The sequence below is a fragment of the Eleutherodactylus coqui genome, chromosome 1 (assembly GCF_035609145.1).
Source record: "Eleutherodactylus coqui strain aEleCoq1 chromosome 1, aEleCoq1.hap1, whole genome shotgun sequence".
Lineage (NCBI taxonomy): Eukaryota > Metazoa > Chordata > Amphibia > Anura > Eleutherodactylidae > Eleutherodactylus > Eleutherodactylus coqui.
The window spans coordinates 429,313,847-429,385,935 of record NC_089837.1 but is presented as its reverse complement, the minus strand read 5'-3'; the positions used below and the strand labels follow the sequence as shown (position 1 = coordinate 429,385,935).

At 42.5% G+C, this 72,089-nt stretch overlaps 1 protein-coding gene across 1 annotated transcript; it reads right to left on the bottom strand.

Annotated features, from left to right (window-relative positions):
• Positions 1-23,248: 23,248 nt before the first annotated feature.
• Positions 23,249-70,523, bottom strand: AKAP11 (A-kinase anchoring protein 11). Its single transcript, XM_066581681.1, has 12 exons — positions 70,311-70,523; positions 54,488-54,586; positions 48,963-49,073; positions 45,229-45,276; positions 44,908-45,033; positions 43,522-43,786; positions 36,632-40,949; positions 35,835-35,990; positions 32,393-32,476; positions 29,739-29,785; positions 27,796-27,956; positions 23,249-26,170 (listed from the first exon to the last, which is right to left on the bottom strand). The coding sequence occupies exons 2-12, from the start codon at positions 54,548-54,550 to the stop codon at positions 26,036-26,038; spliced, it is 5,514 nt and encodes a 1,837-aa protein (XP_066437778.1). The 5' UTR covers positions 54,551-54,586; positions 70,311-70,523; the 3' UTR covers positions 23,249-26,035.
• Positions 70,524-72,089: the final 1,566 nt, after the last annotated feature.

The following is a 72,089-nucleotide window of genomic DNA, read 5'->3' as shown; positions in this document are numbered from 1 at the left end:
ACTTGTTGCATTTTGTGCTGGCGTAAGGAAAAAGTGCCTCTCATGAGAAATCAGGACCTGTGTATTGTTAGTTTAATTAGATTGCGTTTGTTCTTAATTGTGCTTTAGATGGGGACATCATTACAAGAGTGTCAGCAGGAGCCACTAGCGGTTGTGATTAACTGCTAATTGCTGGGCTGAAGTTGCAAGTGCAATGGCTGCTAACAATCTTCATTTAGCATCCTAACAATCACACTACATTTTATTAGCAATTCATTCAGAAATCAAGTAAGTTTCAAAGGACTCACTTTTTCTTGCATCTCTCTATATACAAACTGTATAGTTGGCAACATGATAAATAACACAGCTTTGGTGCAACTGTAACACAATCAGTGAGTTTGTACTAAAACTGAAAGTGCCAGCTCAACCACAAATACTAACCGAACATGGACTAGCTGGAATCTGGCACAATCACTGCTACAAACAGAAAACCACACAATGACGGCAGAAGCTCGGCAAATGTGGCAGAAAGTTCATTCTTGTGAAAAACTGGAAAGGTAATTCCTGATGTTATAAAATCATAATTGCCAACATGCTTTATATGACGATATATTAATATTACAAGAGGCCACAATAACATATGGCATCCTTAGTTTAATACTCAGCAAACCAAGTTATGGCAAGTCTCTTGCAGCTGGCACTCCCATGCTGTGAAATTGATTCAGTCTTCCCCATGTAACATTACAATAAATAGCATTGAGTTGTGTCCTGTGAAAAACAATATTCTGTGCTGACTGGTGTCCAAATGAATGTGTTTGTGTAGGCCCTCGGGCAGTAACCTGCTGATGTAATAATTGTACTTAATGTGGTGACTTCACACACCACAATTCTCAGACTTGCCATGATTCACGTTACAATTACCCCATCAAGCTGACCAATGCAACAGACGTTTCCTGTATTTTCAGATGTTTTCTCCTGTTATACAACAGAGAATATTACATTATCTTCAAATAAAATGATACAAAGAAAAACTTATTAGTACATTTTATGGTTACATGAAGGCTAAACCACACATAATTTTGCCTTATAATGTACAAATCTCTCGTAAATAAACTACAGTGATCCCTCAAGAGGCTTCAGGATACAATATTTTCCGCATACATGCAATAGACTTTCCGGTGTCATAGTAACTCAAAACAAGACTCAACACACAATGTCACAGACAGTTTGAATCTGTGGCACTTGTCTATTGCTGAAAAATCCAGCCAGTCAGTATCGGCAATTCACTGGTAAATCCCCGGTACTGCTGCATAGCATGTACCGATTGGCTGTCTAATAGCGCCTCTCTACAGTACAGTGTCGTATTACATGCTTTGTACTGCTCACCTGTGCCAGGATGAGCTGAAACGTAAAAAAGGGGGCTTGGTACCGTGTTAGCCAGTAGAGTAAAGTGCGATTGTTCTCAGTAAGAGAAACCAAGTTATCTTGTAGATATGATACCTTTTAATGGCTAACAAAAATACATGCTGTTACAGCAAGCTTTCGGGTATTCTATCGATCCTTCATCAGGCTAAAATTAAACTGGTTTGGATAGGGCACATATATAATTAACAAATGTAGAGAGGACACCCCCTTGATTGGAATACAAATGTTCACACACAGAAATTTGAGACTGTTTTGCACTCAAAACTTAAAACAGACAGACTGAGCTGAGGCATAAATACTTAATCAGTCCACTGAGCTCAGGAATTTGACAGTTTTATGCTAAGTCTTATTTCTTCAACTTGCACATGAAAGGAAATACAGCACCATCTATTGGATGACAACATTCTTACAAGTCAAGTTCTAAATTTTTATGAAGTTTTAAAAAACAAAAAAAATGATTGGGAAGATATCATTTATTTTTGTTAGCCATTGAAAGGTATCAAAACTACAAGATTACTTTTTTTACTCTCACTGAGAACAATCACAGGATGAGCTGATGCATTGGACACCGGGTGAAGACAGCTCCAGTTATTTTTCCGGTACACTGTGTGCATTGTACAGGACCATGGAGAAGCTCCTGTATTTGCTAAATTTTTCAAAATTGTTTTGTTGACATTTTTTGGGGATTTCAACATACAATATCTTCAACATACAGTAGTTGTTTCGGAAGCAATTAATACTCTATGTTGAAGGACCTACCTAATTTGATGTGTCAAAGAACTTGTTGACTTCTTTGCATTTGGCTAGATGTGGTACTGGTTTCAGACACTTTTCTAAGTAGAAAAGCAGAAAACTGTCTTACCTCCTGTGCACCACATTTATCATGTGTTTTAGACACTTTAGAACACTTGTTTTATTCAACAAAAATGTGAGGCTTTGTGGCATAGGGGGAGTGGTCTAAATGGGACATCATGGACCAAATTTTGGCATAAAGCAAGCTAACTAAGAGGTGGTATGAAGTTAGACTGTCTAGTCTTTAGATATATCAGATCTATTATCCAGCATAAGCTACTGTGATAAATCTGGTGCATTTTAAGACTGTCTAGTTTAAGTCTACACTGTCTAATTATTAAACAGTATTAGTAAATCTGTCCTATAGTCTTTTGCAAAAGTGCTATGTTTTTGGCATTTTGGATGCATTGGCATTTTTTTTCTGGCTGCATCCATATGTTTGCTGCAGTTCAATAGGAAACATAGGGCATGTTAAGACTATCTGGTCTAGCATTATAGCACCTATTAGTGGGTTTAGTTTGCAGCAGATTTTATGACAATTTTTGTTATGTTGCATTTAGGCGACTCCTGCTTTTCATGAAGCCACAGCCCTTTTTTGGATACGGTGAAGAAAAATGTCTAAAAGTTTCGAAAATATATCTTTATTTTGGTGCAAAAAATGTAAGATAATACCTCATAGTGGCAGAGAGAACTGCTATTCTGGAAAACAATTTTCACTGGTGAATTCCCTTAAAGCAGAACTTTTATCTTACTACACTCAGCCTGGTTAGACAGCTGAGAGCGAATGTGGGTTAATCCCGACATCGTTCTGGGGCTACCATATTGTGAACTACCAAAGCGCATATATGCTGGAAGGCTACGGACCTATTTAATACTGAGCATACTGAGATATCAGTATTTCACTTAATTTGAGATAATCTTTTGGGTTCTTTTAAATGGTCGTTGGTCTTTCATCTGAAGGACATTTTTTTTGTGTGATCTATTTAGGGTCCCATTAATTGTAATTTAATCACTGAAGGATAGCCGCCATCCATGTCTAGTGCTCTCTGTATGTAGGGGAGGAGAAGGAAAAAACGCCTAATCTCAGTTTGGAAAAAATCAACTAGAGTTCATTTATTAACTAGATCAAAAAATCTATTGACCATTTTCTCAACTTGAGCTTCTATGTTGATTCTCCTGATGAGGTATGTGTGTTATTTATGGGTCTGTGGCCCTAAAGATACCAAACTATACATGGTCAAGGCCCACCTGCTATTTGCTGATAAACAGCTTTTTCAGTACTTTTAACTTGGCAATACTAGCCAATCATTTTAAATGTTTGTGAAATAAAAGTTATATTTTAACCCCTTAAGGACCAGGCTGTTTTGTACCTTAAGGACGAGACCCTGTTTTAGGGATTTTACCCATGTGGGGGTTTTACTGCCTTTTTCTTTTTCCTTTAGCTACCAAAATTATTTTTGCTGGGGTTTTTTTCGTGACATACATGGTCAAGGCCCACCTGCTATTTGCTGATAAACAGCTTTTTCAGTACTTTTAACTTGGCAATACTAGCCAATCATTTTAAATGTTTGTGAAATAAAAGTTATATTTTAACCCCTTAAGGACCAGGCTGTTTTGTACCTTAAGGACGAGACTCTGTTTTAGGGATTTTACCCATGTGGGGGTTTTACTGCCTTTTTCTTTTTCCTTTAGCTACCAAAATTATTTTTGCTGGGGGTTTTTTTTCGTGACATATAGGGCTATTTTTTTTAAGATCTTTTTTACTGACTTTTTTCTCCGTTTTTTTGGGGGGGGATTATTGGGGGTAAAAGCTAAAAAAAAGTTGTTGTTTTTTTACATTTCTAGTTATTTTTTATTAATCAATATATTTACACTAAAATAAAGTACGGGAACTGATTCCTCATTTTGTTTTGGACATTTTGATATATAGTATGTATAGTTTTGGATTACAGGGCGCATATAGCAATGTTTTTGGTTGGCGTCGGTTTTGGGTTATTTTCTTTCTTATGTATATATTGTTGTTTTACTCTTGTTTTGTCTTACTGATATATGTAATATATCATATATATATATATATATATATATATATATATATATATATATATATATATATATATATGTTTTTTACTATCTATGCCCCCCCCCATGACATTATGTAACACCTCTGGGGGGCATTCACATGGTGTTTTTTGTTTTTTTTTATTTGACACTCTCCCACTGTAGCTGAGGCATCCATAGGAGCCCCAATTACAGGGGAAAACAATCCGTACAGTGACATTAGTCACTGGCAGAGCTGGCCAGGGTCTACTATGACCCTCCAGCTCTGCTGCAGCAGGGAAACCTGGGGGTCACGTCACCCCCTGGCTCCCGAAGTAAAAGTTACACTTTACTTTCACTTTCCCCACACAGTGCTCATTGAGCACTGTGTATCGGGGAAGGAGAAGGCAGAAAGGGTTAAAAACCCCTCCTGCCTTCTCCTCCAGGTTATCAGCGGTTACTAACCGCTGATAACCCGTTCCTGTCTCTGATTAATTATAGAGGCAGCTGGCTTAAAGCGCCGCTGTAATTTAACATACGGCTAAGCTTTAAGCCCAGGACCATGCGCCACAAAATTTACAGTGCCTGGTCCTAAACAGTTTAAAGGAACTTCCCAGTAAAAAAGCATGTAAGTTAATTTATTGGAATACTTTGCACAGGAAAACATGTTTATTTTCAATAGGACATCTGCGCCATTGTGTTTTTTGGGTCCATTGTAATTGTTGCTATTCACAGCATAAGCATACAGTATTTTATGGCATTTTTCAATAGTCTTTATAGGAGAAAAACACCCAAGAAAACCTATATTTGCGAATCATAGACCTCCAAAAAGTGCAGACATCTGTCAAAAAACGCATGTGATTCTTCTACCTCTCCTCCCATATGAGATTACTAGAGCTCAGGACTCAAAGACCGCGTTCTTTGATTGCATGCGGACCTTGTAGCCCTAGCTTAAGGCCAGATTCACACAGCAGCGATGCTATCCTGAGGATAGGTCATCAATAGTTAAGTCTGGAAAACCTCTTTAATAAACAATCTGATTGCAATAGTGATACAGCGAGAACCTTGACTCAGCCAAGATCTACAGTATATCATTATTTGTCATCCTATGTTTTTGACTGTAGGATAGTTCATAAGCATTATGTGGGTTTCACTATAAACCACATTGCAGCTCCTTCAGTCAGTGTCTCACCCACTGTCTTTTAGAGTATGACACAGAATATCCACTTACCTACAGATTATTTCCATGTTATTTGATTTTTACATGACCTAAAATGTCAATTACAGGAAACTGGGGCTACACAGCAATTTTGAAGTTTGCAAATATAAGCATTAAAAGGTTTACAATTTCTAAACTATTTTACTTCACTGTAAGATATCACAGAAAGGCCGTTGTAAGCTGAGAGCATGAACAAAAACATGGTGGATTGATTTTAATGGTGACAAATGTAGAGTAATGTACCTATAGTAGGTTACAGCAATGGCAGTACTACATTTACTGTGTTTTTGGCATTTTTCACTGCATTTTTAGGAGATATTTTTATGCAGCCAGACGTTACTTTAAAAAGTCTATAATGAAAACAAAGGTATGTATTACCCATTAAAAGGTATCATATCTACATGACCACGTGGTTTCTCTTGCTAAGAACAATCACACTTAAAGTCCATAGTACATTATGAAATGGACTACAAACAGTGCATGTTTTACTTGGGTGTTTTTGCATCGCGTTTCTATGTTTTTAGCATTTTGGTTGTTTTTTTATATTTTTCTTTACACGCAGCAGACTCTATAGGTATGGCATGTTTGTTCAGTCTATTCCCATAGACATCTTTAGAGAACTTCATTAGGTAATATGAAAAAAAGGTTTGGTCCGGTGTTAGCCAGTAGAGTAAAGTGTGATTGTTCTCAGTAAAAGATACTAAGTAATCTTGTAGCTATGATAACAAAAATACATGATGTTACAGCAAGCTTTTAGGACATCGCCCCGTTCGTCAGGCTTATGAATGAAACTAGTTTGGATGGCACGTAATTATAACATACAGAAGCAGAGTGGAGGGGGACACATTTCTGTTGATCTAAATAAATATTCAGACAGAAATTTAAGACTTAAAAAGACACAAGACAGTCTGAGCAGAGAGATAAACACTAAATCAGTCCACTGAGCTGAGGAATGTGACAGTTTTATGATGTCTCTTATCACTAATGCACACATAAGAAGATAGAAGAAGGAAATACTACCTCAGCAGCACCACCTATTGAATGAAAACATTCTTACAATTTCTGAATTTTCCTGAGAAAAACAAAAAACAAAAAATGATTGGGAAGAGGACACCCGTCTTGACCTCCTTCAGATCTTTCATATTCCCTATTCCACACCTCTACTGTTTTCTTAATGAATTTAACCATGGGACAAACTGGGTTTTTGCAAGTAAACCAGCTCCTCATGTATAAAAACAACAAATAAGCTGATACTTACCTCTCCCAACTCTCCACTGTGTCTAGCACTGGTGCTCTGGGTCTCCTGTCTGACATAATATTCACATTTTGCCGAAGCCTGTTTACAAAATGTCACAGGCTGCTGCAGCCATTGACAAAGCTCAGCAATCGAATTCAGACAACCCTTTTTAAGGATCAACCTCTGTAAATATACGGCAATTAATATATGGAGCAGACATGGAAGGCCAGCCCACTCCATAACGGTCTGTTTCAGCAGAATTGCGGAGTGCCAATGGGTTCACCTGGCATCCTGGTGATTAGTGAGGGCTCCCAGGGCTGCCTTGCATTGCAGTCTGTAAAACTCTGCCTGTGGTAGGGTATGATAAGACTATTGTAAAAAAATATAATATACTGCAATACAGGAGTATTGCATAATATTGTAGAAGTGATTGAATAGTTGCAAGTTCAACTGCTCTATGGTGACTAAAAAAAATGAAGAGTAAGTTAAATAAGTTTTTTATAATATTAAAAATAAAAAAAATCCTTTTCCCATTCTGTATGTGAAAAAAATTAAACAAATAAATGAAATAAACTTAATTGGTATACTACACCCCAATAGAGCTAGAGACCTACCTAGCCAGTATAACATTCCCAGTAATTCAAGACACGCATAAATCCCTGTTAGATGACCCTATTGCAGTGGAAGAGATAGAGAAAGCAATGGAGGACATGGCAAAAAACAAGACCCCGGGTACAGATGGCATACCAATAGAAGTCTACCTACAATACAGGGAGGAAATAACACCACAACTACTTACGCTATATGAAGACATATTGGGAAAAGAACATCTCCCAGAATCGATGCTTGAGGCCAACATAGTCCTTATATTAAAACCTGATAAAAACCCAGAGGAGTGTGGGTCATATAGGCCCATCTCCCTCTTAAATACGGACTATAAAATCCTTACCAAGGTATTGGCCTCCAGGCTGAGCCAAGTGATCAAAGACATCATACACCCAGACCAATGCGGGTTCATCCCGGGAATGTCCACGTCAGACAATATCAGAAGGACGCAGGTGATTACGCAGGTTGGGGGGAGGTGGAGGGCAAACTGGGCCCTGGCCTCATTGGACGCAGCCAAGGCATTCGATTCAGTAGAATGGCCATACCTGATAGAGGTTTTGCGGAAATTTGGATTCGGAGAGCCGTTTATTAAATGGGTCTCTATTTTATATAGCGCCCCGATGGCAAAGATATTGGCGAATGGCCTGGTCTCCACCTCCTTCCCACTCCACAGGGGGACCCGACAGGGCTGCCCGCTTTCCCCTCTTTTATTTGCAATTGCCATAGAACCCCTGGCTCTTAAGATCCGACAGCACGCATTATACAAGGGAATCCAGATTGGACCTAGAGAGGATAAGATAGGATTATATGCGGATGATATAATACTCTATATGTCAGAACCCAAACACACCCTACCGCTGGCCATATCTCAAATAGATGAATTCGGGAACTACTCAGGCCTACGTATTAACTGGCAGAAATCTACCCTTATGCCGCTGAGGGGAGAGGAGTGGAGGACGGGGGAAGTATATCATAATCTGCAAATTGTTCCTAAATTTAAATATCTAGGGATTTATCTCACCAGAGACCACACCCAAAGCTTTGATCTAAACATTGCACCCCTAATGACAACCCTGCAACTAAAACTAAAAGCTTGGAGCCCTCTACCACTATCTGTAGCAGGTAGAATAAACCTTATCAAAATGATAATACTCCCCAAGTACCTATACCGGTTAGAACACGCAGAAACGACTATAACACAAAAATTCTTCAAAAAACCGAACTCATTAATAACCTCATTTATTTGGGGAAAATCCAGAGCCAAACTCCGTATGGAAACCCTACAAAAACCTAAAGAACTAGCAGGAATGGCACTACCGGACTTTAAAATGTATTACCTAGCGGGGCAAGTTAGATATATACGCCACTGGTTGTCGGGCTCTCCTCTCCCGAACTCCGAGCACCACCTGATGTATTTCCTCGCGGAGGCATCACTTTGGATCCTCCTGGAGGCACCAGGACTGTTGACAAAACAAATGCTGCCCATTCACAGACTCGCAACAAATGTCTGGAAGGCATGTAGGCAACTAACTGGGCAGGAAGACACCCCCCTGGAGACCCCTTTATGGAATAACAGAGCGCTGCCGCATTTACTGAACCTACCAGGCAGACAATTTTGGTCAAATTTAGGAATCACCACACTGAAACACTTATACATCAACGGAATACTAGCCTCCTTTGAGCAACTGCAACAATTATACCAGGTACCTAGAACGGGATTCTTTAGATACCTACAACTCAGACACGCATTGACAGCTCAATTCCCGGAGCCCAGGAGACCCTTTTCAGCATACCCATTAATAGGTATACTGCGCACACAAGGCCCTAGGGGCCTAATCTCGGCACTATACACTCACCTGCTGCACTCCAGGACCCCCGGCACACAGATGACGGTGATGGAAAGATGGAAAGAACTTATCCCAACACTGACTAATGAAGACTGGGAGACCGCGATGGCTATATACACCGGGGTCTCACCAGCTGCGAATAACAAACTAACCCAACTATATATCCTACACCAATGCTACTTAACACCGAGTAGACTCCATAAAATGAATAGATCAATTACCAGTCAGTGCCATCGCTGTCACGCACCAAATGCAAATTTTAACCATCTAATATGGAACTGCCCAATGGTGCACACGTACTGGGAAGAGGTCACGGAGTTTCTAACCCAACTGATGGGAATACCAGTACCATTGGATCCAGCTATGTGCCTGCTGGTGGTCATGGACGAGGAGCAGTGGCAGCACTATAATAAGATCTTTCTTACTAAAGTACTATTCTATGCCCGTAAAGTTATAGCGCTACGATGGATGGACAGACGCCCCCCGACAATTACAAAATGGCAGAGCATTATTAATACTATCCTACCATACGAAAAAATAGTCTACAAAAACAGAAAATATCCTGAAAAATTTGACAAAGTTTGGGGGATCTGGTGTGGGTCAACAAATACAAACTTCACACAGGAAATGTTTCAAAATTTATTAAGACGAACTGCACCCAGGCTCGACATGTAAAACAAGCAATATTATCGTTAATTCTATAAATGCATGTGTTAATATACATCTAATGAGCACAGAAGAAATGTAACGTATTTGAGTACTGAATACCAATGCCAAAGAGCTTTCTGATGTATACACAGTTAACGTAAATGTTATTGTATGTGATGCATACTGTTTAATAAAACGAGTTTAAAAAAAAAAAACTTAATTGGTATAGCCGCGTCAATAAAAATCCAAAGTACTAAAATACATAATTATTTATTCTACATGGTGAACATTGTGAAAAAAACCCATAATACCAGACTTGCTTTTTTGGGGGCACCCCTGCTTCTAACAAAATTACATAGCAAACGATCAAAGAGTTATATGCATAGTCGCCCCACAAAAAACAAGCCCTCACACAGTCCCATCAGTGAAAAAATAAAAAGTTATCAGGGTCAGAAGAAGACAACAGATGCAATTCTTTTATTTTTTAGAAGTAATACTATATATTAAAAAACTTGTATAAATTTGGTACTGTCACATTTGTACGGACCTACAACATAAAATTAGTATGTCATTTTTGCTTTACTATGCAAACTGTAAAACAAAATCCAAAAAACAGGGGCGTAGTTGTGCATTTTTTTCTATTTCACGCCACTTAAACATTTCAAAAGGTTTTTCAATACATTACATGGTACATTAAATAGTACTACGGTATTAAAAAATGCACCTTGTTACGCAAAAAAATAAGCTCTCAGATGGCCATGTTAACAAAAAAAAGTTATAGTCAAAATACTAACGATCACCAGTCTGTGAGTGATGAGTGACTCTGTGAGTTACTTGTGATGATGCCATCATTACGTGATCAGCTCCACCCCTCATCACAGGACAGTGATGTCATCACAGGTCCTTCATCCCTGTGCACTGAATGAGGGATTACGGGTGGACTACATCCCCTACAAACCCCGTGGCCTCAGTTGCTATGGATACACCAGTACTCAGTCTGGCAGTTTGTAGCTGGTTGTGAGACAACTGGACACTTGTGTGGAGACTCCAATAAATGACAAACACATACATAGCTCGCGGAGCATGTTGACCAACAACATTGAAGCATAGTCCTTCACCACAATCTTCACATCTCCTGAATGTGATCTCAGGTGCTAATGCCGCCAACACCAGTCCAGCCTTCATCTAATCATCAACCGTTGTCTGGTGTTGAAACAAACCATCACTGTAGTGCAAACATGTCACCAGAGAGGGTTCAACGCCGCCGTGAATATAATGCAGTTTACATGATACAGCGACAAGCCACGATATCACCTCAGCCACCAGCTGAAGTTTGTAAATCTTGCACAGAAATATTTTGACCAACTCTAATCCCTTCCACTATATTATATTAGTAAGTGGCGCGTTGCGCCACCAGAAATACTGGTACTAGTTCTTTAAAAATGGGGATGAAAAAAAACGAAAAGGAAATGTCTGGTCTTTAATAGGTTAAATACTTCTGACATGAAATATTTAGCAATAAGGTGGTTTGCCTAATGCTGATTAGCTAATCCAGTGGAGTATTTGATTGTGTTTCTCCAAAAGAGAACTACAGAGTACTTTGTGATCACTGTTTGACTAGAGGGATGTGGTAAATGTTCATCTGAAGTTTTTAAATGACCATTAATATTTCCAAATACTAAAACGCAAAACAAAACCTCAGGTTTTACTGTACCTGTGATGAAATCAGTCAGAGAATTTTACTATGGTACCATTCACCGGACATGAGTAACCATAATAACAGTTTAAGAGCCAGAATGAATTGATGCCAATCTCTTACATGTGAGGTCCTGTTAAAAAAGCAATACTTTGTAAATTCCAAAGAGTTCACCTCATTCTCCATGGCTGTGCTTTTCTGATTAACCCTTTTTAGTGTGCTTTAATGGGGTTTTCCAGCGCAAAATGATTGATGACCTATCCTCAGGATAGGCCATTAATAGCTTGATCAGAAAGGGTCTGTTGCTTGGGATCCCCTCCAATCAGTTTTTTGCCGCTGTGTCAGTAATGGAGCCAGAAGCACACAGCTCCATAACTCTATAGTCTATTTCCATTTTTGCTTCTGGATTTGTATTTCCCGCTTCATCTCCTAGTTTTGACCCATCTGCCAATATAGGGTCCAGCAGAACTCACTCCTTTATTTCAACCCAGCCAAGGTGGGGAGAAAAAGCAATGTAGAGACGTAAATGGGGATAATGGGCTTGACAAAGACCATATTGGTCGAAACGTTGCCAGTCCACTTTTTAAATATGGAACAATAAAGACTTGGATTTTACTCATCTACCATCTATACTGCCAAACGATTACTAGTTTTGACCCATGTCTTTCTAACTGCTCTCCCAAGTCACTATCAGTGCTACGTCTGTTGCCAATCTGAGGATCATGACCTGGGAATCCTTAGTGAAGAACATAAGATCCCTTAAACTTTGCACCTTGGTTTATTCATTGCCAAACCGTTTTAGTCTCAGAATTCCACTTTCCAAGAAATTGGCCTTATTTCGCATACGAGCCAATCTTGCTGCAGCTTTAATTTTTCAGAATAGTTTAAGCTGAGCTCTGATTGTTTACTATGGACTCAAAAAGGCTAGATTTTGTCAATTTTGATAAAGGAGGCTGGAAAAATAGCGTTATCCATCAGTTGTATACTAATACACCCAATACATAAGTTTAAGTTTGCAATGCAGCGGGAAAATGTTCTGTAGATGGAGAACTTGTCCTGTAGTTGACAGATTTTGAAATAGACTGGCATGGTCACTGACCTTAATACCAGGGCAACAGTTTTACAAAAAAACTGTGCTATCTGCTAGGAGAATAATCTACAACTGACATTCTTGGCTAATTCTTTAATGTGAACCTGTCATCCACTATAAGCACCACAAACTAAGTTATGGTGCTCATAGTTCAGTTGATGTAGAGTCTGGGGAGCCTCTTGTTATACTCCCCATTACTGCAGTGTGCATGCGGACTCCCATTCATTTATATGTGAGTGCACGCACACAACCTTCAGAAAAGTGCCAAGTTTGTTTTGCACCACAGGAATTAGGAGACAGGCGAATATGAAAAGAGGCTCCCCGGACTACATGTCACCTAAACTATAAACACCATAACTTAGCGTGTGGTGTTCACAGTTGATGACAGTTCCCTTTAAGTATAGCAGTCTTTCTTACATTGAATGACCAGACTCCACCACTTTGTTTCAAAGTTAGTTTGCTTGTACTGTATTTTTAGATCTCAATTCAATTGTTAACAAAATGTATATATTTGTGCTACTTCTCTGTGCAAAATAGCAGTAAAGTACATTTGAAACTCAGTGTTTGCTGTGGAGATTGGATGAAACTTGAAGTCTATTTAGTCTCTGTAAGTTTAAAATAAAGTTGAAGGTTCTTACTTTCTTTTGCAAGGAAATATATATTGTAGTTGCTCTTTTTGCACTGATTATACGGTATCCGGTACTTTAATGAGATCTTTGTGTAGGATGGTGCTTGCCAGAAGCCGTGAGTCACTACATAGACAAAAAGAGAGATATACATACATATACAGTCCTGAGAAAAACTAAGTACACCCTCTTTGAATTCAATGGTTTTACATAGCAGGACATGACCAAAAAAAACATCTGGTTCTTAGTAGGTCTTCAAAATAGGTAAATACAACCTCAAATGAAAACACCACATGACAAATTACACCATGCCATTATTTATTTAATAAAAACTAAGCCAAAATGCAGAAGCAGTGTGTGGAAAATTGAGTTTATTGACAAGTGAAAAACATTCAAGACAGTTGAGTCTTCCCAGGAGCGGATAGCCCAGCAAATTCACCCCACGACTGTGCAATGTTAAGAAAAATAGCAAAAAAAACCCCCAAAAAACATCTCAGACTGTAAAGACCTCCGCATGTTACACATTCAAGTTCATGACAGTACAATTAGAAAGAGATTGAACAAGTATTGCTTGTTTAGAAGGTTTGCCAGGAGAAAGCCTCTTCCTTCTAAAACAAATATGGCAACATGGCTAAAGTTTGCAGAGTTTCACCCGAACAAACCACAAGACTTCTGGAACAATGTCATTTGGACAGATGAGACCAAACTGGAGATGTTTTCACCAAACGTGGAGCTGGGTATTATGACCAAACACAACACAACAGCAGAAACACCTCATACTGTCAAGCACAGTGGTGGAGGGGTGATGATTTGACTTGCAGCCACAGGACCTGGCTACCTTGCAGTTATTGAGTTGATTATGAAGTCTTCATATGAAGTCAACATTTTTATAAATGATCTGGAAGAGGGAATTGATGAGAAACTGATCAAATTTGCTAACAATACAAAGCTAGGAAGGATAGCTAACACTAGGGAAGAGAGAGAGTATTCAAAAAGATCTAGAAAAGCTTGCACAGTGGGCAGCGACTAACAGAATGGTATTCAACAAGGAGAAATGCAAAGTCCTACATCTGGGCAAGAAAAATGAAGAAAGGACATACAGAATGGGAGGAACTGGGCTAAACAGCAGCACATGTGAAAAAGACTTGGGTATACTAATAGATCATAGACTGAACATGAGTCAGCAATGTGATGCAGCAGCCGAAAAGGCAAACACAAGTCTGGGATGTATTAAGAGAAGCATAGAGTCTAGATCACGTGAGGTAATTATCCCCCTCTACTCTTTCTTAGTCAGACCTCATCTGGAATACTGTGTCCAGTTCTGGGCACCCCACTTTAAAAAAAAGACATAGACAAACTGGAGCAAGTTCAAAGAAGAGTTACCAAGTTGGTGAGTGGTCTGCAAATCATGTCCTATAAGGAACGATTAAAGCAGTGTTTCTCAACTCCAGTCCTCAGGACCCCAAAACAGGCCATGTCTTCAGGATTTTCTTAGTATTGCACAGATGATGTAATTATTGTCAGTGCCTCAGACATTGCTACCAGTGTTCTTACTATAGGCCATCTTGAAAACATGACCTGTTGGGGGTCCTGAGGACTGGAGTTGAGAAACACTGGATTAAAGGATCTGGGATTGTTTAGCTCTGTATACTGAAGTATTGTAGAGTGAAATTTGAGGTCATCCATCCAAAAGCTAAAGGTTGGTCGAAACTACTGGGTCATACAACAGGACTATGATTCTAAGCACACAAGTAAATCTACAGCAGAATGGCTGAAAAAGAAAAGATGTTGCAATGGCCCAAAGTCCAGAACTCAACCCAATTTAAATGCTGGGTACGACCTTAGGAGAGCAGTGCATAAACAAATGTTTACTAACCTCAATGAACTGAAGCAACATTGTAAAGACAAGTGGGCCAAAATTCCTTAAGAACGATGTGAAAGGTCACACAGAAAACAATTACTTCAAGTTATTGCTGCTAAAGGTGGTTCTACAAGCACTTGATTCATGGGGTGTACTTAATTTTTCACATACTATTTCTGCATTTGTTCTTGTTTTTGGTAAATAATGACACTGTTTTTTGTAATGTGCTGTTGTTCATCTGAGGTTGTATTTACCTAATTTCAAGACCTTCTATGGACCAGATTTTTTTACACTTTGTCCCAATATATATATAAAACATATCGGGACAAAGTGTAAAAAAATTAGTTATTAGAATTAGTTATTTCGATTTACTTCAACTGCAATTTCCCTTGAACACTCCATGCCTTGGATACTTGAAGAGTCTGAGTAGATTTTTATATACAGATTGTACCATGACAGATCCTCATTTTCTTAATGACCTGAAAATATTGAGGCTTGAAATTTCTCATACATTATGTAGTGGTATAAGTTCTTTGCCTAGCAAAAAGTTAACATATTAGTCATACTGAAATAGATTTTACATAATGTTCCCTTATAATATAAGAGCAGTGAGAAAAATGTATGAGCTACAGAGTCAGAAGAGACCTGCAGTAAACACATCAACACAATGACTTAAGTCTTATATAGGAGAGGATAGCTGAGACTACTTGTGGGATACATATGTCATTATTATCTAGATACTGTGTGGCATTATCGGAGCCTTGTGTGTTATATTTTTCGAGACAGTACACAGTTTGTTTGCCACTGTCCATGTCCTTGTATATCTATGTAAACCCTGAATCAAAGCGAAAGTGGAGGTCCTTTGTAGGTTCACAATATAATAATAATAGTCTTTATATAGCGCCAACATATTCTGCAGTGCTTACAAGACAGGGGGAACAGAAACAAAACCACTGTTACATGTAGTAATCAATTGATGGAAACCGTAGGGGTGAGGGTCCTGCTCCAACGAGCTTACATACTACAAGTAATGGGGTGGTACAGAAGTTAAAGGGGCTGGAGATGTGCACGATATGGCGAGGTGGAGAGTGAGGGATGCTATACACATAGACAATGGTCAGGTTGAGCAGTCTAGTAGCTGAATCAGTGTGACTGCAGGAGTGGTTGACTACGGCTAGCAGGGATTGCAGTCAGTAGGACAGGAAGCATGGTATCAGGTGGAGTACAGAGGGGTTTGGATTAGGAGATATGGTATGCCTCCCTGAAGAGGTGCATTTTCAGAGCACGCCTGAAGTTTTGTGTGTCAGTGATTGCCCAAAAAGTTTGGGGTGGTGCGTTCCAGAGGACTGGTGCTGCTCTGGAGAAGTCTTGGATGCGAGAATGAGAGGTTCGAGTTAAAGGGGCACCTAATCGGATTTCAGAGTGAAGGACATGGGTTGAGTGGTGGATTGAGATGAGGGAAGCAATGTAGGGCAGCGCGGGGCTGTGCAGCTTTGTGGATGAAGGTAATGAGTTTAAATTGAATTGTGTATATGACTTGCACAGGACAGAGGCATGCGAATAGGGTCTGGACAGGAAGATGAGCCTGGCTGCAGCATTCAGGATAGATTGGAGAGGGCAGAGTCTGGCACAGGGAAGGCCAATTAGCAGCAAGTTGCAATAATCAAGCAGAGCGTGGATGACGGCAATAGTGAGCATTTTTAGCATGTCCACTGTGAGAAAAGGGCAAATTCTTGCAATGTTCTTAGGTGCAGGTGACGTGTTCAAGTAAGAGATTAAATGTAGGGGGCAAAAAAAAGATCGGATTCAAATATAACCCCAAGACAGCAGGCCATCAGGAGGTTGTTTGACACTGTACTCAGGGCGGTTTCTGTGGAGTGTAGGGGGCGGAAGCCAGACTGTAGGGGTCAAGAAGAGAGTTTGCTGAGAGAGAGTTTATAAGGCAGGAGCAGACGAGGCATTTTAATAGTTTGGAGATGAATGGAAGATTTGAGATGGGTCGGTAGTTGGCAGCATAGGACGAGTAAAGAGTCGGTCTCTTTAGGGATATGATAGCGTGTTTGAATAAGGAGGGGAAAATGCCAGAAGTCAAAGAGAGGTTGAATATAGTGGAGAGTTGGGCGATAACAGCCAGGAAGAGGGACCGGAAGAGCTGTGAGGGAAGAGGATCGCTAGTGCAGGTGGTGAGGCGAGCAGAGGAAAGCAACCTTGAGACTTCTTCCTCTGTCATTTGTCCGAGTACAGAGTGTGAGCAAGAGCTAAATGCAGTATTGAAGAGACTAGGGTCGGGGGTAGTCTGGGATTGGGAGGCTATTTCTTGACGGATGTCATCGATTTTCTTTTTGAAGTAAGCAGCCACTTGGGCTAGTTTCACTCGGGTGATCGCGATTTTGCCACGAGAAAAAAAAAATCACAGCAAAATTGCATCTTAGTTCTTGTGATTTTTGATTGTTGCATTACGATAGAGAAACATGGCAGATAAACAAAAAATTGCAAAACACAAAACGATAGGATATGCTGTGATTTTTTTCCACTCAACATCGCTAATGGGAAGGAAAGCATTGCAAATCATTCGATGCATAATGTACTTTATTATTGACTCTCGCATCAGGCGAAAAGCACGCAATTTTCTTGCCCGTGTGAAATCACCCTTAGCATTGTTATTTATGATTATTATTGTCCTGATGTCGAGTAGTTACCCATCATTTACCTGGTAGATCAGGTGCTGGCTTATTGCTATTTTACTGTTTGTTTAACTTGATTGTTTTGTGGCATTTTGAGTCTGACTACATATATTGGAGTCTTTCTTACCTTTTTGTCCTTTTTAATTGAAATGATAAGTTTAAAGGAGATGTCCCGCGCCGAAACGGGTTTTTTTTTTTTTTTAACCCCCCCCCCCCCGTTCGGCGCGAGACAACCCCGATGCAGGGGTTAAAAAAACCACCCGCACAGCGCTTACCTGAATCCCGGCGGTCCGGCGTCTTCATACTCACCTGCTGAAGATGGCCGCCGGGATCTTCTACCTTCGTGGACCGCAGCTCTTCTGTGCGGTCCACTGCCGATTCCAGCCTCCTGATTGGCTGGAATCGGCACGTGACGGGGCGGAGCTACACGGAGCCGCTCTCTGGCACGAGCGGCTCCATAGAAGACTGCTGAAGACCCGGACTGCGCAAGCGCGGCTAATTTGGCCATCGGAGGGCGAAAATTAGTCGGCACCATGGAGACGAGGACGCTAGCAACGGAGCAGGTAAGTATAAAACTTTTTATAACTTCTGTATGGCTCATAATTAATGCACAATGTACATTACAAAGTGCATTATTATGGCCATACAGAAGTGTATAGACCCACTTGCTGCCTCGGGACATCTCCTTTAAGTAAATTCTGTGTAGGATTTCATCCTAAACGCAGTACCACAATTATTGTAGGAACATACCATCTGTTTCTGTTTGCATTATTTTTAACAACATTATTTTAGGACAGAAAAATATGTTCTTGTGTGACATTGCTCACGCTGTCCCGTGCAGTGTGACCTGAATGCCAGGAGTCATAAAATGTCCCAAACCACAAGCAGGGCATAGAGTTCTCAGCAGTATAAACTCCAGGTTTCAGTTAATACCTTTTTTTTTTTGTTCAATGTTGTGTTCTTTTTTTATTTGCCTACTGAAATATTTTGTTGATCTGGCAGGATGGACTCCATAATCTTTCTTGGCTTTCTAAATGTGAGGGGCCTTAATGACCTGGTGAAAGTCAGTGAGATTATTTTTTAGAAGCCATAACACTCTTTTCCTATTCTCAAACAGCAATGGTTGAGTTTGCGCTATAGTCAAATCATTCTCTGGTGTTTTAGAGTGGGAGACGACTGTATCAATGCAGAAGCTTGTACTTCCAATTATAGCCTCAAACGCATACTTGAACAGCCACTAACTCCCACATCAGGTATAGCTTGAAAGGCCTTCACACCCCGAAAATACAAGATGTCAGAGTTTAATTTATAATTATGATAAATATGGCCCTCCTCTAGCTAGGTGACACCACCCATATTTTTCCTAGTCTTACCACACATTCCATTAGCAGTTTAGAAGAAGCTGATAAATGACCCAAATGTATTACTAGTAAGTTGAAGAACAGCCTTCAGCCTTTACAGGAGTAGTTTCGAGAATTGATAACAATTGTAAATTTGTCAAATGTTGTCACAGTTTCTATACTGATTTCATCCATTTACAATTTCTTTCATTATACTATTTTAAGACATTGTAGGCCTATTTGGCTCATTGTGTTTTTGAGTAGTAAACATGCCTGAATAGCGAAATTCATTTAGACTAAACAGATTCAAGGTCTATTGTAAGGCAGCTGTTTTTACCAGGATGGTTGCTTGGTTTAATCATGGTTTTGGCAAGCTATGAATTTCGCTTGAGGAGGGTCTATCCTCTATAGTTCCGACAATGGTCCTATGGATTCTGCCTCAGGAAAGGTCAGTTGTTTCTCTGTCCATTTTTATTCCACCCTTGAGGTTTTCAAATAAGTGGATCATTAAGTTCTCAACTACTGTAGGTCACAGCCCTACGCCACCTATACTTTATAAAAATGGCACTTGTTCCGGAATACAGTTTGCAGATTTCTCATTTGGGGTTCTCAAGGCCATCTGTGAATGCCTTACTAACCCAATCTTCTGGTTGTCCTTTGATCAGTTGTAACCCATGTGATTTTAAATTTAGTAGTACATTCAGATACCCTGGCTGATTTTGGTAACATTTTTTATCAGTCCAAGCCGGTACACCATTGTTTCAATAAACTTCATCCTGGCAATGATCTATTGGTGTTTAAGAAAAGAATTTAGCCTTGCCCTAGAAATCTGTGTTGAAGCTTGTGTCATGACTATGTTATATAATGCTATGCCCCCACTTAAGATGTAGTTTGTGATTAGGACTTCTATTTAGATATATAATACATGGACAGCTCAAGTCCGGCAGAGCAGTAGATGCTCTTACAGAGTTTCTCTGTTCTGGCTCAGAGGAGGGGGATCCTAATAAGTCATACGGATAGGGGTTGCCTTCGTGAGAAAACTCCTTTAAACCCAACAAGCTGCAGCTATAGTTGCAGTACTAATTCGCCCAACCTCTACATGTAAACAAGAATGTTTTTACTTATTGACTGGATTCGGGATTTTAAAAAGTGAGACATTGATGTGCAAAGTATATCAGATGTACAATTTTGAATACATTTGATTAAACGAGTTACATAAGACTGTGAAACCCTTTTAATAAATTATGGGTAAGATGTAATGCCTTTGCACAGGTAAACAAGGTATCGCCACGTCAGCAGATCTGGGTGCTTGGATAAACATTTTAAGCTGCGGTTATACCTCTAAACTCGCTATTAATGATGAGTATGTGTTATAACACTCTCAGTTTCCAGTCTATGGGGAACTGGTGAAAGTTTTCTATATGGTAACAGAATGCAAATAAGCAAGGCATGCAAGGAAACCAGACTGACGGGTCTCCCACATATATGTGTACGATGAATCATTATTACTTCTGCTTATGACATGTTACAGGAGAAAGTCACTCACATTGTTGAGGATTTATTGTAAACATATTATTTTCTCTGAAGCAGCAGTCTGATTTCTTGATAAAACAGCAGACAGGCTGGCACATGGAAATATAGAGCACAAGTTCTGGAAATACATATGTACTGGAAGCACCATTTTCTTTAAGAGGCTTATTTTGCTTCTTTATTTTACACTGTGGTATACCTTTTTCTAATTTGTAATAAACATCAATGGCGGACATGGGACAGCTGCATGCAGGTTTTTCTTTTTTGGGGGGGTGGGGGGGGAGGGGGTGCAGTGTTGTAGTGAGGGAGTCATACATCCCACCTTCTTCAACGTCTTACTTGAAGATTTCCAGCTACACTACAGGTGTAATTCTCCTGCTGTCGCTACAGTAATGGCTTACTCCTCCTAATAGTCATAGCAGAGTCTCCCCCTTCACCAGTAGTCACAGGGCTTTGATCAATTTTCAGACCGGACAAGAAGCAAAATAATAATAAAACCGCTCTTTGCTGGTTAGAAAACACAACAGCTTTACAATAATACCTTTATTAATATATACATTTTGTGCAAAAGTACACGCAGAATATGCAACAACTGTTAATATACTGCACATATCAGTGTTAAGAGACAGCAATTGATGTAAGGCTCTTGAAAAACAAGGGACGTTTACCAAAGACATGTATCTGAAAGTTTTTGATGAGCATTTTCTCTCACAGGTTAAAATGTGGTAACTAAAGAGGAAAAAAAAACTGAAAAAAAAGTGTAAAGCACCTTTCTGGAAACGGACATCAGTAAGCTTATTTTTTGCATGTGTGGCAATTACCTGATAGTTTTTCTCACTGTTGGTTTAGTAGTCTATACTTTACAATGAGTTTGTCTTTACTACAATAGAAGAAATCAGCTCCCCATACTCAGACTTCCTAGTGCCCATGGCGGGCCCATTCACGCAGGACAGAATATTCCGCAGTAGCGTTGTGGGATGTGCCTTCCTGCAGAATATTCGGCCCTAAATCTGTACTGCCAACGAGTGGATTTTGGAGTGGAAATGAAAATAGCAGCATTCTGCATCAAAATCCGCAGTAAGCAGATTTTGTTGCAGAATTCAGGGATGGCATATTCTGCAATGCTGTTGTGGAAAATTCCATCAAGCTTGCAAGATCCCAGATGGGCTTGTGCTCATACACAGCAGCCAACCTATATAGGCAGATCTTCAGTGTGGAGAGCAAGTAGCAGCCTGAATAAATGATGCGATAAGCAAAGTGTTCAATTTCCCTCGGAGTAGGTGTAGTCACTGATACTATAGGCCCATTTAGACACAAGGATTGTCGCTCAAAATTCGCTCAAAAGCCATTTTTGAGCAATAATCGTTGTGTGTAACTGCACTGACATTGTGCAGTATAATTAAGCTGTCGCTGATCGTTGTTTTTCAGCATGCTGAAAGATCAGCGATCAGTTATTAGGAATTCACAGCGGGATACAGCTGATACTATTGTTTCAGCTGTATCCCGCTCCCTGAACACAGGGCGGGGTATGAAGAACAGAGCAGTCCAGCTGTGTTCTTCATACTCCATACGGTGTGCACAACTGTATACCAGCTGAGTGCTCCGTTAACAGTCAGGGTATGAAGAACACAGGGCTCCAGCTGTGTTCTGCATACCCCGCTCGGAGCCCTCGGCTGTATAATAGCCGGGCGCTCCGAGCAGAGAACAGCTGGATGCAGAAGACAAGCGGCCCTGCTTGTCTTCTGCATCCCCCGCTCAGAGCGCAAGGTGATCGCTCAACGTTTGAGTGATCACCTTGCGCTGTAAATGCACACAACCATTATCGCTCACAAGACATTTTTTTGAGCGATAGTTGCTGTGTCTAAACGGGCCTTTAGAGTCCTTTTACACAGAGCGAGAAATCGTTCAAAAGAGCAACCGATGACGAGGTTCACTCGTTCAGACAATACGGTCTTCATTTGCTTAAGCGTTCAGTCATTCACATTCTTTGGTACAGTGAATGTGAACAATCGCTGTTTACACGTTACAAGCAAATGATTTTTATGCCTGCATAAAAAGTATAACAAAGATAAGCGAATTAATAATCGTTAGTCATTCAATTGTCGGCCATGTTTACACCGAGCGATTATTGTTCAAATTCGCACAAATGACTTTTTATGAACGATAATTGTTCTGCACAAAAGGACCGTGACCGCCAAAATTGTTCAGACGTAAATATATATAATTGGCCTTTTCGAAAATAGAAAAAGCAAATGGGAGATACTTACCCGATATCTTTCTACACAGAACATGTCAGCTCACATTTTTTTCTTTCAATATCCACAGTGTAGGTTGGTTGGATATCACAAATATACATCAGGTGGCGCCATTTTTAGTACAGGACTATTGCGCAGGGTCTTCATTAGCAGCACTTGTGTGCAAGATGGAAAGGTAATTAATAGAGATGAGCGAACGTACTCCTTTCGAGTAATTACTCGATCGAGCACCGCGATTTTCGAGTACTTCCGTACTCGGGTGAAAAGATTCGGGGGGCGGCGTGGCGGAGCGGGGGGTAGCAGCGGGGAACAGGGGGGAGCCCTCTCTCTCTCCCTCTCCCCCCCCCCCCACTCCCCGCTGCAACCCCCCACTCACCCACGGCGCCCCTCGAATCTTTTCACCCAAATACGGAAGTACTCGAAAATCGCAGTACTCAGGCGGAAAAGGGGCGTGGCCGAGTAGGTTCGCTCATCTCTAGTAATTAATCGTCCTCAATTACCGGAGCCCTGAATGATATCGTGTAGTTGGTTGTGACATCCCTGTTGTAGTGATGCTACAGAGATGAATTCAAGCTTAAGACGGCCAGAGACATTCCGCTGATGCATTTTGTTGATTTCCACAGGATCAGCTGGCAGTCTCTAGCATAGCGCTTCTAAGCTTATTTCTACCGGGGTCCCACCTGTTTGAATACGACGACAACCGTGTCCTTATCAAAATAAAAAGTGTTCCTAAAACCAATATAGTATTAAAAATGAGGGGAAAAAAGTGCATTATTTTGCTGGTGCGGCCAGAGAAAGGGATGAAACAACATGGCGGCTCTCTTCCACAAACCAGCACCGCACCCGTCTATTGATTGTGTGTTGAGACTCAGCCAAATTCACTTCAATGGAGTTGAGACGCAATAACTCGCACATCTTATGAAAACGTATGTTGCTATTTTTGTATGAAAGCAGTTTTACGGATCCTGTTATATCCCTCGGGATGCCGACACCCATACTGGAAGATTCTGCAAAACACTGCTGAAGACTTCAACCAAAATCCACATCTAACATGCAAAATTATGGTGTCGATTTTAACAGTGGAATATTCTGCAGCGCAGTGCTGAATGTTCCAGTGTGTGAGAGTGTTTTAACCCTTTCTAATCCAATTTCTATCCTGGTTTTCCTATGGGGCTTACTAATTTTCTGCTGTTATACAATGACGCTATATGCTAGCTAAAGCCAGTACTGCATGAGGTGACACGTTGGATAGGCTCCGACAGCAGAGAGGCTGGCAATATACAGTAAGAGAACCCCAACGGATGTCTTCCAACATCGGAGCTGCACAGCCTTAAATCATAATGTCTTCAGAGGTCATACAGTGGATTGGAAAGTGTTATGGCCGCTCTCACACTGGTGCTTTTTACCGCAGCGTTTCAATGGCGCCTCGCAGACCTGAACATGACATTTTGAACGTTGCGATTTTCGAGTGTTGGCTGCTCTATTTTTGTGCATTTTCGCGTTTAATGCAACCCATCACAATGATAGAGTGCGTTAAAACATGGCGATCAAAATAGTGTTTGAAACGCAGGTGTGTGTTAGAGTGGCCTTAAAAATCACTTCCCCAAAAACCTGCTCCAGCTCTACTTAAATTTGGCCTGTGAGACCTACCTTAGGGCTCATGCACACGAGTATAGGTGCAGATAAGCTTGTGATAGTGTGACATAATTGCGCTGTGAAGGCTGCACTATCGCGGATGTATTAGTGCATTTTACTGTACTTTTCTGTGCGGCCAGGCACATTCACATTGGCGCAGGACACACCCACGTCATGATTAAACAGGCTGTGCAGTCTAATTAGTCTAGGGTGTTCTAGATTTCCCCATGAAATCATGCAGCTCAGTGCACGCCTTGGGTGTGCAGATCGGATGCGCATTTGTGCAGCTCTATAGACTCCTATGTTGCCTTGAATGTGCAAAAGCGGACAAAAACAGCATGTCGCTTTTTTTTTTTTTGTGCAAAAAAATGCATAATGTAAGAGACCCCATTAAAATGAATGGGTTCTATTCTCAGTGGTTTGTGTGAGCAAATTTGCATGCGCAAATGTGCCTGTCTGCAGAAGCCTTTACAGGTTGAGAAGCACTGATTTAAGGGTGAGTTCACACATCACAGAATTTCAGGCTCGGATTTCACACTGAAACGTCCCAGCAAGTTGCAGTGCAACGTAAGTGAATTGGGTTTTACCAAACCATGCACTTAGCACATGTTTGCACTGCGGAATTAGATGCAGAATTCTCCACGATGAATTACACCCCTTTAATGCGGATCTGTGCACATAACTTGCCCTGTCAATGGGCAAAATCCGTATGTGGAATTCCAATGCGGAAAATTGCATTGAAGCATGGAAGCAGCGACATGTCACTTCCACAGTGGAATAGAGTGACTATGCGGATTTTGAAATCCCCAACTTGCTCTACTTGTTGCAGGATTTTCATGGCTTCTGTCCATCTGGAATTAAATAAGGTTGCTTCTCATCTTACAGACACTCTTTCGCAGCTGCTCATCCGTCCTCCATACCTTCGTGCAAACAGTCAGGTCAGAACCAAGAAGTGATGTGACAACTAAGGGCTGACCCTAACAGCCAGGTGACTACTTAACATTTACAATACTTTCCCATGTTAGTTTGTGTCAGTTCTGATGCCCGTTCTGCTGCTGAGTCAGTTTTGTGATAAAGCTGTGAATAGAGTTATGTGATACAAATCAAATACATTACATTGTAGAAAGAAGTGCTGAGAAATGATACAATCACGTGTCTCACAATGTCTGTGTGCTGTGCAAGTGATAACGTAGCAGTCTAACTTCACTTGGTGTGACTTTAAAGTTTGTGTAAAAAAAAAATAATCTAGAAGCAATCGTCAGATACAGATATGTGACACAAGAACAGCGTCCTCAAACCGATACAAGTGCTATAGAAACGTCTCTTCACTTTATGCCAAGAACACTACAGGTACTCAAAATCAAGATGTCTTGGTACTGACCACATAGATATGCTTCATGTATAGAAGGAGAGGTTTGGACATACAGATACAGTATTTCACAATGCAAAGCTACAGTATAGTAACTGAAGTTAAAATAACCAATTTGCAGATCGATTCACATCTGTCCCTCCAGAAATAAAGTGCCTGTTAACAATATTCCAGAAGCCAGCCATACAGAGGACTGGGTATATCGGAGGACGTAGCCGACGTGTCACAGTAGTGTAGTACAGCTTGCAAGAGGTCACCAATTTTCCAGCCTTTTTCTCGAATGTGTCTGAAAAGCTGCAAGAAGAAATATTGGAATGATTTCACAACTGGATCCCAGCCATGAAAATCCATCTTATACTCAACGTCAGGCTAACCTAGGTCTTCTCCTCGACAGAATGTGTGTTTTAATGGACAAGATAAATATTTTGACATAGAAGCCCTAACAATCTAGTGGTTTGTGGGTTTAAAAAAAAAAAAATAGGGTAAAAACAGGAAATTTTGCAGAAGGTAGTAATAGGTTTGTTACCGCACCCTAATACCACACATAGTAACCCAAGCCTAATTATTGATGTGGATTTTCCTATTGTGGCAGAAAGTGGTTTTTGTGGGCACAGCTCCGCCTTAAACCAAAATATCTTGTATATTTTGGAATTAGTATTTCACATACTGTGCGTTGCCTGCAAGCAATATCATCTAATAATGTTTTATGTTCTTGTAATAAGCCCGGTTTACGTTCACTACCCATAAAAGGGTTGTGTAGCAGAGCCGAGTCTGGCACTACGCAATTTGTTGTGCATCACAAAAATTCAGATACGGGTACAGTAACGTAGTAGGTTTCAAAGGAAAAAAAAAAACACAGAAAACACATTGTGAAATCACAAAAAAGCTGATTTCACACTACTTGGTGGTTGCGTCTTGAGTTTCGATCTCCATGGAATAAACTGCATGGGGACGGAAAGCAGGACGGCACCGGAGGGTAGAATATGTGAGTTGGTCTCCGTCTCACAGTTACTATCCCTGTAATAGAGTAAATGGCAGCATATGCGGATGTAAATAGTGCAAAAAAGTCCTTTATTGCCCCATCACATGAAAAGCGACGTTTCGGCCGTGATGGCCTTCCTCAAGCTCAGTTACTATCCCTGTCAGGTGTTTACACGGGATAGAAAACTGCTGAGCACAGCGTTTTTCTATCCTGGGTAAAGCCTGACCGGAACTGAAACCAAAGAGGTCTCTGCCTCACATTCACAGTCCCGTTCTGGTTTCTGAACCCCATGCAGTTTTCTGCACGGAGGACAGAACCAGCGCTGGTTTCACAAAAAGTAATATGAAACCAGGCCAAGAGTTGAAGCATGTCTGAGTTTGTAATTCTGCACATCTGTATGTGTAGAGAAGGGCCAGTAAAATGTAGGGTCAGAAATTAGGTAAAGATTACATGAGAAATGTTTTTGACCATCAACCATGACATGCCATAGTCTACACATAAGTATATGTATGTTGGGTCTCATGACTCTAAAAGCTATAGAGGAATTTGTAAAAAAAATGGCAGAAAAGATCTATTTGTAGAATTGCACTTGTGATCCACTCTGACCAAATGTACAAGTCTGAATTTAATTCACTGCCCCTGGTACATGCCTGAATAGGAAGACAATGTATCAGATTGTAAGTTGACTTTCTACGAGTGGTTCAACCTCTGCTGATGGTTTGAGTGGATGGCTACCCATGTGAGAGACACTTGTAGGGTATTAATGAAACTGGCTAGGCACAGAAGAGCAGATATACTCTACAGTCAATGTTTATGCTCTACACAGCATCTAATGTATGGATAAATCCAGCAAATAAGTGCGAGTTCCTCCTCTACATCATGGTTTTCAGAAAAAGTCTACTGTACCCAGTAATAAAGGCTGCATATAGCAACTTACAGGCAATAGGTCTTGCTTGGTATGGTCGAGAAAGTGGATCTCAGAAATGCCAGACTCTGAGGCAGCGATCCACTGTAGCATTGTCCTGAGCTGTGACTCCACCGTGCTTTGTCCCATGTCCACATTCCTGATGTGTAGGATCTTGCACTGCCTGCTTACAGCTAGAACACAATTACAGAGACGATTTGTATATACACAAAAGTAATCAATCAGTTTAACACTCCTTTAGCAAAGTGGCTATTTGAAAAAACAATTCTGGTTGTCCATTATATTCCATTTTTTCCCCCATCATTCTACATATCTGTCAAAATGATCATAAATCCAAAGCAAGTTGGCCAATAATAAGAAAAACTATATGAAATTAGTAGCTGTGCTGGAAGTAAATTACTAAAGGACTTTTCATAGCGCTCGATCATTGGGAAAGAATAGGGATGAGCGAGTATACTCGCTAAGGCACTACTCGCTCGAGTAATGTGCCTTAGCCGAGTATCTCCCCGCTCGTCCCGAAAGATTTGGGTGCCGCCGCGGGGCGGGGAGCTGTGGGGGAGAGCAGGGAGGAACGGAGGGGAGATCTCTTTCTCCCTCTCTCCCGCCCGCTCTGCCCCGCTCCCCGCCGCAACTCACCTGTCAGCTGCGGCGGCCCCCGAATCTTTAGAGACGAGCGGGGAGATACTCGGCTAAGGCACATTACTCGAGCGAGTAGTGCCTTAGCGAGTATACTCGCTCATCTCTAGGAAAGAACGTTCTTCAAAACGTTCTTTCGCCCAGTCAGTAGGTCATGTAAAACCAGCGAGCAAACAATCATCGCCTCGCTGAGATGAGCATAGAAGTGTGTTTACTGGTCGGCCTTACATCTCCCTACAGGCAATCAATGAGAGATCGATGGTGATGAACGATTGTACAGATCTCGGTGATTTGCACTTGTCTACCAAAGCAAGTTGCTCTGTCTAAAAGGACCCTAACTTTTGTGGAGGAACAGTCTAAACTTTGACTCCTCTAAGGCTGCTCTCACACAGGCGCTTTTTTCCGCATCTACAGCGGTGTTTAGAACGCTGCGGGATAACGCTCCCATTCATTTCAATGGGAACCTCAAAGACGTGCGCTTGATCGCAGCGTTTTTCACCACCACAATTTTCAGGCAGAGTCTGTTCTATTATTTGTGTTTGCCGCACCTCAATGATGAAGTGTGCTAAACCCCACTGTTAGCCTTAGGGAGTTGCGGCCAAAAACGTAAGTAAAATCGCGGCGCTTTGCCACGCTGCTGTGTGAGAGTGGCCTTAAGAACCCCGAACCCTTTTGTGTGATGCTAATGGAAACCACCTACAGACCTAAAAGATCACTTACAGTCTAGTTTTACACAGTTTTTTTCTAAAATGTCACTGGAGTTTTTGTTGCAGTTTTTTTGAGCCAAAGTCAGACCACGATATAAAGACTATGAAGAATGACTTCTATTACTTCCTGCAGGATCTAATCTAGGGAGGCGCTGGCAGCCTCTATGACAAACCGACAAGTACATTCTTTTTACATTATGGCAAAACGTACACCATATTCAAGGGCGTAGAGGTACAAAATTATCGAACTCACAGGTTTTTATCACTATTTTATGCACACTATATTTATAGCATTTCCTTCTGTGCTCCAGCTTACTGGTTTCCAGCAGACCCAAGTAGTCCAGCTCTGTTATCCCTATTTGCAGTCTACTTAATGGAATTTATGTATGCCAAGTTGTTGAGGTCTTTTTTTAATTTTCCCCACGATCAAGCTAAGTATTCTACATTGACATTGTATGTTGCTTTAGTTGGATTCTGTAATCTCCATAGTGTATAACCAAACTACAGTGGGCAGTCCCTCCAACTTCTATCATGGTTTCTTGCATCAGAAACTCAGATGTCAGAGGCAGTATATATGCTGATTGTAATAGTATGTACTACAACATAAATTACCTTCTGCAGATACTTTGGGGTCTTCATCTTTATCTTCTGTGCCATCACTAAGTTTCAGGAAGCAAAAAATGATTAACTGATCAAAAATATCTGACAAAATCAGTTTCAACAAGTTACTCATGCAAAATCGTCAATTTAAAAACAAAACACAAAACAAGTGAAGCGGATCAGGTTTCAAGATCCATCCCAGTCTCAACTTCTGCATTACTAATAGCTCCAGAATAGGTATTAATTCTAAAGAGAAGTCACTGAATAACTTCTACCCGAAGGTGAGCACAGCCCATGTAGTGAGGACATTGGAAGTGTACCAATAAAGTATAACACACTGACTCCCATTGTGAAACTAATGCCCACCAAATGGTAAGTGAGGTCTGCACAATCCGCTCGTATTGAAAACACGTTTGACTAAAATGTAGTCCCTTTGAGTGATTAGTAGCCAACATTAACACTGGATCTTTGAAGTTTGACTAACCTGAAGAGACAAAGGCCCAATGTCCACGGGCGGATTTGATTTGCAAAATATGCGTGTGGCACCCACTCATGAGAGCCGCAAATCAAGCTGTCCATAAGGAAACACTGGACGTTCGCACTTCATTTAATACCTGCGGATTTGTTTTTATTTGATTTGCGGATGCAACGCGCGGATAATAAATCGCAGCATGCTCCACTTTACCACGGATCACGTGTAGATGTGGCTCTATTCATCTCTATGGGAGCTTACAATCTGCTGTGCATCCATGGAAATGAGGCCTTAGGCTGGCTATACACGAGCGATATTTCATAGAGTGATCCGCGGCGATAAATCGCACGCGGATTAGGTTTGAAACGCTTTCCATAGGATAACTATGGAAAACGCCGTCCCGATGTACACAAGTGGGAAATCCATACCGATTTTCCGCTCGCGTGTAAAAATCACAGCATGCGATTACCTAGCATTATGATAGGTTCTCCTGGAAAAAATGCAGTGACTTCAGTGTTCTCCCGTGGCGGCAAAAATCTGCGGCATTAAAGCGCAACACCCGTGGACGGGCAGCCTTAATGTTCAAATTAAGTTAGACCTAACATTAAGTGCGGTTATGTTTTTTAATATTTCATGGAGTAGATAGTACACAGGTATGTGGCTATTTAGTCTACAAGCGGTTATTGCCACTCCAGCTATGAATACGGACCCTAGTGGGTCAGAAGCGTGTGAGCGGAGCGGTTATATTTTTGGTCACCAATATCGCTGTTTACAAAGTTCAAAGGGGTCGTCCCATGAAAAATATTATTTATAGTTATATCCAACCTATAACTATCAGTAGTTTTTGTATTTATACTAATTGGTCCCGATTACCTAGGGGACGGAAACATTTTTTTCCTTTTAATTTTAGAAAAGTTCCACCTGCTGTTTCTATTGAAGAGCCTCTCTGCATCCCGGCATCTCAGTAAATGTTCCAAGGTGCTCGGCCTTGTTTCTATGCAGGGGAGCAGACAAGTAGAACAATGACAGCGGCAGACACAAGGTAGCGCACCTGGTCGGCTAGGTACTTCTTTATTGCTCCATTGCACACCTTGTTCCTGATATACTACTACTTGTCCAGCAAGATCTCTGTGGTGTAATATTATGTTATATATTTGTACTGGTTATTTTGAAAATATTTCAATAAAATTTTAAAAAAAAATAAAAAAAAATGGCACCACTTGGTGATTCTCTTTCTAGCATTATTTCTAGAATACTTGGGGGTAGAAACCTTTTTAATACCTGTAAATACAAAAACTGTTAATCATTACTGGCCAGATGTAACAATAACCAATACTGTATGTGGCACATCCCCTGTAAGGGTACAGGCGCATGCATGGCAGTTCTGAATAAAATACATCCCATTCATTTGAATGGGTCTGTGCACTGAATGGGTTTGTACTCGGAGGGACTACCGGTCACACTAGTGACAGGCCGTAGTGCGGTGTATTATGTAAGTGATCAAGTGATGTCCAAGGCCCCTTGTGGAAGTAATAAATGTTCTAAATCCAATTTCCAATAAAGTGTCATAAAAAGACTGAAGTTTTAATATATCCATGTTTTTCCTTACATTTTTTCTTAGTTAGAAATTGGTTAATCCTGCCCCCCTCCAAAAACGAGCCCTCATACAGCTCCGTTGTTGTGGCTCTTGGAATGTGGTGATATAAATAAAAAAAAACCAAACAAACAAACAAAACACGTTAACCCCCCCCCCCCCCCCCACCCATATAAATTTAGTATTGTTGCCCTGTGATTCAGTGCTTGCTCACATGTGGGTAACATGTAACCACTTACAGCCAATCACCGGCCACAGTGACCACCGTTCGGTGATGGCAGCCATGAGTGCGTCACACGATTGCTTTGCTTCCTGATTGGATACGGCAGTACAAAACGTCATTGTTGCCAGCGTGTAAATAAATAGTGAGCGCTAGATCGCTGAGGGTCACGAGAAGAGAACACTGCGGCGTACATCAATGCCCACCAGCAATACACATGTTTATTCTAGAAGCAGACTATGGGATAATTAGCTACTAAGAGGAAAGCATGCACACTATTCCCCAGGAGAGAGGACACATGCACCAGATACCAGGAGGAGGAGATTTCATGCATATTCCAGAAAGCAAGAACCTATTTGCATGCTTCTAACTAAACCAACCTGTCCGATGGTGGGAAGGATAAATTCTCTTCACAAATGTCTCCCTCCAATCCCAGACTGCTCCAGCTACTGCTGTTACCATTACTACCAGGAGAAGACAATATTGGCTCAATCATAGGTTCGATGCAAAACACACAAATCACAAAGTGCAGCAACAGTGTATTTATTTAAAGCACCGACAATAAAATGAACGCTTAAAGCAGCCTTCAATTCCGGATGTAAGTACCTACCCGGGAGGATGACCTGCTAGCTATTAAGGAGATGTTAGGACAGAGCTGTGATCTGTGACTATGGTTTAGCTACTGTGCCCAATCTGAGGTAGTCAGAGACACACCCCCTGTCACATCATTGGTTCAGGAAGTCCTCTCTGAAAATAGTTTTTATTTTATCAGCCATAAACATTTTTTTTTTACTTTTCTGTTTTTTGGGGAATCAATCAAAGCAATTCTGATGTTTTTTTGCTTGTTTTGCTTTCACAGTAATGACCATGAGTTAAATAAAGGGTAAACTTTATGGGTCATTATAATGATAGCTCAATCATATCTGTATGTTCATAACACTTTAACAAAAGAAAAACACATTATAATGAAGTTATTATAATAAACTTTGTTAAAATGTATCGGATTATTTTTGGTTACTTAGACCCCAACATATATCATTCCTCAGTGGGGGCACGCACACTTCATAGCGGCTGCGGGTCTGAAGGCCATTTTGCAGATGTGATTGCAACTAACAGCACCTCCTTTCAAACTATTTCTGGATACATTGGCGTTTCTATTCCAAATGGACTGGGCTGAATCATCACTTTTTTAACGAGAGAATGGAACAATCCTTTTTCATGACCTGGGGGAGCGTTATCCAAATGCTGCCACATGGAATTAGGGACAGGGTCAAAAATTGCTTCTATTATACATGCTTGTTTCAGGAAGAACTGGGATTAGGGGAATCACCCCTTTAGGGAGTTCTAAATATTCGTCTGTGGCTAGGGGGGGGGGGGGGAGGGGGATTCCACATCTACCTACCATACCTCCAACCTTAACCTGAGCCTTAACCAGATTACTGAACCAGCTACAAGCATCTTTATTATATCATTCCTGATCCAACCAACCGCACAAAGCGACAACAAGCATGGATATTACCATAATCTTATAGAGGCAACTATCTTAACTTCATATGTTATATATTGATGGAGATCTTGGAAAAGTTTAATAAAAATATACAAAAAAAAATATTGGATTATTTCTTAATCTCAATAGGCAATTCAATCATTTCATGGCTACTATGGTATATTCAGTATAACTGATCGTTACTGCCAGTCCATAATAAACAGATAGGCAATTACACCTAATAGGTATATAGCTATGGCAGGATTGGAGGCCTTTAGTAGACCCCCGGCTGCCGTAACGACTCATCAGGACCCTACAATCATGCTGATGAACAGCCTGCTCCCTTTGTTAAGATCCTTAGATGCTGAGGTCATTATAAAGCTTTCAAAATGGCTGGGATAAAAGTGACCTCTGATCCTGGTCATTGCAGTGGGGTTTGTTGTATATTACAGCCTGTACCCTGCTGCTAATGGCACAGGGACAGTCTCTAGTCTGCATCATTCATGCAACTGCACGCCATGGTACGGAATGTTAGCCCAAACCATTATGTTGCAGAGTGGAAACAGGTTTAATTAAAGGGGTTGTCTCGCGAAAGCAAGTGGGGTTATACACTTCTGTATGGCCATATTAATGCACTTTGTAATGTACATCGTGTATTAAATATGAGCCATACAGAAGTTATTCACTTACCTGCTCCGTTGCTAGCGTCCCCGTCTCCATGGTGCCGTCTAATTCCGATGTCTTCTGGCGTTTTTAGACGCGCTTGCGCTGTGCGGTCTTCTGCCTGGTGAATGGGGCCGCTCGTGCCGGAGAGCTGGTCACTGCATCGTCATCGTAGCTCCGCCCCGTCACGTGTGCCGATTCCAGCCAATCAGGAGGCTGGAATCGGCAATGGAACGCACAGAGCCCATGGTGCACCATGGGAGAAGACCCGCGGTGCACCATGGGAGAAAACCGCAGTGCATCCCTGGGAAAGGACCGGCGGCCATCTTAGGGAGAAGATTTTTTAAACTCCTTATTTCGTCGGATCGGTGAGTAGCAAGCGGTTTAAAAACCGCTTTAATTTGCCATTTTATGCCAGGGGGGGTGACAGGGGGAATGGGGTAATTTAAAATGTTGATGCTTGCCGCGAGACAACCCCTTTAATTATATTGTAGCTTAACCTAAAAGATAAATTTGAACTAATGTCTTGTGTTTCCTCTTGTGCAATGCACTACAGGGGTGAATGATGTCTTATAGGCCGGACAATGCTCCCTGGAAGAAAGCCATGCAAATGAGCTATGGGATAATCCATCTCAGCTCCACCTACTGGAAGAGTAGATAGCCTATGAGTCAATATCAGACCTTTATCAAGCATTGCAAATGGGCTTTATGATTTAAGCAAATAAAATATTTCTAGTAGAGCATTATAAAATGCACATTTTTCTGATAGACTCTGTATTAATTCCTAATTGTTTTCAAGATCTCTGAATAAAGTGACCCTGTCACCAGATTTATACTACCCGAACCACCGGCAGCATAAAACCTGGGACAGATATACTCATTTGGTACATATAGATTTCATTCTGACATATTTAGAGGTTTGATATGGCGCTCAGGTCTCTGAGCTTTTGAGTCAAAGAGGCCAAGCTCTCCCTGCCCGCATCCTCAGGACAGCCGCTCTTCCTACCTGTGTATAGGCCTGGTGCGGACCACCTTTTTGACATGGAGTTCCAAGGATGCTTTTTTCTGAAATGCAGCAGAATTTCCGAATAAAACATATTAGCCAAATGGGCATATCTGCCCCAAGTTCATTCTGCCCCTGGGTTTGGCAGCATGAATCTGGTGACTGGTTCACTTCAAACAACAGGCTTCACGGTTTACTTCCTGAGGAAAATCTGCTCTGGTCAGGTTATTATCATGGTTAGTATAAGAGAGAATGCTAACAAAAATGGTGCCCCTTGGAATAGCAGCTGTACTACCACCCGGATATCATTCATCATTATGTTCTGTGGTATGGGTCGCTTGAGCTCAAATTATTTTGCTGCTGATCAGTGAAAACCATTCAGTTTGCCAGTTGTAGTATTACAGTCCAGAGCCGCACCATGCAGATCAGAAACCTCCCAGCACTCCTAATTGGTCCAATGTAAAAAGTAGTCCTTACACCAGGCATTGTGAAAACGGTCTTCCAATAGAATGCAGCTCTGGACTATAATACAGGCAACAACTAGTATCAGCACATGATTCGTAATGCTGCCACTCTCTCTTTTGCAGATTATACCTACATATAATGATGTACAACAGGTGAATACACCTTTTACAAATGTTATACCCCCCATATGGGGAATGTCACTTACCTGTCACTAAGATGAAGAAAACTGCTGCATTCATCTTGGTGTTCATCTTCAAAGCTCAGATTTGACCAGCTGCCGGTGCTGTCATCACCCACACTGGCACTGGTATGCTGACTCGTCACCGAGTCCACCGACTGGAAGCCATCTTTGCCAATAGAACTAAGCACAGGCATATAGGAGAGTTTAATTATACAAATCCAAGATAAATTAAGTCACTAATATCTGGCTTTATAGATACTGAGCTAGAAAGAATTAGTCTCTATAATGCAGAATAATCTCTTTAAAAAGCAGGATGGTGGGGTTGAATAATTACTGTCTGGAATGGTTTTGATATTAGGGATATTGCAATATAGTAGGATACTGCAACATGTATGGTTTGATCATGGTTACTAAAAGAGCATCCAATAAGTTCCCTATGGCAGCTCATGAGTGCCACTCCAGGCACAACTGATAAACTATGCCAAATGCAGAGCCTGGGGGGTGCAGAGCATAGAAGGCTTTCTCTTTGGTGTCCTAGGAACTCTTGCGCCCCGGAGGCCCTGCACTAGGCACAGTGTATACGTTTTTCTCGGAGTGCTCCTTTAAAATGTTAAAGGAATGCTTTCCGATTTTACAGTAGACTCAGTGGTTCTCGAAAAGCAATTATTATTATTTGGAGTTGTTGCTGATACTGGCCATTTCATATTTTGACATTTGGATATATTTTTTCACTCAACTTGTCCCGCTTTATAATCCCAACACGTATATATAGGTTTTCAAAAACATTCACCCTAGTAGAACCAGTTATCGTGCCTTCTTACCTTATATTGACATGCCCGATATTCTTCAAAGCGGACACCATGATTTCTGCAGTAAGACTTTCAGCAAAGCTTATGCCATTGTGTCCAATGCCACTGTCAGCTCCCAGGCTTGTGTTGCTCAGCTCACGTTCTGCTTTCTCAAGTGCTGCACTTACTATTTTATCAGCAAACATAGATCTTTTCTCAAGGTCAATGTGGATTTTAGGGATGTTAAGATGAAAAAATCTGGATTTTTGACAAACATTTTGCCTGGACTTAGAGCATGGTTTACTTTTCCTGGAGCTATCATGTCCCAGCAAGAAATGGCAAGACGATACAGAGCTGCCATGCTGCTCTATTGCACTACATAGTCTGCATGCAGCCCCATAAGAATGGCTTAGTTTTCCAGCTTGAGGACCCTTATCGACTTTCTTCTTATTCTCCATAGCTTGCAGCCTGGCTGCTTCCATGCTAACTTCCATGGTTCGGTCTACGACTTTACAAGCATACTGCTCAATAGCTTTCAGAATACCATCATTAAGACCGTGATCATTTAAACTGCTGGTGCTGTGATAGAGTTTATGAGGCAGGGGAAGTAACGGCCTGGGAAACGAGGATTTCATGAGATCACCAACAACATAATCGTTCTTGGATTTCGAGTAGAGACAAGAGTCTGTCAGGGATTTTGGAAGAGATGCAGCAGACATTTTGAGCTTTCTTCTTACATCACATGTTATAGTCTGTGCAAGGGACTCTGCAAAATGAAGTAGTCCAGTAAATTCAGGTTTCTGTACTGAATCCTCAGTAAACGAATGAAGGGTCACGTTACTTTGTCTACGTTTGTCCTTCTCTGAATGGTGGGTCCTATTCAATAATCTAAGAATGTCTTTGCTAGCACTGGCATCGGACTTCGCTCTAGGCACAATCTTCCTGTTAGGTTTAACTTTGACAGTTTTCGAGGCCTGCTGGAGGCCAGACTTCATAGCTCCATAAACTAATCTGCTAGCATACTGGTCTAAGATTAACTCACTATTCCCTCCTTCCATCTTTAGCACTCTGATAAGGTGATCGGCGTATTCTTCGGTTACACTTTCACAGCTAGGGTACTTCGAAGTCAAGCCAATACCACAGTTACTGTGAGGCAGCGAAAGAGTGGTAGGATCAGATGCTTTATAACTCATACCTACATATTTAAAGGTCCTTTCTTTCTGATGAGAATCTTTGCCAGATATTTGAGAATTCGAAAACTCTACATCACATAGAGAGTTCTTCCTACTTCCAATGGTTTCCTTTGCCTCACTGATGACTTCACCGGCAACATCGTTGGCATATTTACACAAAGTATCCAAAAGATCTTCTGTAATATTTCTCATATAGGCAGGGTAACCCCACTTATCACTCAAAACACTTAACTGCGACAGGTTTCTTGGTGTCGCACTCTGAGAAGAGTCATCATCTAATGAGTAAGCAGCCATGTCAGTGGCAACGGATATTATATTACTGGATAAGTAGTCTGCATATCTACAAGTTTCTTCCGATACCTCAAGTTCTTCAGAACTATCATCACTGCTAGAGCTTTCAACTTCTTCGGACAGCGATCTCATGAGCCTAAGCATAAAATCATCTTTCTTACCATTATCATGTTCATGTACAGACAAACGAGGGGTAGAAGGTGGGGTGGCCGGATAGAACTCTTTGGCCAATTGTCCTTTTAGTCTTTTGTTAAGCTTTCGCATACTCCTTTCTGGACTTATGTCATAAGTTGTCAAAGGTGTTGGAGGTGGTGTACCAGGCAGTGCAGACACAGAGGATTTTTGATTATTCTTTTCTTCAACAAAGAAGTCATCACCACAACTACACATTACTGAAGAAAAACTGTTAATATGAGGGAGACAACTGTGCAGACCAAACAATGACGGGTCTGATCCGTTAGTACTATGTACATTTCTTCTGGAAGTTATAGTTTCTGTATCCGTTTTATTATATGAAGAATTTGATGTTCCTGAACAAGTGCCTAAGGGAAGCTTCTCTGTAGAGTCACACTTGTAATCCTGTTCCAGCTGCTTAGCAGTAATGGATGGGCTTGGAGTGGCATATTCCACTAAAGGAGGACATCTAAAAATCCTCTTTTGCGGTTCTGAAAATTTTGGAGTGTAATAAAGCATTTCGGTTTCTGGTTTCAGATTTTTATTGTGGTCAAGCAAATTGCTGGATTTCATTTCTTCTAATTTGTTTGGAGAGGTTTGTGTGCCTTTACCTATAGAACATTTAAATATAGCCTTGCTTGAGTCTTCAATGTGATTTTGGGATATACTTCCATCTAATGAAGGCTCCTGAAAAGGCACGCCAATTACTTTTTTGGTCATCATTTCGGCATAATCATCCACAGTTTTTGCTGACTTGATGACATCATATGCTTCATTTACAATCATATCTACCATAGTTACAGAGAAAGGTTTAACTCCATTTCCATCTTGCTGGCTATTGCCAAGTATAATCTTTTTGTCAGAGGACATATCAGCAATGCCTTTTGAAGAAATATGATAACTTTTTACATTGTCTGCACACAAATTTTTGCTTGCCAAGATATCCTTTTGATCACTTGATATTGGTTGTTGGCTCAAAACCTTAGCGGCTACAGGCACAGGCACAGAACTCATAAGACCAGATGTAAAGAACAAAGCGTACTGAACAGTGTAGTCTCTTTTAGCCTTCTGTGCTACAGGTAAAACGTCTGGAGTTTTAGGATCAGGAAATATGGGCGACGATGGACTTGCCTGCATCATACCTTCAGAGCTTACATATTTGAGGTTATCCATTGAAACACTTATAGCAGCTTCTGGTGTGAAACCTACATTCACTTGAGAAAGCTCAATAAAAGCCTCCTGAATGACAGATTCTGATAAGTCTCTAGCATACGAACTGACTACTACATCTTCATAATCAAATGTCTGGCAGTAAGAAACACTTGGAGTTGGTGGGTGGGAAAACTGACACACTTCCATAATTCCTTCGAAAACAAGCTCCTCAGCAAGGTCTGCAGCAAAACGGGTGACTACATTGGTAACCATCTGCTTCTTTATATATCGGAGCTCTTGTAGAGCACTTGTAATAACTTCACTCACCATGAGATTTGCCAGGCTATTAATGGCTCGTTTCTTAATGGAGAATGCCTGTCTCCGTCCAATTTCACAGAATGCCATTTGGAAAACATATGATGTTAGCCTTGCAGCTAGATGGCACAGTGCGCTAGTGCAAGATGAAACACCTCTCTGCAAGTCTTTAAATGCATTGCCTAAACTCTTTTCTACCAGGTCTGCAGCAAATTTCTGAATGCCTCCCTTAATGCATTTGTGCTTTGACTTTGACTTTCGTTCCAACTCTTTGCCATGAGATCTACGTTTTAGTTTTGGAGTTTTTTCTTGCTCTTTTCTTACAATGTTGGAGGGCAGCTTGGTATTTATGACAGTGTCAAGCATGTCATTACACACCTGGTTGGCATATTGACTTAATCTGTCGTAAGAATTGTCCTTAAATGAAGGAGCATCACTATGGCTAACTAAATGAGATGTAGACTCTATTCCAGAGGGAACTCCAGGAGGGCTAAAAGCAGATGATCGAATAGGACTAAACAAATTACCATTATCTTCAGAACATGTCTTTGTTGGACGAGGGGAGTCTGGTACATCATTCATACTACTGAAAGGAGATTCTGCTTTACGAGGAGTAGGCTTTTTGACGCTGGCTGAAAGCATAGGGAGATCAAATTTAAACTTTTGTGGATTCATGCAAACTGTACTTATGTTTCCTTTGGTACATTTTCGTTTTTTGGGTGGGCTGGCTAGAATAGTTTTCTGCTTATTTTGAAAATGGTCTTCTAGTGATGTTTCTGGTTCATCGAATCTATCAAAACTATCAAAGAATTCACTTAATTCAGAGTCAGAATCCTCAATGCCATCTTTGCCAACAGGGATCTTTGGCAGATTAAGCTTTGCCCTTAAGCTCTTCTGGTAACCCTCTTCATCTAAGAAAATGATAGGGCTCGGACTTGAACATTCCGATTCAGAGGTTTCCACGGGTGATGGGGAAAATATGATTTTCTCATGGGTAGAAACATTTCTCTGTGTCCAGGTGTTACACATTGATGTGGTCACTGTATTTTTAACAGAAGATGACATCTCTGGAAGTCCTAAGAAACCCATTAGAACTGCAGACTTGATAGACGATCGACGACGCACTGAGCTGAATATGATTTTCGATCCACCAATGTCTAGACAATGAGTAGGTTGAGTTTGGGAGGAAGCATCACGTTGATTTTTCACAGCTTCCCATCCAAATCCTAGAATGAAAGGAGATTGGAAACAGGTTTAAATAAATTCTAATGCTATCAAAGTGAATAATAAACTGAATTAATAAGAAAAACATGGCGGCAAACTTCCTGTAGAAATCCAAAGAAGAAGACCAGCACTTAAACCGGATGTGTATTAAACCAAAAGATTTCTTCCATGCCAATTAAGTGGCAAAGCCTGTTTTCGCCTAAATGAAAGACCAATTTTTCAGTTTTTTTTCATTGTCAAATTCCAGGAGCCATAACTTTTTAATTTTTCCCTCGACAAAGCCATATGAGGGAATGTTTTATTGCAGGACAAGTTGTATTGTTTAATGGCAACATTTTTGGGTACACATCATGTATTGTAAAACTTTCATTGTTTTTTAGAGGGATTGGGGGAAAAAATAAACAATTCCTAACATTTGTTTTTTGGATTACATTTTTACAGCATTCAGTGTGAATTAATAATGTGATGAGATACTCTGGGTTAGCACGATCCCGGGGATAGAACGTTTATAAAGTTTTATTGTTGGTTTGCTATTTATGTACACAAAAAAAATACTTTTTTTTTTTTTATTTCTTTTCGTGTCACCGCATTCCAAGAACCATAGCATTTTTCTTTTTCCCCTGATGGAGCTCTATGAGGATTTTAGGGAACACATAACATTTTGATTGCTTTTTAATCTTTTTTTTTTTTATAGAGGCAAGATTGATAAAATCTGCAATTCTGGCAGGTTTTTATTTTTAACTGCATTCATCACGCAGTATAAATGATATGTTAATCGTACTGGCCTGCAAAATTAAATTATGTCAATACCAAATTTATATAGGTTTTTTTGCAACTTTTTCACAAAAAAATTATTCATTTTTTTGTTTATCGCTGCATTCAAAAGACTCCTAACATTTTCCTGCCTTTGTTAACGATGCTGTGTGAAGGTTTTTTTTTGCGGGTTAAGTTGTACCTTTTAATGCTACCGTTTGTTGTTCCATGCAACATTTTGATCACTTTCTAACTCTGTGTTTTATAAGGCAAGATATACAAAATTAGCTATTTACGCCATGTTTTGCATGGTGTGCACTGTGCAGGTTTAATAATGTACTAACTCTTTTCTCTTTGTCATTACGAACTTCAGTATAGTAGTGTATAAAAGTGGCTATGAAGCTCAGCCAGAGGCTAAAGCTAATGGGCCACCATAACTGGAAGACCTGGAGTCTATATTCAAGCTTCTAGGTGCCGATGGGTAAAAGAGGAAGCCCCCTTCCTCTGTCAGCCTTTTACATGCCGTGGTATCTTCGGTTCACAACATCCGACAGTCGAGCACCGCCTCCCCCTGCATGGGAAACCCGTACCGGGCTTCCAATGCAGTGCCATCTCAAGAAGTATGGGTGGTCGTTCAGGGGTTAAAAAATGAAGTTAAAATTCAGAACATCCCATTTCCTACATGTTTGAAACCAGAAGAGGTTCTTACTTAAGGCAACACATATGAACTACTGTATTACTAATATAGTTTATTATTTCATATCCCTTGCCATAAGTAAGAACCTCTTTTGGCTTAGAACATGTAGGATACAGGATGTTTGGAGAAGCAACAGTTCCTGAATTGTAACTTTACTTTAATCAACATGGGATAAAGCTGTTCGTTTTACATAGTCTGTTTCGAGTGCTGGATGTTTTCTTCTTTGGGTTTCTGCAGTTAGCCACACTGACATGGAATTATACAAGCACCATCAGCTACTCAAGACTCAGGTACTAATGTATCTGAACACAGTAAGCAATACGCATTGTGTCTGTAACTTCCTGTAATATTCCAGATTTATGCAACAATAGTATGTTCACCTAGAGAACAAATGGTAACTATGAGAACAATAAGTCAACTGAAGACAGCCAGACCTACAGACAGACACCCGCATGGGGGAATGTACTTAGACTGTGTCCACTTTTTAGAAAAACAAGTTGAAACTCAAATGCCTGATCTTTATCTCATCTTTCCCTAGCGAAGAGTTGGGAGGCTCCCATACACATTAAATCACTTGGTGAGTTTGGTTGATATGCATCTAATGTGTATGGCCAGTTTAGGGGCGATCCCTTGTTCCCCTCTATAAGAAAAAAAAAATTAAAAGCATCTTATACAGGCACTGCAATACCACACATCACCTATGGACAGGTGTGCCACTGTTTCTGGAACAAACCAGCCATTCTGTACAATGACTTGAAGGCATAAGACATATTTTAACCAGTATAATTTCTAAATTTCCTAGTAAATAACATTATAAGAAGGCGTATTCTATAAGCGGAAAATTTTAAGTTAACAGTGTAAACAAATATTGCAATCATAAAGACTTTGATAGTGATTTGTTGGACACAAATTGCATTTATAGGCACGTTGTGTGAGGATGTGAAGACTTGTGCATCGTCATCATTAAGGCAGAGATACAAGACAAGATATTTCTCATAAACAGATCTCAAAATCCACAGTTCTGAAATTAAGAATACACTAGTGTGCAATGTATTAGTAGAAACCAGTGGAATGTCATAAGTAATGGGAAAGTTATGTCTTAAAGTTATGTAATAGTAAAGTACCTTGGCTGTCATTTGTACTTGTAGGTTCCTCTTCATCCAAATGTTCAAACGCAGTCACGAAATCATCCTCGATTGAAGAGACAGAGTGATTTGTATCATCATCTTCATGGTGCTCTGCTTTATTATTGAATCTGTGTAGGTATTCTTGCTCCATTGCATATTTCACACCAGCCGTATATTTGCTTAGCATTACAAACAGAGCGTCACTTTTAAAGAACGGAAAGGACGTGGTGTTCATTAGACATACTGCTCCTGAGAAAAGACCCTTCGGGGTGGAAAGTCGGGGAATAATTGATAAGTACAAAACAATGAACACGGCCGTATACTGCATAGTTCTAAAAGATTAGTAATAGACAAGTAAATACAATCTGTTTGATGAAACGTTCCTTATGATTTGTTCTTAATCAAATATTAGGTCTTGGATAGACACGGAGGACAAGCCGGACAGTCAGTAACTGATGCAACAGTACGACGTCCTAAGGGTCTTGTGCAGAGTTCTTATTCTTATTCCAATAGAACCCATGCACAAGGCTTCGGGAATTGCATGGTTGCCCCAAGAGCTGCAATGCCTAGAAAATCCCAATGTCATTCCATGACCAATGTCAGTTAAAGTGGTTTTCAGGACTTAAAAATTGATGACTTGTCATTAATGCTATATCACAGCACATGGGTAAGTGTTGTGGCCTTTTCTCTGCACATTCAGAGATGGGGCAAAATGTTTGTTTATGACAGCTGAGAGGCATTTATTAGAAGACGGCCGACGCCTTTAGGCCTCATGTCCACGGGGAAAATCAGGCCCGCTACAGATTCTCCATGGAGAATCCGTAGCGGGTCCCTCTTGCCCCGCGGACATGAGGGCTGAAAATAGCAATTACTCACCTCTACGCACGCTCCGGATCTTTCCTTCTTCGCGGCTTGATCTCTCCGTCGCGGCCGCATCTTCTTTCTTCGGCCCGGCGGATGTGCACAGCATGCCGGTTGCGTGCCGCGCGCATGCGCTGGCCCGAAGAAAAAAGATCCGGCCGCGACGGAGAGAAGATCAAGCCGCGAAGAAGGGAAGATCCGGAGCAGGTGAGTATATTCAGATTTTAGGTCTCCCGCGGATCTGGACAGCTTCCATAGGCTTCAATAGAAGCCTGCAGGAGCCGTCCCCGCGGGAGACCCGCACGAAAATGGAGCAAATCCATTTTTTTTCATGCTCCATATTTTTTTAAAATCACTTTTATTGACCATCCGCGGGTATTTATCTACCCGCGGGTGGTCAATGCATCCCTATGGGGTGCGGATCCGCGTGCGGGTGATCCGCTGCGGATTTTGATTATTACTTTGCCCGTGGACATGAGGCCTTAGACAAAAGGCACTGGTCAGTTATAGTTCGGCACTTACCTGTGGGGCACTTGATTTAGTCACTTCCTTTCCATCTTTTAACAGAAGGACTTCATTTTCATTTAGGTTGTACAAATGAAGAGATCTAATCAGTTCTGGAATGTCCAAGTGAAAAGCTGCTACACCCTACATGGAAATACCATGAAAACTTTACAAGGTGGTTGGAGACCCATGTGTAGTATACAAATATATTACATGTTCTTAATGTGCTGGTGGAAATGAGATTACATCTATTCTCTAATGAAACCACAAGACAGACATCACACTGCATATACACAACTGCTATTAATATGCAATACCTATTAATACATACTGCAGTACCTGAGTATTTGCTGCTCCCGATTCCTCTGAAAGACCAAGGAAAGTAACCTGTAAGGGATTATTAATCAGATTAGTAGCTACTTTCACAGTAGGTTTCTTAGTCAACGCATAGGTACAGTGATATTCTCCAGATACAATATTTTCAGTATACAGTGATCATTCCCAACCATTGTAACCTGAAACCAGGCTTAACATACAAAGTCACAGACCACCCAAATCTGTGGAACGTGCAGCGTAATGGAAAATCCAGCCAATCAGCATGGGCGTCTCAATGGTATAAACACCTGTATTACTGAAGAGCATGCAGTGATTGGTTGTCTAGTAACGCCTCTCTAAAGTATAGTGTGGCATTACATGTGCTGCAGTGCCTTTGACCTGCACCAGGATGGGCTGCTCCTCTAAACACCAAATGAGGGCAGCTCCATGTTACTTTTCTGATACATTTGGGGACATTTATAAAAGATTTCACAACAGTTTCTGGTCTAAAAAAAAAAAGTCACAAATTTTTGTGCAGGTTGGGATTCGCATACAAATTTGCGACTTTTCAGTTTTCATGCACCAGCCGCTCTATAATTGCAAAAAGCAGGTGTGGCTTTCAAGGCAAGACGTGGCCGCCCCAGACCAACAGATTTAGGTATAATTTATGCCAGAAACATAGGCCAGTATGGCCCTGGCATACATATCTGCGTAGGCCTAAGGAGGTGCCAAGAGACGCTTAATACATGGAGAGGCATGCACCTTTTCACGTATAAGACGCATCATGTGACGGGAGAAATTATAATAAGACTGGCATTACTTGTGTGTTCTGTACAGAAGAAGCTGCTGTTGTCTACATAGAAAGCGACTCGTGCTTTTTAAGTGGTCAATTTACTGTATTAACGTGGTAACATCAGGCTTTTTATCACCATTATGATAAAATAAGCAAGCCATTTAGAAAGAGCATAAAATAAATTTATTGTAATGCAACATCAGAACGCAAAACTTTCCGAAACTTTATATTTTTTTTCCCTCATTCCACTAAAATGGGACTCCAACCCCAAGACTCCACAGCCCTGTGTTGAGGGACCGCTGTACCTTTCATATACACACATACATGTTTAGATTCTGAGAACAGATTGTGGAGACTCTTCCATTAATCCGAGATAACATATGTATATTGTATATTGCGGGTTTACTGTATTTTCCCAAATATTCAAACTGCAGCAAAATTCTATGCAAAAAGTCAGAACCAACAAAAAGATTTTGAACTTTGCAGATCAATGCAGGTCCATTAAATACAAGTACTCTGCTACATGTCCTGTATTTATTTAGATAGATGCTAAGTACATGGAGATAGACATAGAGCGCCACCAAGAGGTAGAGTGTAGACAGCACACTGCATCTTGAAACTTCTAAGTATTATTTCATTGAAACACTGATGTTTTCAGTCTGATAAAACCTGAAATGGATTAAGAGCGCCACCAAGAGTTATGTGTATAGTATTACAGAAAAAATGGTACTTAAAGTAAATGATGCTTAAAAATTACAAGATTTTAACTTTTGATTAATGTTTGCAGTTTTATTAATTAGGGTACTGATTTATGGCAATTCTCCAGGGTGCTCCTTTTACCAGAATCTCTCCCTTAAAGAGTGGGAGCAATGCACACAGCCGGAAAAAGGACATCAGATTTCTAGACACTCACCTGGGTACATGTGCCAGAAAGGGGGCTGCCCAGATATCAGCACATCAGGCAGGCAAGAGTAAAGTGTAAGCGGATGCGTAACTGCAAGCTACATATATGGGTTTTTCATGCGATTGTAACGTGATTTTCATGCGTTTGTGATTTTCATGGGCATTACAAAAAAAATAAATAAATAAATTTGCCCCAAATTATATCATTAAGTGACAGAAAACACCCAAAAATGTTGTCCTTAAAGTAACATGCATAAAAAAAAAAAAAGGAAGATCAAAAAACTGATCTCACTCGCATCCCATGTGAGTGGGATTTATTTTTTGAACAGTCCCATAGAAAATAATGGGTGATTCTTCAACAAAAAAAAAGGAAGAAATCGCATAAAAATAGGACATGTAGTGATTTTTTTAAATTCACACTATTGGTCCAAGTGGGGAAAAAAAACAAAACGCATGTATGAATTAGCCTATTCAAAAGAATGGGTTCTATTCCCGTGCCAGTTCTGTTCATTTCAGACCCACACAGAACTTGTGTTAAAAATACTGGTGTGAATACAGCCAGAGACTGCAAACAAAGCCAGGGCTACTAGTTTTCCTGCCCAGTTGGGTTGCTTTTATAGCAGCCCGGCTTGCTCCCATCTTATCAACCCACCCAAATCTATTTTGGCAGGTCATTGGATGGGTTGATAGTGTTGCACTTGTGATAGAAAACGCATCACAAGTACAGCTAGAAGACAGCAGCATTACCAGCAAAGAGTCTCAGCTCTGTAACCCTGTTTCCCCCCAAAATAAGACCGTGTCTTATATTAATTTTTGCCCCAAAATAGACTAGGTCTTATTTTGAGGGGATGCCTTATACTTACCTAGCAGTATCAGTCTAGGTTCCTCCCGCTGCTCTCTGGAGCGTGGCATTGATTGGCCAATTCATAAATCCCACCTCCACAATACGATGGCTGTGACTGGTTTTTCGACCGATACTCAGACAATCAATGCAGTGCTCGATAAACCAATCACATTGGTTCATCTAGCTCTGCATTGATTGCTGAACAGCGCTAGAGAGCCAAAATCGGAGCCATCACCTCCTGAAGGTGAGATTTATGAATCCCATAACCAGGAAGTGATCTTCTGTGGGTGAACGAGGACTGCAGGACGCACGGTGGAGTTTCGGACAGCAGCAGGAGGACCTGGACCAAGCCTGCTAGGTAAGTATTCCTTTTTTTTTTTTTTTTTTATTTAATGCAGCTAGGGCTAATTTTTAGGGGTATGGCTTATATTTCAGAGCCTCGTGTGCTGCAGAGTGTAAGCTCTCGCCTACGACCTGAAGGTTGCAAGTTCAATCCTTGCATGATTCAGGTAGCCGGCTCAAGGTTGACTCAGCCTTCCATCCTTCCGAGGTCGGGAAAAAAAAAAAAACAGCTTGGCGGGGAGTAATAAATAATTATCTGAAAGCGCTGCAGAATAAGTTGGCGCTATACAAATAACAAGATTTATTTATTTCAAGCCTTTACAAAAATCAACCAAAATCAGGGCAGGGCTTATTTCGGGGCAGCAGGGTAGTAATGCTGCCTCCTCTTCAGAGGAACCTCACCCTACAGGACAAGGAGGGGAAAACTGCAGGGGTGATGGCTGCCTCTATATTGGGAGCAGTGTGGTCCTCACTACCCCAATATACGGTACTGTGCCTGACACTATATCTGGAAGAGCCTCGGCTGTGTGTCACTTTTTCTGTGGAGCTCTTACCTTCCCTACTTTATATGGTAAAAGCACATCCTAACCTGCAGAAAGTAATAACACATTATCATCTAATATTTAGTATGATATAATAAGTGCCCGTTTGCGATTAGGCTACTCTTGGGTTATTTTTCAGTTTGCCTTCGCTGGGATTTGGATCTTCAGCTCTGAACCAGGTGAAGAGGTTTTCGTAGAACTGCAGGATATTTTTAAAGCCAGAGAGCAATCGCTCAGTTTTTGCAACCCTTTCTAATTCACAGTTATACAGCCTGTAGAAAGTTTCATTATTTATGAAGTGTGGTTAAAGCTGAAGACTGCGGAAAGAACTGACCTCGATAAAATCCCCTGTCTTGTTACTCTTCAAACTGTCTGTGATGGTGCAGAGCTCCTTCCTGCTTTGTAGCAATAGCTTTACAGAATTTAGCAGCCCCTCGCCGACATTCTGCAGAACAGAAAAGGTGAAGTTAAAGAGCCAGTGTAAGCAGAACAAGACCACAGAACGTGCCACTAACTTTTAGGGATTTCCTGCGTGATGATAAAGCAAGTGAGTTATCAGAAAATTACCCTATGGTTTACAGGGAACCGAATAACAAGGTGCATACCAAATGCTGAAGGTCATCATGTCTGAACTCCAAGACGTACACCTCAACAGACCCCAAAACACAAAAAGTCGGCTTAAATATGCTGCAAACCGTATAAATAAGCCACAGAAGTTGGTGATTCTAGTCTGTGAGGCAGTCACACAAAACTGGAACATTTTGGGTCTATGGATGAGCGGTACGTCTGGAGGAGAAAGAATGAAGCAAATGCTGAGAATACCATCCTGCCCGCAGTGAAACATGGCGCTGGATCGGTGATCTCTGAAGATTCTTTTCTTCCTCTGGCACTGGAAAGCTGCGGCATGTGGAGGGCAAGATGTACTTAATGAAGTATCAGGAGATCCTAGGATAAAACTTCATGCCTTCTGTGAGGAAGCTGAAGCTTGGGCATCACTGGACCTTCCAACAGGACAATGAACCCAAGCTTACCACAAAGTCCACAGAGGCTTGGTTTCAGAAGTAATCCAGGAAGATTCTGGAGTGGCCATCACAGTCTCCTGACTTGAGCCCCATAGAAAATCTGTGGTGGCTTTTGAAAAAGGCGGTTGCAACACACAAAACCAAGAATATATCAGCCCATGAGGAATGGACTGATGTTCCTCAGGAACGCCGCCACAAGCTGGTGTCTGGCTATGCATCACTTTTGCAACAGGTCATAAAGCAAAAAGGATCACTACTAAGGACTAAAGATGCCTGTCATGAATAATTCTGAGACGGCAGTAGTCATTGAAAGTGACTTTTTGTTGAATTTGGACAAACCACTTGTTATACTAGTTGTGTTGAGCTATTTACATTGTTCTTGTGTGGTTGTTTTGGCAGACAGCTGAGAATTTGGAAATTTGGCAAATAAACCTAATTTGCAATATGGGTTGAATAGTTTTGTTTGCAATTGTATGTGCACTGCTATATGGCTAGCAACATATTCATAAAGGGACTTACCAACTCAAGACAAGTGCACTCACGTACTGGATAATATCACAGGTCGTGAATATGTCTTAGGTTAAATCTACCATCTAATTACACCATTTACTTTAAAGCGTAACTAAGCTTTCCGAATACATTACAGAATAAGCCGTCATTGTGTACACATGAAGAATAACAGCATTTCTGGTCATTATATGACTTGCACCCTTCATCTTTTAGCTGTTCCCCCATTGTCACTAATTGTCAGTGTTCCCCGAGCCCAGATCCAGGTGGGGAGAAACTTCTGATGTTTACCATACAGTGCTCCCCTAACTTTCTGCAGCACACCCTCAAAAGCAGAATGGAAGATATTATAGAGAAGTACTGAGCAGAGTTACTGTGAATCCAGCAGAGGGGTGAGATAAAAGACTAGAAGCAGCAGCCGCATCTTTGCGTGTCTCTCTGTCTCAGTTTCCCTATAGCAGCTTCTTCCTTCTTCTCTCACTCCTCCCCCATCCATAGACTTCCATGGGCTGCAGCCAATTCGATCACTTAGTGTACAGACTTTGGCCTCATGTCCACAGATGGGTCGGATTCGGCATGCAGGAGGCTGCAGCGGAATCCGGCTCTGCTGGCAGCAGCGCCCGTGTGTACCTCATATTTTCTGTACTGCGGATGGTCCGCAAGGCTCGCCGTCGGACATGCACCGCACAGATTTTTAAAAAATCTTCTGCTTTTCCCGCAGAATCCGCGGCTCGTCCGCACGGAATCTGACTGTTTCCACTGACTTCAAAAGGAAGCCGTCCGCACAGAATCCATGTTAAAATGCAGCATGTTGCAATTTGTTTTCCGCACGCAGAATCTGGAAAACGAATCCACATGTTAATTGAGGTGCGGACGCCCATGCTTCCCTATGGACTGCAAATCAAATCCGTCCGTGGACATTGGGCTTTTTGTATATGAAATTTATCAGTATACTCAGAAACAGTCATCAGTGCAGGAGGAGGGAGGAGGAGGAGGAGGAGGAGAAGTGGCTACTAAGTAGACAAAGAGGTAGAACCACAGGCAGCATGAACTAGGACAGGAATGCACAGTGCGCCCATGTATGCGTTATTCTGAAACACTGTGGCATTTGAGAATATACACTTTATTGTTTGACTTGGAACAGAGCTCCGAGTCAAAGAGACAGCCGGCACCAGGATCTCCTTGCCTGTAGCATGATGACTGACAGCTCTCTCCCTATACACAACCCTGGAGAAGAGTTGTCAGTCTTTACGCTGCGGGTGGAAAGAAGCTGGCACGGCCCATCTCTGACTCGGAGCTCCATTCCAAGTCAAAGTTTAAAGGGAGTTTATTCCGAAACACTGAAGCATTTCAGACCACCACACACACGGGCGCACTGTGCATACCTGTCCTAGTTCAGGTAGCATGGCCCAGGGACAGGTTCCCTGTAATAAAATATATTAAAGAGTTTATTTTCACTTCTACAGTTGATTCATGAAACAGAAAAATAAAACTTTAGTTACTTTTTAAAGAAGCCAAAGTTTTTATGTAGCACAATAAAATGACCAGGTTGGGGCTAGTCACACCTGCAAAGGGGCTTTCTGTCTCTCTGTTCCCATTTTGTAGCAGAGAAAAGGAGTTAAAACGGCAATATACGCATCCCTATTTTTTCCCCATTGATTTCAAAGGGTTTTTGGAAAAAAAAAAAAAAAAACTGAAAACAATCTGAAAGCTTGTAGTTTGCTTCCATTCCGTTTGGTTTATTTATTTATTTTTAAGTAAACATATAGCACAGCAGTCAGCAGTGTTCAGTGAAAAAAAAAAAGGGAACCAAACAGACGGGGATCCCAAATGGATCCCTGATGCAGGTGTGAACGGCTCTTCCCAGCAGCTCGCCGTCAGGCTTGGTCAAGGACTAGAGTATACCACTACTTTCTGATTTCACTGCAGTTCATTCTGAATGTGCCAGGGCTGCCCCCTAGCCCTGCAATGGTAGTTTCTGTCACTCCAGGCACAACATGGAAAATTCCCCCAGGGGTTTTTTTCCTTCTATTTCTACTGTACACATCAAACAGTACATGATATGATCAGTAAACACTCTCCACCCAAGCATATTCCAGGAACTTATAACCATCTTTTATATCCTATTCTTATGTAAACACGAAGGATAAGTTCAAACTCTGTACTTCCTCTTCTTCTACCTCGCATCTGCATGAAGTTCTTATGTTCTCCTTACGTTTGTAATCAGATTTCCTCCCAAATTCTAAAACATATTGTCACAATGTTCCCACCAAGTGAGGCTATGATCACACCGGCGGTTTTTGTTACCATCTAGCTGTTCCGTTGTTGGAAAGAAAACAGAAATGAAAACCAGAAGCAAACTGATAGCTTTTTGTTTGCTTCCATCTTCCATTGACTATTTTGGTTCCGTTCTTTGAACTGCGCTTTTGATGAAGTTTAAAAAAACGGATTGGCGATAAAAAATTGACAAACATATTGAAACCGATGGTCTTAGGCATGAAAACTGAAGTGTTTTCTTTCAGTTTAGCTGTTCCCACGACGTAACAGCTAGATGGAAACAATTAAAGGGGTGGTCTCGCGAAACCAAGTGGGGTTATACACTTCCGTATGGCCATATTAATGCACTTTGTAATGTACATTGTGCATTAAATATGAGCCATACAGAAGTTATTCCACTTACCTGTTCCGTTGCTAGCGTCCTCGTCTCCATGGTTCCGTCTAAATTCGCTGGCAGCTTGCTTTTTTAGACGCGCTTGCGCAGTCCGGTCTTCTCCATTCAGCACGAGCCGCTTCAGTGTGCTCCCCGCTACAGCTCTTCTGCGCATGCGCAGACGAGCTGTCACTGCTCGGGAGCGCGCTGAAGCGGCCATTCTGCACCATCCTCTGTTAGAGGAAGGTGCAGAAACTGGAGCTGCCCAGCGGAGAAGACCAGCCCAGCCCAGCCGCCCCGAGAAGCCTCCCAGGTAAGTGATGGGTCGGGGGGGGGCTGCCGCTGCGCCGGGCTGCGCCGGGGGGGGCTGCCGCTGCGCCGGGGGGGGGGGCTGTCGCTAGGCCGGGGGGGCTGCCGCTGCGCCGGGGGAGCTAGCGCTAGGCCGGGGGGGCTGTCGCTAGGCCGGGGGGGCTGCCGCTGCGATGGGGGGGGCTGTCGCTAGGCCGGGGGGGCTGTCGCTAGGCCGGGGGGGCTGCCGCTGCGCCGGGGGAACTAGCGCTGGGGAGCCGGGGGCTAGCGCCGCTTACCTGCTGCCTGGCGGTGGGCGTCTGGTCGGCGGCTGCGATGCGTCCGGTTGCCATGGAGACACAGCTGGCGGCGTCTCGGGAGCGCGCACGTCGGGCTGAAGCAAGGGCTGTACACTTTGGGAGAAGAACCGGCGGCCATCTTTGGAAAAGTTTTTAAAAGTTGCTGAAACGCTGGAACAGTGAGTAGAAACCGGCTTTAAAAGTCATTTAAACGGGTGCTTAGTTTTGTATGCTGAATAAGGGGGACTGGGCAAAAAAAAAAATTAACTGCTTCCTCGAGACATCTCCTTTAATGCTAGTGTGAACATAGCCTTACTCACAATCTCCATTTCATATTACAACTACATCTCCTTTGATTTGAACTCTATATCTTTAATTATGAATAAAGGCCCATTTAGACAAGAATTAGCACTCAAAATTCACTCAAAAGCCATCTTTTGAGCGATAATCGTTGAGCCTAACACGCTGTTATTGTGCACTCTTTGTGCACTATTCGTTCATCACTGATTTCTAGCAAGCTAAAAATCAGCGATGAGCCTTATCAGAGCCGCACGCTGAGTTCTCAGCGGGATACCAGCTGACAGCATTTGTTCAGCTGGTATCCTGCATGGAGCTCTCAGCAATAGCTCCGAGAACAAAGCAGCTCCTGCTGTTCTCAGTGCCATCAGCTCAGCGGGATACTAGAACAAAAGCAGCTGTTTGCAGAAGACAGCCATCTCAATGTCTTCTGTGAACAGGAGAGCCTTCATTTACACACCAATAAGCTCTTAAGTAGCTAATTAGCTACTTAAGAGCTTAAGCAAAGTGATCGCCCAAAACGGTCACTCAAACTGCCATTTGAGTGAATGTTAAGCGATCATCTTGCCGTGTAAATGCACCTTAACTCAATGCAGAGCAGTACTTTATACTGGAATATAATTCAGGGTCATACCTGGGACTTCCCCTCGAAATTAACAGAAACATACCAGGGAGTGGGCCGTCTCCTTGTACTTCTCCTCTTCCTACAGAGAATAAAACCCTCCTTTGCTCAGTTGTGTACATAAGACAGCACACTACTGTATTACCGGATGTCCCAATCACATCAGCAACTTACTTCTTTTTTTACGGATAATTTAGACTTCATCTGACAATACTGGATTTGGGTAGAAGCATCCATGATGACCAGTCAAAGATTCTTAGGCAGTCTGCATATCTATAATGGAAGATAAGAACATCACAGAATATTAATAAGCTTATTAGTAGGAGAGTTTATAGGGTTCAAATGGGATGATATATTAACATCCAGCAAAAGGGGTCAGAGGAAGATGTCCAGAATTGTGCTGACGAACAGTAAATAGTAAAAGTAAATTGTACTGCTCTAACACGTTCGAAAGCACAACTTGTCATTCCTTCGCTAGAATAGCAGACAACCAGTTTGCTTGCCATTGCTCTCCTAGGCTGGTTCCACATTAGATTTTTGTGAAACCAGCGCTGGTTCTGTCCTTGGTTTCATCCAGAAAACTGCACAGGGACGGAAACCAAAGCGGCAGCATAGGGGAGAATATGTGAGACGCAGACCTCTATGGATATGCTTTTAAATTGGAGCCAAAGTTGGAACATTTCTACCAACTCCGCCCAAAAAGAACTCCAACTCTCATGCTCTGCAGCCCTGCTAATAAGGCTTGTAGCAAATCAGTGAACATACTGCCAGCGAATCAGACTAGTATATGTTGTCAATTTTAAAGGTGATTGTCTATGGCCCGCTGTCTACAAACCAGAATGGAGAGCCACTGCAGGGAAAATGTCTGGCCAGATATTCATAGATGACATTAGAGAAGCTGGTCCCATGACAATCAACTGGCTTCATTTAAAACATGCATGCACAGACTCTCCTGCATGGTCTCCGAGTACACAGAGATCTGCAACTTAGTCATCCTCTATAAAGGCAACCCATTGGCCGAAAAATGACTCAAAACAAGCGATTTTCAGCAATAAGTGCTTTGAGTAACGAGACCAGACAGCGTACTGGAGAAATCACTCAGTATTTGTTAGACGCTTCGTTTCAGCTGATGATTATTCCAGAGTGACTCATTGTAAACAGGTAGTCCATCTCTGAACAACTGCCTGTTCGCGGTGGATAGAGGCAGGCGGCTGGAAGAGATCTCTGGCACGCTCTGCCTCCATTCACTTCTGTGTGAAAGCACAGGAACAATAGTCAGCCCAAGTAAAGGTACCTTTACCCTCCTGGCTTCATCGTTTTCTAGAATCTATTCCCCAAACAATTCAGGTATATAAAAAGCTTCTCGCAGCAAAGGTGCAGAAATCTCATCCCTGCTGAGCAATTAAAATGGCACAATGGCCTCCTGCTCGTTAGCCCTATGACAGGAATGCATTATTCATTAACAGGGAACATAATGTTACACTATAATCCTCTGTGGTAGGAAAGGGAATTCTGCGAGGGATAGTTAATGAGTCTCGTTAATCAGGCAGCAGAAATAGACCTACATATACAATCATACAGCCAAACGTCTGTCCCCCTCAACGTACGACTGATATATTCAATTATCCTTCAAGGGGCTGTCCAGTTACTATTTAGTTAAAACAACAGGAAATACAGTTTTTTAACATGCGGATTAAATCTGCTGTCCAACCTTTTATATGCCAGTGTAATAGCCTCTAACTGCACAGTAGATGCTATATATCATAGACCAGTCAGGCCATTATAATGCACCCCATGAACTGAATAAAATAAACAGGATGTCAGTCATGTACCCCAGCGACTCCTGAATCGCGTAATTAAAGAGATAAACCCTCTGCTGCCACAGTATGAAAAGTCAGCTGCAGAAAACAGGGAGTTTTCGGCTCTTTTCACACATCGTGTTTTCTGTATGTTCATGTTTTTGAAAAGTAGAAGCCGCTGGAAATGATCAGATTCAGAGTTAGCTCCAATTGCAGTTATTTAACCACTTAAGTGCTGCAATAAATGCTTATCGCTGCCGGCCGGAGTGGGGGAGCTTCCTGCAACACCCCATCAACCCCCGTGATGCGATCACAGGGTGCCAATGGGTTAGCATGGCAGCCCAGTGTCTAGTAAAGGCTCCCAGGGCTGCCAAGCATGGATGCCTATTAAGAGCCTAACAGGCTGCTGGTAAATGTTCTCAACATCAAGTTCCATACGGGGACTGAAAAGTTAAAAATGTAAAATTAAGTTTAATACGAAAAAAAGGAATCGTTTTTTTTTGCAAAATTGGAAGAGTCGGTCACGGGCATCATTCTGTTCTCCTAAGCTGAATTTCCCTGCTATTGGCGATTCTTGTTTTTTTATTGAAATCACTGATGATGTAAACGAGGTCCTTTTTTGGGATTTGCTGAAAGGTTTCTTGGAGGTCAGCCTAACATTTTTTGATTTGCTCATCCGTTGCGTCAGTTGTTGAGGCAGAAAATTTGTTTTACACTTATGGCACTAAATTTCCCATTGATGCGGATGGTCACGATTCTATCGCTTATGGCACAGAAACCATGGGCAGCTTTACTCTTTGTTTGCGATGAAGGTGACACCATTCCTTTGGATCTTTTTCTTTGAACAACCAAAATGTCAATTGTACACCTGGTCGTCTCCTAACGGACTTCATTGTAAACAAATTGATTACATGTTGTGCCCCCAGACGCGGAAAAGTTCAGTTCTAGCAGCAAGAATTCCCAGGCGCAGATTCTGGTTCGGACCACCAACGACTTGTTGCCAAAAATCAAAATACGTTTTTGTTATTGCCGAAAAACAGCAGCAGCATTGAAGTTTAACTCTGTCTCGGTGCTTCTCGCTTATGCAGTAGGAGTAATAAATCATTTCGAATTGCTTAAGGCCTTCCTCACACAGAAGTTATTGGACAACGTTCAGCGCTACCTTTTCAGCCCTGCGCTAAACGCTGTACAACGCTCCCATTCATTTCAGTGGGGCTGTTCACACAAGCGTCAACATGCAGTGTCTTCAACAGCGATGCATGTTCTATCTTTGGCCGTTTTCAGCCCTGCATCACCCATTGAAATGAATGGGTAGCACAACTTGGTACCACCTTTTTCGCAGCGCTAAAGGCAAGCGCTAGCTGCATAACCTAAAAAAAAAAAGGAACACTCACCTAGCTGGCGCCGCTGGGGACCCCCTGCTGTTCTCTGCAGCCCTGGGCCCGGCTGCCGGGCACTTGTCAAGCCGGCAAAGAATCTATCGCTAGTGACGGGGATTTAAATCTCTGCCTCCAGCGAGAGATTGCTCTGATTGGCTGAGTATGCTGAGTAGCAGCAGGCTGAGCTAATTAAAGGCAGTGCTGGATGCACCAATCACAGCCATTCCATGTCAAAAGATCCTCTGTTGGCGCTGACCAGTGCCAGGAACTCCAGAGAGCAGCAGGAGGGACCTGGACAGCGCCAGCTAGGCGAGTATTGCTTTTTTTTTTTTCCCCAGCATCCTTGGCTGCGTTTTCAGCCATGGTGAAAACGCATTCAAAACGTTGTAAAAAATGCATGACAACGGTGTGGAAACCATAGTAAATGCAGCGTTGAAAAACACTGCATTTCTGCAAACACCTGTGTGAGGGAGGCCTGATACCTTTGAAAAACAGGCATACAAACTATAGGAAAAGATTAAAAGAATTACAATCAAAACAGCAAACGAAAATATACCGTGCAAAAAACCAACAAGAAAAATAACCTGCTTATCAGCAGACATCATGTAAATTACCGACAAGCAACGAGAAGCAAAAGCCACTGGAAACAGAGATGATTTCTAGCGTCTAAATGCCCAGTTTCAGCACAAAGTGAGGAAAGAAAGAATGATTTTGGAATTAATGCTGCATGAATTTGGAAGACACAAACAAAAAAGGACACACCAGAGAGCTCTTCATGCATGTTACAGAGGCTCGTGCTCCTTTTGCATAGCACAATGCAACAGCAATTTTTGTTCAGACTGGCAAGAAATTACATGATTCTGAACAAATCAAGCATAGATGGTGGGAATATACAGAAGAACTGGATGCAAACGATCGCGGAAATCATCAACCGCAAACAGAAGAACTAACAGAATTAGAACCCGCTATCTGGAAGGATGAGTGGGCACTGTATCAGCTACCAAATCGGCAAGCCCCTGGAATCAATTGCTCAAGCCCCTGCTCAAGCTCCTGCCAGTCCAAATTGCAGAAACCAAATGGTGACAAAAGATTGGGCGAAGTTGATTTTCATGCCTCCTTCCACAAAAAAAACCAAAACCTGAGAGAATGCTCAAACTACCGCACGATAGTTGTAGATTGCATGCAAGTAAAATCCTACTGAATATTATACAAAAACGCATGACTGCGATAGTGGAATGGGAACTCGCTGATGCACAAGATAGTTTTTGCAAAAGGAAGAGAAACTAGAGACCAAATTGCAAATCTCCGATAGATCATGGAAAAGGCCCAGGAATACCAAAAGGAGGTGTACATGTGCTTCAACGATTACAGCAGGGCCTTCGATTGTATTAAACATGACAAGCTGTGGCCATGCCCAAGACAAATGGGAGTCCTGGGGCATCTAGGGCAAGCCATACAGTCGTTATATGTGAACTAACAGACTACGGTCAGATGGTAACACGGAATGGTTCAGGATTGGGAAAGGCGGACGCCAAGACTGCATCTTAATCCCGTACATTGTTCAGCCTGTATACAGAGGCGGTCTAGAGGCAATGCAATTTAGGCAAATCCAACATCAGAGTCAATATCAATCATCTCAGACATGCAGATGATACAACCTTGCTGGCAGAAAGTCTGGAAGATACTGAACAACTGATACTAAAAGTTAAAGAAGGAAGTGAAAAAGCGGCCTGTACTTGAATATGAAGAAAACGAAGATCATGACAACAACTGGTAACGGTACGGGAAAAGTCACAATCAACTATGTAAGCAGTTCAAAGACTTCATCTCCTTTGGATCGAAAATTAACTGCAATGGAGAATCAGGGCTCGAAAGAAAACGACAAACTGCACTAGGTCACAGCGCAATGTAGGGATTAACCCCCTAGTGACCAAGCTTTTTTTTTTCCCCCATTTGCGTTTTTTCTCCCCCCCTTTCAAAAAAATCGTAACTCCTTTATTTACCCATCGACGTCGCTGTATGAGGGCTTGTTTTTCGTGGGACGAGTTGTATTTTTCAATGGTGCTATTTAATGTGCCATATAATGTACTGAAAAACTTTTAACAAATTCTAAGTGGGGGAAAAAAATGTAAAAAAAATTAAATTTTGTCATCATTCATTGCGTCTTGTTTCTACGGCGCACAAACTGCAACAAAAATGATATCATATAACTTTAATTCTATGAGTCAGTACAATTACTACGATACCAAACGTACATTTTATTTTTTTTTGCTTTACTAATTTTATTTTTTTTCAAAGATATTAAATTTCTTTCAATTATTTTCTGCCCTCTTCTGAGCACAATAACTTTTTTTTATTCTTCTGACGATATAGTAGTGCGGGGGCTCATGTTTTGCGGGATGATAGCTTCTCATTGCATTCTTTCTTGAAGACAGGGTGACCAAAAAAGCGCATTTCTAGCATTCTTTATTTTTTTCCTTGGATGGCATTCATTGCGCGGGGTAAATAATGCATTACTTATCACATATCAAGATATTTACATACCAAATATGTATGTTTGTTTTATTATTTAAACTATTTTGCTATAAATATGGCAAAAGGGTTTTTTTTAAACTTTTAGTAAAACTTCATTGATATCATTTCAACTTTTGCTTTTTTTAGTTCCCCCTAGGGGACCACAACTTGCGATGCTTTGACCACGTCTGCAGTATGATGTAATGCCATAACATTACATCATACTACAATCTTACAGGCAGTCTATCAAGCCACCCTATGGGGATGGCTTGATAGGCATTCTGCCATGACAACCCTGGGGCCTTTCAGAAGGCCCCCGGCTGCCATGATACCCGAAAGGCTCCCTGCGATCTCATCGTAGTGGAGGGGTGGGGGGAGAGGAACAGGCACCCTGAACATCGGTCAGGGCATGTAAAGGGTTAACAAGCCCGATGAGTCGAGCGGCTCCTCTTAGCTGTTGCCCGCAAATGTCAGCTTTAAGAAACAGCCGACACCCCGGGATGTATGGAGGGAGATAGCTGCGCGATCTTCCTTCGTACACATCCTGCAACAGCAGTACGTAAAAACACTATAGGGGAGTCACTAAGGGGTTAAATCTGGAAAAACAAAAAGACATTAGCATTGCAAGGAAATGCCAGAGAGTCAACTCAATCAGCCTCCAAAACACAACTTAGGGCTGTGAAAATTGGACAACAGAGTGGAGGAAGATTGATGCCTTCGTACTTTGATGCTGGAGGAAGCGGTTATGAATTCTTTGGATTGCCAAGATCACGAACAAAACAGTCGTAGACTGCATCAAACCTAAGCTTCATTGGAGGGCAAAATTATGAAACAGAGACGCCTATACTTGGCCACATAATGCAAGCTAATTCATTAGAAAGATCGATAATGCTTGGAGTGGACCTGGCCGGCAAAGGAAGCGCTGGCCTGAACTGAAAGAAGCTGTACAAAAAACAACTGTGTAGAGATGGCTGGTCCATAAAGTGTCTGCGAGTCGGCCCCGATTACACGGATAAAGATAGATATAGGCGAAAAAAATTAGAAAAAAACCCTGTATATAATTTTCATATAAAATAAAAATTACCCCAATTGGTATTGCATACGTAAAATCCCAAGATATTGCGTGGTTTATCATGCACAAAAACCACTAAGAAAAAAAAATAATCTAGGTAATGCCAGAATACAAGTCATATAATGGCCAGAAATATTGCTATTCCTCATACACATACAGGGACGCTTTACATTTAATGGGCATTTCTTCCCCTTAAATGTCTGGAAGCTTCCAGTCTAATGGAGCGCTCACACCGCGGTTTTTGTATCCACTAAAGACACACATTTTTATGTAAAAGTATAAAAACATATACTTTACCGTATCCATATCGTAAAAATGTACACAAACGTAGATGAAAGTGTGACCTACATTTGTCCACATTTCACATTTGCACTTCAACCGGTTTTCTTTGCAGTATACTTTAGCACAGTCGCCTGCGCTATTGTGTCCCACACAAAAAAACGTTTGTTTACACTTTCTTTTTCTGAATGGTTTCTTACGGCCCGGCGTATTGTAGGGTTTGCTACACTGCACTGGAAAAACACATAGGTTTTCATTTTCCTAAATTTTCCTCTTCTCTTTCATAAAGATGCATCCATTTTTAATGTCAAAATATGCAAACATATCAGTTTTTTTCTGAGGGAATTCCAAAAGATAGGACGAGCTGCGCAAAAGCAAAACAAAAAATGCTCATGTATATGATCCCACTTACAAGAACAGGGTTCATATTACTGCGTTTTGCAATGCACAAATCTTGCGCGATTTTCTCGGCCGTGTGAAAGTGGCCCAAGTTTTACATGGAATTATAACGCATCAACGCCAACATTTATAACCTGCAAGTAAACAGAATCTGTCAAAACAAACTCCTGCATTGTCTCGTGTGAGCGACTCATTTCACGTAACATTCGTCACTGCGGGTGTTTGGGAAATAAACGGCACACGCTGTAACTGAGGACCGCACTCTTTCCTGTACCTGTTCTCTTTTCAGTACACGTCACAAATAAGGCTCATTTTCATTGCTTTATGATCGTCAGAATAGCGCTATTCCATCCCGTAAAAAAACATATATATATTTTTTTTTTTCTTTGATTGAGATATTTTATATATATTATGCCCTTCCTACTGGTCATCGATCCTGTAGGAACGGAAGCCATGATGCCAGGGTGAACCAAGAGGATCTTCAGTTCTCTGACACAATTGTTTTAGTGAATACTTGTATTCTGCATTAAAAAAAAATTTAAAACTCAGCAACATTTTTGCTCGGACTTCTGTGCCGTCCCCCTGTTACTCCTCCTGATCGTTTATAAATAGATCAGCACATCATTATTCTGGGCTGACAATCACTTTTGAAATAAGGTTTGATTAAAACTTTTACAAAGAGTGTCTTCTGCAGCTTCTTCTCATCACCGTGTATATAAAAAAGGCCCATTTACACGCAATGATTATCACTCAAAATTCGATCAAACAAACTAATTCGAGCGATATAATCATTCAGTGTGAACGTGGAAAAAAATATAATCGCTCACTTGTCGTGGTTGTTTAAGCTGACCTTTCAGAGGAGGTAAAGCGACGAGTGAGAAGCCGGTGAGCCAGCGGCAAGGCTTTCAGTTTAACTGCCCTGCACGAGCGCCAACGACCTTAGCAGTGACATCAGCGCTCGTGCAGCCGTTTGAAAGGCTGTCGGCCCGTGTAAAAGCAGTTTCTATACACGGTGATGAGTAGAATCTGCAGAAGAGGACATCCATCTACATATAGATATCTATAATTCTGAGTTTTGCTATGGGGCCCCATGTGTCCTTTGGACTCCCCTTACTATAGCAGGTCATGAGTAGCCTCTAAACTAGCCTCAAACGGCTAGTGCTCCAATATGAAGGAGTAGCCTGCGGCTGGTGCCTCATTGCAGGACCATTGCCAATTAGCAACACATTACAGAGTCGGCGAGCAGCACCCCAGAACGCGGGGCCCTACAGCGCAGCACCCCAGAACGCGGGGCCCTACAGCGCAGCACCCCAGAACGCGGGGCCCTACAGCGCAGCACCCCAGAACGCGGGGCCCTACAGCGCAGCACCCCAGAACGCGGGGCCCTACAGCGCAGCACCCCAGAACGCGGGGCCCTACAGCGCAGCACCCCAGAACGCGGGGCCCTACAGCGCAGCACCCCAGAACGCGGGGCCCTACAGCGCAGCACCCCAGAACGCGGGGCCCTACAGCGCAGCACCCCAGAACGCGGGGCCCTACAGCGCAGCACCCCAGAACGCGGGGCCCTACAGCGCAGCACCCCAGAACGCGGGGCCCTACAGCGCAGCACAAAGCAGTAATAGGAAGCGCATGCGGTCACTTTACTCAACCCCCAAGTGAAATAACAGAGGTGATATCCCATGTTATAAGCCACTCCTCCGACCACACCCCCTTTTTTTTTCACCTTAGCCGATATTTTTGGGTGAAAAACACGCCATCCCTACTACATTAGGGCAATAAACATGTTACTACATGTGCAGAAATATGCAGGTCTAGACAAAGAAATATGAAAGAAGAGCGCGGCTGTAATCCAGTAAGTGCTCTCAGCTCTGATGCTGGATTGGCCTAGTTTTCACGCTGGTCACACGGAATGTAAGAAGCCGACACACTAGGAATGCATTTTAGATGCACAGCGCCAAACACAGCGTGTCCTACATAGCAGAGCCGTCCGTGAGCCACCATGACATACAGGAGCCCGCTCATGTGTACAGAGAGCCTCCCCCAATCGTATAGACAACGCTAAATCTGTCTGTCTGTGTCATATACAAATCCACTGCTGGTCCGATTTGAGTGGAATTTAGTGTCAGCGTTCTGCAGCAGCCGGCGGCGAATACTGGCGGAGTTAAAAATCAAAAACTCATCGACTTCCCCTGTAAGTTTTGTTGCAGATGCCAACCAATCGCAGCTCAGCTTTCATTTCTGATACTCGAGGTAAAATGAGCGCCGTGCTGTGATTGGTTACCGTTTGTTCTACTGCTGAGGTAAAATAAAAGCTGCGCTGTGATTGGTTGCTGTTTCTTACATAGCTAAGGTAAAATAAAAGCTGCGCTGTGATTGGTTGCCATTTCTTACACTGCTGAGGTAAAATAAAAGCTGCACTGTGATTGGTTGCTGTTTCTTACACTGCTGAGGTAAAATAAAAGCTGCACTGTGATTGGTTGCCGTTTCTTACACTGCTGAGGTAAAAAAAGCTGCGCTGTGATTGGTTGCTGTTTCTTACACTGCTGAGGAAAAATACAAGCTGTGCTGTGATTGGTTGCTGTTTCTTACACTGCTGAGGTAAAATAAAAGCCGCATTGTGATTGGTTGCTGTTTCTTACACTGCTGAAATAAAATAAAAGCCAAACTGTGATTGGTTACCGATTCTTCTACTGCTGAGGTAAAATAAAAGCTGCGCTGTGATTGGTTGCCATTTCTTACACTGCTGAGGTAAAATGAAAGCTGTGCTTGATTGGTTTCAGACAGCTTTCATCAGAGTGCGGTGCTTGGCTCATTTTTGTGCCCCGCTTTGTATATTCCAGGATTGCTATTCATTAAATCTTTTTGAAAGCCCAGTTTTTAATAACCAATCCCTGTGCTTCTAGCGGAGTGCGACGCACGGGTGGATCACCAAGTCTATAATGAACAACATGGTGAGAAATGTATATTAGAGGATTTTTAGAAATCAGCATTGATGATCTATCCCCTTAGCAGAGGCCATCAATCTATGACCGGAGGTGGCCCCACCCCTAGTCCGTCTGCACGTCTCCATGCTGTTGTGTCTTGTACTGCAGCCTAGCTCCCTTCCTCTGGATGCTGTACACAGGGCAGTTCTGGGGCGGCTTTATCACAGATTCACTCCTAATTTGGGCTTACAGGGCCAATCTGGTGAACTTTATCTAACAAGTGAAGGGGCAGAGATGGAAAATCGTGTTTTTGCCTAAGGCCTTTTACCCTCTTACCGCTCTACAGTTACATCATGGGTTTGTGCGGAGTGGGATCAGGAGTCGATCCCGCTCCATGCAATGCAGGTGCTGGCTGTTTCTCACAGTTGACAGCCACCAGAAACAGCCATAATCAGCGCTCAAGTGGGTAATGATTGTTAACCCTTTTAATGCCCCCATCAGATCTGACAGCGGCATTTAAATGCACTGTAGTTTGAGGGTCTGGAACGTCCCCCTCTACAATGAGATTGTGGGGTGCTGTTCAGTTGCCATGGCAGCCAGGGGCCTGCTGGATTGCATTATAATACTACGGTATGATACTACAGTATTACATTATACTACAGGAGCGATCAAAAGATTGCAAGTTAAAATTAGTTTAAGGCCTCCCTCACACAGGGCGTTTACAGAAACGCAGCGTTTTTCAACACTGCGTTTACTGCAGATTCCGCCCGGTTTCAGCAGCGCTGGCATACTTTATGCCAGCGTTTTGGCTGCGTTTTCAGCTCGTCTGAAAACCCAGCCAAGGATGCTGAAAAGAAAAAAAAAAAAGCAATACTGACCAGAGGCCGCTGGTCTCTGCCGCTGATCCGGGCTTCCTCTGCACTCACAAGTCTATTGCCGGAGGCCAGGTTTGAGAACCCCGCCTCCGGCAATAGAGTGCTGTGGTTGGTTGTCGGCGCTTGCTCGATGACCAATCACAGCCCTTCATTGACTGTCTCAGCCAATCAGAGCTTGCCGGCGCTGATTGGCTGAGACAGTCAATGAAGGGCTGTGATTGGACATCGAGTGCGCCGACAACCAATCACAGCACTCTATTGCCGGATGCGGGGTTCTCAAACCTGGCCTCCGGCAATAGACTTGTGAGTGCAGAGGAAGCCCGAATCAGCGGCAGAGACCAGCGGCCGCGGCCTGGACTGCAGCGGCTAGGTGAGTATTGCCTTTTTTTTTTTTTTCTCTACCTAGCTGGGACTGATTTTCGGGGTAGGGCTTCTATTGCAAGCCCTCACCCCGAAGATCGGTGAGCAGTTAATGCTGCCAAAAACGCGGCACCAAGTGTTGCCGCGTTTTCAGCAGTGCTAAAACCGCTGCCCATTCATTTCAGAAGTGGTACAGTAAAAAAAAATTAAAGAAAAAAATGCCAATTTGTTACCATAGTAATAGTACTGACCCATAGAACATAGTTATGTCATTTTTCCTACAGTGTGTATGCCATAGAAAGAAGACCCTCCCAAAGATAGTGGAATTGAGTTTTTCCCCATTTCACTCCACTTAGAATGTTTTAAACGTTTTTCGGTACACATTATAAGGTACATTAAACTCATTCTGCAAAAAAACAAGCCCTCAGACAGCTGCATTTTAAATGCAGCCTTTTACAGCTTTTTCAAACACGTTCAACAGGATTTTTAACCCTTTCCAATCCAATTTGTATCCTGGTGGTTTTCCTAGGGGGCTTACTCTTTTTCTTCTGTTATACAATGGCGCTATCTGCTGGCTAAAGCCAGTACTGCATGAGGTGACACATTGGATAGGCTCCGACAGCGGAGAGGCTGGCAATATACAGTAAGAGAACCCTGACGGACGTCTTCCAACATCGGAGCTGTACGGCCAGAGGTCAGACAGTGGATTGGAAAGGGTTAAAGCACCCTATTATTGCAATGGGTGATGTGGTGCGTAAAAAAAACAAAACACAAAAACACTGAAACGCACGAAAATATAACAGAGCATTTAAAACACTCATCTGAGAAGCCCCATTAGAATCAAATGCCGCGCAAAACACTGTAAAAACCGCTTAAATGAGAGCAGCCTTAGGGGGTTGAAGGATGCACCAAAACTGCAGTGTGTGAAGAAGGTCAGTGTCCGTGTTCTCCTGTTACCTCAACCAGACAGGCCGGGGTGTAAAGTAATGCTTTGCTACAAGGAAAGAAACTACCATTTCCCTGAAAATAAGACAGTGTCATTAATTTTTGGTCCAAAAGATTTCCCTTTTTTAGGTATATAGCTGTCTGGACAGTATTTAAATTGACTTTTTTTTTTTAATTAACTGTAAGTAGGGTTTAATTTTGGAGTAGGGCTCTTATATTTCAAGCATCCTCAAAAATCCTGAAAAATCATTCTGCATCCTCAAAAATTCTGAAAAATCGTGCTAGGGCCTATTTTCGGGGAAACAGGGTACATGACGCTTCCCAAAGTAATAACCGATGATCCATGCAATCAGATTATTGGAAGGAGAACCATAGTCTGAGGGGGTTTATCTGAATGATACAATCACCAGTGACTCTAGGAGTCGGTTGGACAGAAAACAACCCAATAGTTACATTAAGTCCAGAAGTGTCGGCTCTACCACAGGCAAACCTGGCATGGACATTGCAAAGAAACTTCAGCAGAAGCCCAAGGCTGAACCTTGGATTCCTGCCACGGATGTGCGGCAGACCAGTCCTGCATGGGGTCTCCAGGCATAAACTGTGACAATAATGATGTCCATGCTGTGGAGTGTGCGAGCGCGGAGCAAAAGCACCGGACGGGACCATACGGCGAGAGTGCTAGATGTGGTGGGGTAAAGTGCAGGATATGGTTATAGTGCAAGAGGGAGAGCACTGGGTGTGATTAGAGTGCAGGGGGGGGGGGGGGGGTTATATCTGATGATAGTGCAAGGGGGGAGGAAAGCATGAAATGGGATTATATTGTATGGGGGGATGCAGGATGTATAAAGTAGGACACGGCATTATTAGGAACATTTAGCACAACTGTCTAAAAGAAAACCTGATTTTTTTAGGACCCCAATAAGCAAATACGGCACATCATTCTAGCGCTGTAAGATAAACGCGGTGCGATCTCTTGCTAGGGGCAACACAGGCAGTTTACCTTTTAGAAAGTTGTGATACATTTGCCCCTATGTATATTCTAGTGGGTCCTCACTACACTGGATGTGTAGAGGATTACTAGGAGAGCCTTGGCTGATCTGTAGTACAATATACGGCTGGCGCAGCAGTCTGTAGATGGCATTTATAGTACAGTAACATTTATTACCTATGCATGCATGGAAAGGGAACGTGTCATCAGAAAGTAACCTGCTAAATGTGTCAAAAGTTATATAGATTTTTTTATTTTCTAGATCATAATGTATATTATCTGTACAATGTATTAAACTGCTCCAAAGCATCTCAGCAGGATGGCCGCCCCCCCAATCATGTACAGACGGTAAAACGTAATTGAACATGTCTCATTGTCTGGTCTGATACTATAAATTCCTTCTAAATTTTCAGTTTTCAGAGACGATGGGTAAGTTTATTATAAATTTGAAGCACCAGCTGATGAAAGTGATTGGCCGCAGTAGTTATGCGCATGATGTCATCATTGCACGACAAGCGGGTCCACAGGTGAGTGAGGTTTATTTCTAGGTCATACCATTTTCTGCTCTTGGTCAAGTTTCCTACAATCCTGGTGATCCCCTTGATCTACCCCCCCCCCCCCCCCTGCAATGTCCTGCGCATCTGTGATCCTTCCCCCACCACCACCACCATCCTGTGCGTCAGTTATGTCCCCCTCCACCATCATGCACATTAGTGACCTCATCACAATGACATTTTTTTCCCACTCATGATGTAACTACTCCCCCAGTATATATAAGTCATCTAGTGTTACCTTGGTTAGTTATTCTCTTCTATCTCCTCCGGTGGGTCATGTGATCTCATTGTAACTACCTGAGAATTACTATGATGACTTCTTGTGCTTTCTCAAGAAGTCCCCTGAATTCCTGTATGATGATATTAAATAGCACACAGGCTCTTCACACTCACACAAGTTCCTACCACAGATACTGATGAATTAGAGCAGTTAAAAGGAAGATGATCACAGTTTTTCCTGCCCGACTGTATACTATATATAGGTGAACAACCACACTGTCCTCCCAGCAGGCAGAAATGGTACTGTTTTTTAGCTGGTCATGTGATTCTGTGCCGATTCATCATGGGATTTCTAGCACAGCATAGAGGAAGAGAGAGCAGGGAGACATCTAAACATGAAGATGATGCCTGATAAGCATCAGACAGGAGGCTGCATTGCATGGAAATCATTGCAATATACATAGACTTCCAAAGTGTAGCAGTCAATTGGGTGGATCCAGACCACCATTCCTGTGGCAGATTCAGTCCCACCATGTATTACACATACTGGTCATCTTTCAGAAGACCACTCCTTGAAGGACACTTCAGGTGCTGTCAGGTTTCTGGTATATAGAGAAATCCCCTATGCAGACTGCTCCCCCTCCCCAGCTCCCGGCAATTGACAGTATGGTGTCTCATCAGTTTGACAGGATCACTAAGGCTGCAGCCGAGGATCTATAGAGGTCAGTCACACACATATAACCGTTTCAGGATGTACGACAAACAGGCAGCAGATCATTCTCTAAACTTCCCGCCACGAAAGAAAACTCCAATCTGCTTCTATCCGCAGCTGCTGGAAGGAACAGATTACAGGGACCGTCTGATGAGCAACGCCGGCCAATCACATCCCCACGCAGCATCTTAGGCCCCATGTCCACAGGCGAATGTGATTTACAGAATTTGTGTGGCACTCGCGTGTGAGATCCGCAAATCAAGCCGCCGGTAGGTAAGCATGGGGCGTCCACACTTCATTTAATGCCTGCAGATTTGTTTTTTTATTTGATTTGCGGATGCCACGTGCGGATAATAAATCACAACATGCTCCATTGTACCGCGAGTGTGCGCCATTCATCTCTAAGGGAGCTTACAATCCACGGTGCATCTGCATCTAGGATCCCCCAGCCCCTTCCATCGTTCTGCGCGCCCGTCACCCCGCGGCCCCGTCCGTCGCGCCCGTCACCCCGCGGCCCCGTCCGTCGCGCCCGTCACCCCGCGGCCCCTTCCGTCGCGCCCGTCACCCCGCGGCCCCTTCCGTCGCGCCCGTCACCCCCCGGCCCCTTCCGTCGCGCCCGTCACCCCCCGGCCCCTTCCGTCGCGCCCGTCACCCCCCGGCCCCTCCCGTCGCGCCCGTCACCCCCCGGCCCCTCCCGTCGCGCCCGTCACCCCCCGGCCCTCCACCGCCCTACGCGTCCGTCAACCCACAGCCCCTTCCATCACGTCCGTGATCATCCTCTTCCTCTGTCCTGCGCGTCTATGATCCCCTTCCCTCCACCATCTTGCACCTCAGTTATGTCCCCCTCCACCATCATACACATTAGTGACCCCATCACACCGCTGACCCCCACAGGTGATGCAGGCTGTGGTCGGGTCACTCCATCTTTCAAGACAAGACAACACGTGACAGAGCTGTCAGCCCCAACATCATCATTACCCGAGATCATCCGCTCAGGGTCCGGCCCCTCAGCTCCTCCGCCCGGTGCTCACTGACAGCTGCGGCCCAGCACTAGAGAAGCCCCGCTCCTGGCGGCCCCTGTCCAGGGTTGCAGCCGATCAGGGTTTCGGGGCTCCTACACTCGGCGCCATCCCCCCTCGGCAGCCCGGCCACAGACACCGTGCAGGCTCCGCTGCGCAGCTGACGAGCTGTTGTGCTTCCAACCACTGACGTCTGCTACGTCATCAGCCGGCGCCAGGCCGCGGCGCAGTGGTTGGAGGCTGGTTGGCAGCGGAGAACACGTGATGTCACCGTCCGCTCTGTACCCCGCAGCACCCGAGGTGCTCTGCTGCTGCGGACAGCACGGGGGCATTTCCTCCCTTTTTCTTATCCTTCCTACAGTAGGACTTTTTTTTATACTGTTTTTGGTCTTTTTTTTAATATTAACATTTTTGCACCTTTTCTATGTCAAATTGTACTTTATCCCTCACACAAATAGTAAAGAAGCAGCGAACTTTTAGTGCACAAAAATATCAAAATGTACATTTTTCTAGCTTCAAACTTTTTGGGGAATCCTAAGGCCCATCGCTTCCTTACCCCCCATTTATTAGGATACACAGGCTGTTCCATTGAAACCTACAACACTGCAGTCAACGTGATAAAACCACAAGGCTGTTTTGTAATTGGCACTAGAGGAAAAAAACTAAGTATTTCGAGCCTCATTTACCAAACCTAATAATAAAACTGTCTTTGTCGCCCGTAGCAACCAATCACAGCGCAGCTGTCATTCTACCAGAGCAGTATGGAAAAGAGAAGCTGTGCCGTGATTGGTTGCTACGGGCAACAAGGTCAGTTTTAGTACTAGATAGTTTTGATAAATGAGGGATTTTAAGTTTTCGCTCACTTTGCAGCACCACGGCTGCATGACGCAAAATGCACAAACGTACAGCTAACAGCAGCGCACCAAGTACCGTATAAGCGGCTTTGTGTCCCCGAGCCGACTGTCAGCTGAAGCCAGATGACAAGCTGTGCAGGCAAGAACATGCTCTCAAAATGCTTTATCGTATCAACACCTGCAGCCGCGCTCTTGGAGACATCTTGTTCTTAATGTCAGGATATGTCAGTCGGCATAAAGTGCGGAGATGGAGAACCGACAATCTCCAAGTCTGCGGGGAACGTGTTTGAGATCGTCCAAAACTGAATTTCTGGTGTGGTTTAATGGAGGAGAGGATTATGGCTTTGTCCCTGTTTAGTGAACATACAGTACCTACCCCGTATACCTTGACTTGTTGGAACAGTTCCTGCATCCAAGTAGCTGATCTGCAATCTAACATCATCTTTCAGGAAGACGGGGCTCCCGCACATTGGGCAATGGATGTTTGTAGTTCCCTCTATAGCTGGTCTGGATGCGGCGGACCAATTTGGTGTCCGCCTTGTTCACCAGATCTTACCCCACTGCGACTGCAGTGAATGATCTCCCAGAGTCAGGGGCGTACCTACAGTCTTGTGGGCCCGGGTGCAAGAGTTCAGTTTGGGCCCTCCCTCCACAGCTGCACACCTATCACAGTAAGGCCTAGTGCCCACGGCTGTGACGGGCTCCGCAAGCGGAATACCGTAGCGGAGCCTGTCACGGCGACCCCCCAGAGACCCCATACTTACCTCCGGATCTGCCGCCTGACGTCCCGCATGACGCTCTGGAGCACATGCGCAGTAGAGAACCTAATAGCTGCGGGGCAACACGGCGGATTTCCGCCGCGTAATACGCGGTGGAAATCCACC

Excerpts from the sequence above, each read along its gene's own strand:
- AKAP11 (XM_066581681.1), bottom strand. The coding sequence starts at position 54,550 with ATGGATGCTTCTACCCAAATCCAGTATTGTCAGATGAAGTCTAAATTA. Across the intron at positions 27,957-29,738 it reads CCCCAAAGTATCTGCAGAAG|CTGTAAGCAGGCAGTGCAAG; the intron begins GTAATTTATGTT and ends ATTGTGTTCTAG. Across the intron at positions 26,171-27,795 it reads CCAAGCAAGACCTATTGCCT|CTTTTCAGACACATTCGAGA; the intron begins GTAAGTTGCTAT and ends TTCTTCTTGCAG.